At 37.7% G+C, this 65,131-nt stretch overlaps 2 protein-coding genes, 1 non-coding gene and 3 pseudogenes across 3 annotated transcripts; 2 read left to right on the forward strand and 4 right to left on the reverse strand.

Moving 5' to 3' along the window:
• Window positions 1–6,237: 6,237 nt before the first annotated feature.
• LOC113037968 (uncharacterized) lies at window positions 6,238–6,374 on the forward strand (annotated as a pseudogene).
• Window positions 6,375–15,227: 8,853 nt separating this feature from the next.
• LOC113121108 (alpha-1-antitrypsin homolog) lies at window positions 15,228–17,124 on the reverse strand. Its single transcript, XM_026291348.1, has 5 exons — window positions 17,105–17,124; window positions 16,285–16,952; window positions 15,912–16,182; window positions 15,623–15,770; window positions 15,228–15,513 (listed from the first exon to the last, which is right to left on the reverse strand). Exons 2-5 carry the CDS (start codon window positions 16,943–16,945, stop codon window positions 15,325–15,327), a joined length of 1,269 nt encoding a protein of 422 aa, XP_026147133.1. The 5' UTR covers window positions 16,946–16,952; window positions 17,105–17,124; the 3' UTR covers window positions 15,228–15,324.
• A 14,492-nt stretch (window positions 17,125–31,616) lies between these two features.
• LOC113037850 (uncharacterized) lies at window positions 31,617–39,147 on the reverse strand (annotated as a pseudogene).
• Window positions 39,148–41,225: 2,078 nt separating this feature from the next.
• LOC113037985 (small Cajal body-specific RNA 13) lies at window positions 41,226–41,498 on the reverse strand. The gene has a single exon (XR_003274729.1).
• A 776-nt stretch (window positions 41,499–42,274) lies between these two features.
• On the forward strand, window positions 42,275–44,236 carry LOC113037851 (glutaredoxin-related protein 5, mitochondrial-like). The gene is made up of 2 exons (XM_026195193.1): window positions 42,275–42,597; window positions 43,776–44,236. The coding sequence occupies exons 1-2, from the start codon at window positions 42,300–42,302 to the stop codon at window positions 43,946–43,948; spliced, it is 471 nt and encodes a 156-aa protein (XP_026050978.1). The 5' UTR covers window positions 42,275–42,299; the 3' UTR covers window positions 43,949–44,236.
• Window positions 44,237–62,506: 18,270 nt separating this feature from the next.
• Window positions 62,507–65,131, reverse strand: part of LOC113037959 (trafficking protein particle complex subunit 8-like) — a 48,986-nt pseudogene continuing 46,361 nt past the window's right edge.

A 65,131-nucleotide genomic window follows, 5' to 3' on the forward strand; every position in this document is an offset into this window, starting at 1 on the left:
ACACACACACACACACACACACACACACACACACACACACACAAAGCTATTTTATTTTATTTCATTACGATCACTTAAACATTTCACTTAAACATTTAATTGTTCTTCACCAAAATGGATCGGAGCACTTTTTGGAATCACAGTGCACTGTTTTTATTTTGTATTATATAATATTCCTCAACCATATATTCATAAAATGTTCTTTCACATGAACAGGGCATGCAATATGTGTGCATAAGGAGCATATACAGCAATAGATCAAAATGAATCTCAAACTCTATTTATAGCAATGTACATTTTCCAAAATACTGTCAAAGTCGGAAGTAAGCATTGCATGAGAAGGGCATAACATCCTTATGTTGATTTTAACCACTCTGAATCTCCAAGAAGTGTATAAGCACCTGTCTTTGCATATTTGAAAATCTGAAAGATTTTTCAACTGGTGTGAACAATGGTAAATGGACAACATAAAAGAAAAAAAGGTTTTTTGAAGTTCTAGCATTTTTATTGTGTTGTCAAGCGTGTGTTGAGGGATAGACAGATTCTGGGCAGGCTGTGCCAGGAATAGCTCATACATCCCAATCAACACCAGCGTTTCTGTAAAACTCCCATCCTGAACTGATCCCAGCTGCTACTGAAAACCTGTTTCCTCCCTTAGAATCGTTTAATGATAGACACTGTACAATTTAAGTATTTCTCAGGTTTCCCTTTAAGTTTAATTGGTATACTGCACTCGTAGAACTAAACTTCTATAGTAAATCTTGGATGCTAATTCTTTGTTCTTGAAGCCTTTATGTTCACAATCACAAAATCACAACCTCAAAAAATGGTATAGGGTAAGATCGGGTAAGATGCCATTCATGTCATGAGAAAGACTTGAGTGTAAATAATGAGAGAAATTGTATTTTTGAATAAAATATTTGAGCTTCAAGATCATCAGAATGAAGAAAGTTGGTCTTCAGAAAGTACAAGGTGGATATTTCATTTTCTGCTGCTCCCCTTTGTCTTTTTCAGAAGTGTCCAGTTGTTACGATGAATGAGGCAAAGCCTGAAACTAAAATATTTAAAAATCAGTTCATTCACCAGGATCTCATAAATAATTTCTTCCACACATCCCATAATACTGCTGGCTTGAGTATAGCAATCCATTCAAAATTAAACTCAAATTCAAAAGAATTACATTCATTTATCTCCACATTTCAACGCAAGAACCAAAGCTTCGGTCCAGAAAAGGCCAGTAAGACAAATGATAGGTTGTGAGACTGCCAAAAGACAAATGCTCTCTCTGAAGGACTTCAAGAACTAGAGTTTCAAGGTTCTCGCTGTCTTTTCTTGGATCTGTGACAGATTGGCATTGATGGAAAGATGAGGTTTTGAAGGTTGCTTCTGAGTTAGAAGTGATTGCCTTTTGTCAGTCATTTGTAGGCTTAGTTTGAGTCGATCAAGGCCCAAACTTCCACGCTGGAGTGGAGTGGGGAATCAGACATGAAGAAAGATGGATGCTTCTGTCTTCGGGTCTAATGAAACACAGCTGTATGCACTTACTGGATTTTTCCAGACACACACACAGCCAGGGTTGCAGCTGAATTGTGAGCTGATCAAACATGGTTTGGGTGACATTGAAAAGAAAAGGAATTTGAGAACCATTTTTTTCATCTCTCACATTAGAAATGCATCATCATTAGCTCCAACATTAATCCTCATGTTTGCACTCATGTGAACTTCCCTTCCAAATTGGATTCTGCTTAGATGATTAAATCTCAGAAGCAAATGTATTCACACAATTAAAGCATTTGCAATTTCTATAATATGACTATTTCTAAGCTACAAAGTCACCAGGGAGGATAATAAAGTCATATAGGTGCTTTGATCGGTAAAGCGGCCATATTGAGCGATGCATTTTTCCCCATTCGAAACTCTACGAGTGACATGTCTTGGGCATTCTATAGTGTTTGGCATTACTCTCCAACCTACACCTATATATCATTTTGTACATTTATTTATTTTTACTATAATGTGAAATTAACTGTTAATGTTCATTAATTCATACATTCATTCATTCATTTATGAATAATGTTATCATAATTTCATCAGCTCAAAGGAAGTTCAACTAGGTCTCAAGTTTATCTTGATTTGAACCTGAAACATTCATTTAATGTGTAATGACACTTTAACATTTTCATGTAAATTTCACGTTAATAACCGTGGTCACCTTTAGATTTGCTTGATGAAAGGCCTGATGAATGGCACAAATGATCATTCAGAATGTAAAATGGGTGTATAATATGACAGCGACCTCCTCTATGGTCACCCTACACAACTGCATTATAAATCAGTGCTGCACCCGCTTTGCAATCAGTCATTACACTCACACATGCAACCACATGAGGGAGGACAGGGGGAGGTTGATTGAAAGCTTGTGGGACAACGTAGGTTAATGGTGCTGTCTTTTGTGTCTCTGGTCACACACACCTCGGCTGTCCTTTGAGGCCCGCATGAAGGGACTTCTCTGCGCAGCCAGATTCAAACGGACGGGAATTGATTTTTGCTCTGATTGAAATGCCGTCTTCATGATGTGCTTGACTCAGCTTATTACTCAAAGCAGACACCAGCTATAGATCCACACAAACCTGTCTTCATCTTGGCCACATAAGCATTCAACCTCTTCACCTTAGCATCCCTCGTAGCAGCATAAAAAAATTGTGTGCATTTTCAGTTATTAAAATGTATAATATTATCATTGTTAATATATTCTAAAACAAAACAACAACACTGCCCTTCATGCACAGGGGATGCTATATGAGTATCATGTATTTCTTAATAAACTTACTTTAAAAGTGTCATGGTTTGCAGTCTTTGTGTTGTGCTTTCTTTGCCCCTAAATCTTAAATTGTTGCTTACCTGATTGCTTAAAGTTGGCGTCAAACAGAACTTGCAATCATATTTCCTTTCCTTTTTTCATGTATATCTTAGTGAAGTGGCTTTTATTAAAAAAAATTAATTAAATTGGGGGAGGGGGGTGAACAAAACTTGATTTTGTCCATCAAGCATTGATTGGACCGTTGGATTGTTGTTGTTTGTTAAATACAGCAATAGTGTGGGTTAAAAAGACATTATGATATACAATGGATAAATAATAAACATTACAGTATTTAAAAAAAAAAACGATGTTCAACCAAGAACAATAACTATAAAGATAACTATAAAAAATAATAAATTCTTAAAGTGATTCCAATTATATAATTTCTCTTTGGCTTTATCGTTATAGTTGTTGTGTGTACTCTGTTCTATTGTTTAATACTGATAATGATTTTTAGAACTATGTCTTTATCGTTTATCTTGATAGTAATCGTTCTTGGTGTGAACGGGCCTTTACACTGCATTCTATGTGAATTTGGAGGTGAAAATACTCAAGTTGAAATTTCTCAGATCTGACCTTAAAATGTCCCAGTCATATTTTCCAGACCACTTTTTCACACCCTACACCATTTGGAAATAACCAATGGAATGTCGCTTTGGACACAGCTATCATCAGAATTGCATCAATTGACACTTCTCACTAAATTCAAGGTTAAACAAGTCATCTGTCTGACCGACTGTGCTGTTACAGTGGTTAGTTTCAAGAAGGAGGGGAGAGTCTTCTGGAAGGCACAATCAAAAAAAAAAAAAAAAAAAAAAATTGTGTTAAGTGTCTTTGAAAATCCCTGTATTATGAGACAGTGTCTGTGGTATGTAGAATGCAACATTGAAATAAATAGTAATTTTTGGATGGCTGAGAGAAAACCTTGCTTAATTATGGGCTGAAAAAAAACTGGGCAAATGCATTATAAATAAATAAAATAAGAAGGAAATAGTAATATCAAAACCAAATAGAACTGGCATAGATATATAATGCTATGAAGCTCCCACAGAGCCAATAATGATCGAATATTGTTAGGTTTGGGTGTTATTTAACATGACTGATGTGTAAAATTGCTAAATTTATTTATTCATATCTAATGTGCTAAAATTACTAGGATAACACTAGGCCAACTGCACAGAAAATTTCACCGGGTCATAAATGATCAGAAAAAACAACTGAAAATGCTTTGTAATTTCATTTCAGCTGCTCTCTTAACTTTTGCTCTAAGCTGTCACAGTATTGAAGACTCACAAACCGCTCACTAAAGACTGTCCTTGCAATAGACAATGTGGTCCTTATTAGTCCAGTTTGATTAGTGCTGCTTTGGTGCTGGGCTGCTCGGTGCTCTATCGTAGCCATGTTGTTTGTCAGCAAAAATAGTTGAAGCCGAGGGAAATCAAAGGCCTGACTCACACACCCTGCATCTTCAACACATGAATGTCACATATTCATTTTGAAATTTACTATTTTTGCCTTGCGCTACACACTGTGCTCAGCAGAAAATGCATTGTCAACTAGTTTATGAACAGTCTTTTGCTGTAAAGACTTTTATGAAGCAACATAAAATAATGAAATGAACTGCTCACCCATTGTTTGAGGAAAAAGATGTCTGCAAGTTTCACACAACTTCCTGTTCAGAAGATCACTGTCAATTCTGACCAAATCCAGATGATTTAAAGCTTCATTTTGTTGTTTGTGTTTTTTATAGATTTATTAGTGGTAAAAGTAGTGGTAAAAAGCTCAGTAAAAAGCTAAAGTTGTGTGCCTTCACAGTTGCCACACTAAGCTTTAACTGACACATTGCTAAAAGAACATCATTTTGTGTATTTGGTGTAATTAAATGTTTTTATGCAGTTTAAGGTACAAAAAAACACATTATTTTCCACATAATGTACATTCTTGTTGCTCCTATATGCCCTGACTGTCTGAAACGCATACATTTTTACAAAGCTCATCAATCCGAAAACCAAGGTGTGCTCTGATTGGCCAGCTATCCAGTGCATTGTGATTGGCCGAATACCTCAAGCATGTGGTGCACATCTGAATATTTGGGTTGAACTGTTTTGGAAGAGTGTTGAACCACATATTTCTAGTTGTGTCCTCTTTTGGAAGGCCAAACAAAGTAGTTCCACTTTCACAATGAAACACACAGTGTATCCACAACATCTCCTTCTTTCTTGTGTGAATATTTGGCAGTGATATGCAAATCTTCTCACATCATGATGTAGACATGGGGGCGCGTTAGGATGAGCTGTTTTAGTAGGGTGTGGTTGACTCTTAACTTTTATAAAGAATATCTCTTTGGATTTGAGACTTTAGTCTTTGCAACTTTACACATTTCTATATGCACCAACAGCTTGTAACACTCCAAAAAGAAAGGAAAAAAATTAAACAGCATCATATGACCCCTTTAACTGACATTGGGATGATAGAAACAGAAGTGCAAGAATTCTAACTTATTTCTAGGTTTTAGGACTCATTCTTGCAGAACTTTATTTAAAGGTATGTACACTACTGAACACTTGCCTCTATATTATCATCTTTGGTTGAAACATAAAGATGCAAATTAAGCTTGTAGGGTTAAAGCAAGGAAGCTGAAAACTGACTTTTTTGTTTCCTTGTTTTCTTCTTCTTCTTAATATAGCCACTCAACAATTTGCTTATTTTTACAAAAGAAAAAAAAATGTATTTCAATGTACAATTATTATTATGTATTTTTTATCTTAGCTTCTGTTAATGAATGTCAGATTATGATCTTGGACTTCATTATCCTGTTCCATCACTGCACTGCTGCTAGTTTCTGATTTGTGAACTAGATTATAGAATAAATCACGAGATTCAGATTCTACTCTCTGTTTGCCTGTAACATGAGCCCTTTAATCCTCAGCAGACAAGCTGGGCTGTGTGTTTTATCCAGGGCTCATCACTGTGTTATGGCATGAGACTGTGGGATGTGTCCTGCTGACCTTAGCCTTGCAGAGTTGATTGAGACTGCAATCCTGTCATCAGAGTTTCAGTTCATGTGAAAGTGAAAGTAACATGAAATACAGCCAAGTATAGTGACCAATACTCAGAATTTGTGCTCTGCATTTAACCCATCCTAATTGCAAACATACAGCAGTGAACACACACACACACAGTGAACACACATCAGAAACGGTGGGCAGCCATTTATGTTGTGGTTCCCGGGGAGCTGTTGGGGGTTCGGTGCCTTGCTCAAGGGCACGTCAGTTGTGGTATTGAAGGTGGTAATGAAGGTGGAGAGAGCGCTGTACGTTCACTCCCCACACTTACAATTCCTGCCAGCCCATTGGGCCACAACCTCCCCACAAGTAATCCTCAATAGGCAGGAAGGACACCATGATCAAGAAGGCAGTTCACCTAGGACGAGGCTCGTGCATTGCACTCCGGCTGTGCTGATCCCTGCGAATTCCCCAAATGTGGGAATCTCGACTGCATAATTTATTTTTACAATGTAGAGACAGTAGTGAGAGCAATCAGAGGAGTTACTAAACCTGACCAGAAGGACTAAACCAGTCCTTCCTCCAATTCTGCTAAATGCTAAAGTAAAACGTGACACGTTTTTCTATTACTTAAAGTTATAGGATCATTTTGAACTGCACTTGTAATGGGCCAGCAAGGAGGAGTTGTGCAAGTTAACCTCACTCCCCTGCCCTCAAGAGGCACATTAGCGATTGGACTTAGCACTCCCACTTTCCACGCAAATTGACACTGGATTAAATCCTGCTCTGAGTGAATAGGACCAGCCACGTTGGTGCAATATTTAGGGGCATGAGTATAACTGAGTTTAGATAGGAGCAGTTGTGTACATAAACCTCACTCCCTTGCCCCTGAAAGGCACATTAGCGACTGGAGTTTGGCACCCTAGTTAGTGTGCCCACCTCCCAAGCCAATTGATGCTGGTTTGAATACTGCCCGAAGTGAGTAGGACAGGTTTCGTTGGTGCCATGACCTGGATGGGAGTGAGGTTTAGTGGGGTGAGTATAACAGAGTCCAACTAGGAGGAGCTATGCAGGTAAACCTTACTGCCTTGTCCTCAAAAGGGCATATTATGGACTGGAGTTTGGCACCCTAGTTAGTGTGCCCACCTCCCAAGCCAATTGACGCTGGTTTGAATCCTGCCCAGAGTAAGTAGGACCAGTTATGTTGGTGCCATGACCTGGATGGGAGTGAGGTTTAGTGGGGTGAGTATAACAGAGCCCAACTAGGAGAAGCTATGCAGGTAAACCTCACTTCCTTGTCAGCGAAAAGGCACATTAGCGATTGGAGTTTGTCACTCTAGTTAGTGTGCCCTCCTCACATGCCTATTGATGCAGGTTTGAATCCCACTGAGAGCAAGTTGGACCAGTTACACTGGTGCCATGACCCTGATGGGAGTGAGACTTAGGAAGGTGAGTATAATTAAGCCGAGCTAGGAGGAGCTGTGCAGGTTAACCTCACTCCCCTGTGTAAGTTTTGAGGATGTGGTCTTGCTAGAGGATGTGGTCTAGTTAATTTGCCCCCCTCCCATGAATCCCTGAGCCGTTGAAGTAAAACCCATTACATTTGCAAGGAAAACAAAACTGATGCAAACATTTAAACTTAAAAAAGAACACAGTACAGACAATCTTACAATGTTACAAATTGCAAATAATAGGCAGCATCTGATGCTGTGACCAGTGTTCAGTGAAGTGCAAACCAGTAAAAGCTGTCAGTGTTTTTACTGAAGGACATAGAAAAAGTCATAGCGCCATGGTGTCAAAGTCATCATCAGTCACTCTAAAGCAGGTTAGCACTTTTTCTTCATAGTCAGTGTAGCTGTGTATTCCTATACTCTCAAAAACCTCTGTAAACTCCTTTATGCGCAGGCCATGGCATCAATTTAATTTCTGAATTCAAGGTACCCTCCATCCTTCATGGGCCATATTTACTCCGATTTATCTGGACCAATTTCACATAGATGTATTGAAAAGCACAATATACAGCTGTGCAGGTTAACCTCACTCCCCTGTGTAAGTTTTGAGGATGTGGTCTTGCTAGAGGATGTGGTCTAGTTAATTTGCCCCCCTCCCATGAATCCCTGAGCCGTGGAAGTAAAACCCATTACATTTGCAAGGAAAACAAAACTGATGCAAACATTTAAACTTAAAAAAGAACACAGTACAGACAATCTTACAATGTTACAAATTGCAAATAATAGGCAGCATCTGATGCTGTGACCAGTGTTCAGTGAAGTGCAAACCAGTAAAAGCTGTCAGTGTTTTTACTGAAGGACATAGAAAAAGTCATAGCGCCATGGTGTCAAAGTCATCATCAGTCACTCTAAAGCAGGTTAGCACTTTTTCTTCATAGTCAGTGTAGCTGTGTATTCCTATACTCTCAAAAACCTCTGTAAACTCCTTTATGTGCAGGCCATGGCATCAATTTAATTTCTGAATTCAAGGTACCCTCCATCCTTCATGGGCCATATTTACTCCGATTTATCTGGAACAATTTCACATAGATGTATTGAAAAGCACAATATACAGCTTTCTCATTCTTTTATGTTAAAAGATCAGAGCACCAAAGACCCCAATCAGTATTGCTTCAGGATTCTGCAGTGTTATCTCACAAATCTATGCTACACATCTTTAATTGTGCTTAGACAAGTTTTATGGAATAAGTGTTAGGGATAAGAGGCAGACCCCCCATCCCCCCCCCCCCAACGCACACACACACACACACACACAAACGCTTTTCTGGAGTTAAAACGAATACTTTTTAGAGAGTAAACAACCTACAACAAACTTTAGCCCAACTGCAAGTGTAATGGGACTGTGCTTTTGGGATTGTATTTTGTAACACCACTGTACTTCAAAAACCTGTTTGTTAGTATTCAAATTTCAATGTGAGTGTACTTGCTCTACATGTCACTGAATCATCCACAGGCGTATTATGAAACCAAAATAGGCTACTGCATTTGTATTGATATTTCCTTCTGTCTTTGTTATTTGGCCTCAGGTGGCTGACTGCTAACCTGATATTCTCTGGTCAAATATAAATAAATAAATTAGTGATCAGATTGACTTCTGAGCTTTCCAGCAGCCAAAATCATGGTCTCTCCACGCCCCATGCTGTCTGGTGCTGTGTTTGTTTGATCACGTCTATCCTCATCTCATATTATCTAAAGAGTGTTGTTGGACATATGATGGTGTCTTGCAAACAACAAGAGACTGATATTTTATAGCTCAGGAGACTTAAACACAGGTCCAACACTTGCTATTAAAATTAATGGGAATGTTAGCAGCTAGCTTTCTCTACATCCATGGATTGTTCAATGGTGTTTTGTTAAAGAATCTCATTAATTATTTTTTGTTTTTAAAGCCCTCTTGTTTCTTAAGATATATTCACTATAATCCAACTAATTTTGAAAACACATTTCATTCTATACACGTTTTTGTTCAAGAAAACAGAGCTTTTTGAAAACTATTTCAAGTATATATGTTTACTATGGGTCTATATTTAAATAATTGCCCAGAAGCCCTGCAGTAGCTTCATATACCCCAAGGGGTTTGGTGACTTGTGTTTTCTTTGTTCGGTTACATAATATTGAACATTCTTATATATGTATACTCTCAATTAATATGCATAAGATTTTGTTTACGATTGAAAAAGAAACAAGGGCTTCTTTGTAATCTGAAACAAAATGATCATGCACAGAATTAGCATGGATTTTAAAGGTACAGTCCAGTGATTGTTATGCCATCTGCAGCTTGTGTGAAGGCTGGGGAGATATATGAATATGTATAGTTCTGCTTCTCTGGATGGGTTTGATTGCTTTGATGATCAGATGTCTAAGAATTATGAATTATGAATCTCTTCCCAAAATGTAATTTGTGAACAAAACAATTGAACCGCTTCCCCTCCCTCTACACCCCCACTCTGCTAATAAGGTCTGATTACGCTTTGAAGTGGAAGAGCATCATTTCCATAGACCATCTCCACTTCTCCGATCCAAGAAGACTGAAGACCTTTGTTTTGTTGTGTTTGTGTTTAATGATGAATTTATGCCCCATTTCCAGGAGCACATAATGGTAGGAAAGGGAATGGCCTTTGCTGGGTGTTTTTTAATTTATTTATTTCTTATGACTTATTGATGATGGCTGGAGGTAAAATGAGCATCTTCACTTCATAAAAGGTTTTTTTATTCCTTGAATCAGATCAAAAGTTCATATATAAAAGTTCATCCAACAGCACTGAGTGTTTTTATTGTTTGTGTCACATCCATGGTCAGCAGTGCCAAGTGACTCTCTGTGAGTGAGTCATTGAAACATTCATTTAACTGGTTCATTCAAAAACACTAATTCATTCAACGTTTCAGGAAATATCAGTTTTACGCTTACAATCAGGGCTAGGATCTTCTACACCCTTGTTAATCAGCTATCATTTCCAACCGATTTTAGGAATAAATTATAGGTAGGGTTAGGTTTAGGGGTATAGGGATTGGGTTAAGTCTATATTTTTGGACAATAATGTTGATCCAGGATCATAAAAAGAAGTTGATCCATGAACTTGGCAAAAATCACGGTGGTCCCCATAGTATGAACGTGTGTAATATTAATGCAGTCCTGACATACTACATTTGCCATGTTGTCATATCACTTCACAGCCATACACAAATCTTCTCCCATGACCTCATGGGTAAAAAAGTGTCCATTGACAACAAAAGCATTATCACACATACTCATACTTGAATTTGTCTTTTGAAAAGCTTCTGTTTCCTTTGTTGTAACTGAGAATTTGTTTAAATGTTCTCAGTTAATTTGATCATATGTTTTCTATTGATGTCTCTTCACAGAGGGAGCCTACAAACACTTCCCAGCAGTAAGCTCAAGATGTAATGGTCTCTGTAAGTAACATTTTTCTTCATTACAGTCTATTTGAATCCACTAAAATGAGCTTGCTGCTGTCTATACCTTTAGTTGCTTTTGTAGAGCCCACAGTAAATCTGACTCGCTTCATTCCAGCTGGTGTCATCACATCGGCTTGGACTACAGATTAAACAACAAAAATAGATGCTTGTGCTTGAATGGTTTTTAGCAGAATAACAGAACAGCTTTTTGTCAACTATTATTATCAATCTATGCAATGCAGGCCATGTTTTCAGACAGAAACATGTTTGTTGGTTTAATAGGATATCTGTTTAAAAGCTGTCACACTTTGGAAATATTGTTGTACCTCATTCATGGTAAAGTACCTGCTCATAAAAATAAATGTAATAATAAACATCTTCACGGAAGACAATAACTTATCATCTGTTTACAACCTCTCTTTCAAGGTCAGTGCAGTAGCTGCAGCATGAATTACCTGAAAAATACAGATGTGTTTTATTTTTATTATTATAAATAAAGCCCGGGTTATTCATGCTAACAAGCTGTGTAGTATTGTAAACTAATCTGGGCACCAACAAACAATTTAATGCGCATAAATGTGGGCTGGGAGAATAAAATCATAATGAAGGCCCCTAAGGGGATTAAAAAGTCTGTTTACATGTATAATAAAAAAGATTAATTCAAGCTATTTTAAAATCTCTATGAAACTTGAATATGTTGATTTTTCATGCCACACAATTTAAAATTTCCATTAATAATCACATTTAATAATAATAATAATAATAATACTTGAATGTAATGCAACATGGGCTCATGACTAATGAAGATGCTTATCATTCAGTAAGCACATGTCAGAAAATAAATAAATACAAAATAAACAAAATAAATAAAAAAATCTATTCTGTTTTCAGGCTGATCTGATTTCATTAATGTGTACCTCTGTCATGCATGGTAACTGAATCACATCCCGAATGAGATGCAGTGGCACAAATGTTGCTTTAGGCTCTGTTCTGGATCAGTCCTATATCCAGGATTTGTTATATCTGGTGCTCATTTAAGCTGAAAATTAATCAATGTTCTAATTTTCCAAGCTGCAATAGAGTCATTTCTTAAAATATGACATTTTGTGCCTACTACCTTTGATAAAGTGAACCTCTGTTGGTAAGTTTTTGATGTATGAAATTAATTAATTCAACATTATATATATATATATATATATATATATATATATATATATATATATATATATATATATATATATATATATATATATATATATATATATATAGGGTGTGGATGTTAGGTTTTCATAAAAGTATCTGAAAGAAGTATATGGCCATATAGCCAGTAATAGACGTTACTTTTAAATTGTAATAATTAAAATTGTTAAATTTAAATTTACAAATTAAATTTAAACTGGTAATAGCTTAATTTTTCTGCATTTGTAAATTTTACCTGTATCACAGTACTGGTCGAAAAAATAATGCAATTGTCTTATGCTTACCAAACTGCATTTATTTAATAAAAAAACAGTATATGAAATATTATTACAATTATTTTTATATATTTGAATAACTATAACTGCAAAGCTGATTTTTCAGAATCATTACTCATTACTCCACCCTTCAGTGTCACATGATATATATATATATATATATATATATATATATATATATAAATTCTTTTTTAAAAGTCATATTGGTGAAGTTTTCTTGATCAAGTTCAGAATATTCTGCATATATTGTTTATTAAAACACATTCCTCATCCATTTCGAAACGTACTTAAATATCGCCTTTACATAATGAGAAAGCTATATAGCAGTGACCAGTAACTATTATTATTTAGAAGTGTTTCCGTTGATGTACATGTCAAAAATACAAGCATTTAGGGCTTAGTTTGTTTGGTGTGTTGATGGAGTCCTGCTGGTGCCATATGATGTCTATCATCACCTCTATCACCCGTCTGTGACTCTGCCTGCTGGTAGTTCATGCCGTGCCCGCAGAATCCATTTAGTTTCAATTAACTCTGCTACCATCCACCCCAGGGACACGGACCTCGCCTGTTCGTAGAGCTGCCAGTGACGAGCGTTCACCTGCCTTGTCCTTAAACTCGTGTCCCATTTTGTAGATTTAGTGGCGAGGGTCTGCCTCAAAATGAATGCCACAGTTTTGTGTGGCCTTACTGAGCATGAAAGTCATTAGTAGTGTTAAATGGTCAGTGAATTGGGAGGCTTGGCTGCTTTGCTTGGCGCTCAATAGCCAACTGAAAGAAAATTAACATCTGCTGTGCTGGGAGACCAGAGTGTTCTCTCGTTTTCTCTCTCTCTCTTCTCCTCACAGCGTTTCACTTAATATTCAGACAGAGAATCAACAGTGCCACCTTGTGAATGGACAAAATAGGATAGACGCAGAGCACTTCTGGTTAATGCAGAAGCCTTTAATGGAAGGGAGGCATATAGCGCAGCATGCTAATGGCTAAATGTCCTGGCTAGAGAAGTGTATTTGTAGATGCAGTCAAATAAATATCAGTAGTGTGTGTTGGTGTTTGTAGTCATGCAAGTGGGGGTGTTTGTTGTCAGTACACTTGTACACAATGGAACACAATGCAATATTCATAGTCCAGAAAGTTGTGCACAAAATAAAGCAGTATATTTTCATGTGCACATTATGTATGTCTTAATATATCAGATAAAATATTTCAGTATGATTTCAAATTATGGTTAAAACTAAAAAAATAATGTAATGTTAACATAGCTTTCAGTCCCTCAAAACATGTTTTATTTCCACCTCCGTCTGGTCCATCCTGTTAATAGTTTTTTCCATTTTGTAAATAATTAAGTTAAAATGAATATAATTTATTGGTCTGAACTCAACATATAGCCTTTAATAGAAATAGTTATATAAATTCATTTGGTACGTCATAACAGGAAATAGCAAATGGAATATTAGAGCTTCATTTTGTCTGAAAATATCAAAAGCTTATGTTTTGGATTATAATAATCACTACATAAAATGCAATGTCCAATTATCTCTGAGAACACAAACTATTATTTGTTGTGCATCAGAATTAGATGATATTTATTATTATTATTTTTATTATTTCCAATCATTTCCATAATATGTTCAGTTTTTTCATAAGTGTTAGATACATATTCATGTTTCTCTGATTAGTCCTGTTTCATTGCCATTGTGAGCATGCATGAATAAAACAAATCTAGTCTTATTCACACTATGATCTAGCCTTATTCACGCTCATGATTCTGCCCTCGAAAGAAGTCACAAGCACATGATGACATTCAGGCTTGAGCGGAAACATGTGAGGAACGGTCATATGGTTGAGAGGCTTTGCCAGAGTTATCTTGGAATGAATATAGCCCTGATGTGATCTATTCCCTGACTGCATACCTCCCACAATAATGCTTTCATTTCATTTTCATTTATTTGCACTTTTTATCTCTTAGAAGAAACAGACATGCCTCAGCCTGTTGTGTTGAATTTATAGAGGACACAGTATTGATTTAACATACTATCCTGGAGCAGGAGCTCTATCATCAGGTTAAAGGTTAGAGTGGTGAAGGGAATGAACCAGAGGTCATCTTATCATTCCCTCTTTTGTGCAACCCAAAACATAGCTGCATTTTATTTTTATGTTTCACTTTGATAATGTTTCAATTTGACTATTTTAAGATTTAAAACATTCAGAATTTTTAATTTTAATTTTTTTTTTTTTTTCTCAATGCATTTGATCTATATAGACTTGACAACTGTGAGCCAACAAAGCTCTATATACAGTGGAGTACAAAGTTTGAGACCACTTTGAAAATCTGAGAACCAAAAGATAGGAATAAAAAGTTTAAAAGTTTTAGGACTGTGTAAAAATGTAGAACGTTATGTCATTTAGAACCATTCTTGCACTAGAGGTCTCAGAATTTTGGTCCCCAATCATAGCATACTGCATACTGCACATTCGGTGTAGTCCAGTTTCTTCCGACTGTTTTCCAGTGACTAGAGGAAGCCTCATAGGAAAATAGAAATGCTGCTAAACCAAAATATCTGTTATTAATTTGCAAGACTACTGAGGAATATAACTGAGGCAACAGCAGAAAGTATTATAGAAGTTACTACCAACAATGAGACACTCAAACTCTTGCTAGAGTTAGAGATAACTGATAATCCATTTGTATTTAAATTGCTAAGCCAGTGGCAATAGCTTTGTGGGCAAGTTCACTGACACAGAGTGCCAATGTACTGTGAGCTTCCCAAGTTTGAATCCTAACTCAAGGACCTTTTCCAGTCATGTCTCCCTTCCTGTCTGCCTGCTAAATTAGATTAAATATCTATATTAAAGAAGCACAGTCCAAAAAGCTCTTTTTTTTTCAAAGACAACATTATGTTGAGACCAGAATTGAAAAATGCATATGATGTGTAATTGTTTTTAACGAAGACTCATTTGATTAGAATCAAATCAATTTATTGCAGAATACAATAAGATAAACATAAAGATTAGCTGCCTTATGCAGAGCAGTGTCAAGTTCAGTTTGGAGTTGGACCTCACTCTGTTGGATTGGTAATCTTGCCCATGAACAGGATGCTCTTGGTGCTGTCCTCCACAATCAGTACCAAGAAAGGTCGGTTGAGTCTCACATTGCCTGGCAGGGACATGGGCATGATTTCTATCGTGGTGGCAGCCGCTGCCTCTGTGCCCTTCTCATCCACACTGAGGACTGCCTGATGGACAACCTGGAGATTGGTTCCAAAATGTTAACATCACTTAGTCCAGTTTTCAGAATCTTTTTATTTTAGCAACCATCAGTGGTGCTACATGAGGTAGAAACAAGTCCACACGTACCTGTGACACCTTGACTTTGACCTCTTCTGTCATTCCAGAGAAATCCGCTGCGTCACTGAATGCATCAGTCACTCCCATGTCCTTCAAAATATCATTCAGTTTGGACGTGGCAGAGATGGAGAACTTGGGCATAAACAGGTCCACAGAGCTAAAGGGCAGAAAAGTAAAATATGGTGTCATGGCTCATTTTTTAGGTTCCCAAACTTCTGTGCACCTAAACAACAATCAACCTGCAGGTCAGACGTCAACTAATACATTGATTTAAATCTGAAGGCGCCACCGGTACTACCTTCTGAAGAGTTGATCGTGCCAACTCTTGAGATGGTGCCTGCAGATGGATTCTTCAACCTCCTTCATCTTCCCTTCATCAGGAAGAACGATCATCATGGAAGAATTGCCTTTGTATGGCACCATCATGACCGTCGTTTTGTGGACAGGGTCTTGATAGATGTCATAGCGGCCGGTTCTTTTCATCATGTCAACTTGCACTGTGGTGTTCTCGTCCACTTTGAAGTCAGCTTTGTGAGTCAGTTGTGCATCGAATGGCTTATCCCACTTCCCTATCAGGACAAAGTGCAAGAACCTCAGGTCAGCATCAACCAAGACTTCTCTAATTGTCATTATATGAATATCATTAAATGAAAGAGAAGTTTATATAGTACCTCTGAAGTACATATAGTTAATCAGCATCATCACCATATCAGAGTCCAGGTCCTTCACCATCTTGGTTATCTTGTCATGGGTTTTCTTGGCAATGAACTTGTTAATCTCTTCTGCAGCAATTTCAGGCTTGGAGAAGTCAACACTGAAGGGCTCGCTGTTGTAGTAGTGCTGAACATCCTTTAGGAACTGGTCAACCACTTTGAAGCCTTCTCGGATGGCCACACCAGCGCCTGCCTCCAGCTGCAAGTTGTCCTGACTGTGGCCAAGCATGTGGATCAAGTGCTCAAAGCCCTCATTGACCTGCTGAGCCTGCAACCCGCTGTAACCCAGACTGCTGTATATCTGTGATAGAGTGGTACCCTTGGCACCTACAGCCAGCATGCTCAAAGCCATTGAGATACCGACCGGGGAGAAAAAAATGTTCTTGCCCTGGGCATCGGGTTGGAGCGCAAGTTTCTTGTAGAAGGAGAAGGCAAAGTCAGCGTTGTGCGGAGAAAGCAGGTGGGAGGCATCCTCCCCATCATGGCTGGGGTGGGCTTCATCCTTCCCGTGGTGGAGATGGTGGTAGTGGCCGCCGTGGTCATGGCCTTCGTGGGGTGCGGCCAAGGCCGATGCTGCCAGCAGGGCAGCAATCACACTGTAATAAATCTTTCCCCACATTTTTCACCTGTGTTTAATGACCAGACGGTACAGAATTTAACAAACGGATCTTGCCACAAATCTTAGCTTTTGCATTTCACACAGTAGCTATTTCACTATTTCTAGGTCTAATTTAGTTACAATCACGGCACTTCTGGTGAAACAATTATTGTCACTTACCATCAAAGTCCTCTTGACAGCAGACTGTTTGGATGGAGTGGAGTCAATTTATAGTACTTCAGACATCAGCTGAGTAAAATCTTTAAACATTAACCCATTTCCACCCCCACGTTCTGTGAATACAATCGCTCATGATTAACTGTTGCTCTACATTCAGTGATGCAACACATTTTTGGACTTAGTGTCAGAAGTTTTCAATACTTAAAAGGTGTGTCTGTGCTGGCTGATGAGATTTAGATAAAAAAAAAAAAAAAACTTGTCAATCAGCAATTTATTGATATGACTGTCTACTCAAACTGTTGATAAGGTCTTCACATCTTAAGATACTGTGGTAGTGTATTTATTTTTCTTTCTTTATTTCTTTCTTTCTTTCACACACAGTTAGCAGTCACATTCACATACCCCCCCCCCCCCATTAAATATTTATTGTATATGCAAATATATATATATATATATTTTAAAGTATTGTTCTGTTGATTTTTTATTTTTATTTTTTGCTAACAGTAACAATTCTGCTGACTCAGTTAAGATTCATTTATTCATCTTTATTTATGTAGATGTCAATGCATTGTGCAGGATGTCTCTTTTAGTAGAATTAATAATTTCTGCAACTTTATGATATACAAAGAAAAAAAATATGTTAATCCCCAAAAATAACATTGCATTTCCTCTCATTTTATTTTGGGTTTCATCCACTATTTTTTGTGAGAGACATAATCACTTAACCAGTGATATACTGTACTGTCAGAGAAGGGTGATTGAAATTAATACCCTCAGATCACCAGATCATTCTCCTTCGAGGGATGCGTAAACCTGGCTGATCTAGAGAACATAATATAACATCATGCCTCTCATGTGGGTCTCCAAAGTATATATATATATATATATATATATATATATATATATATATATATATATATAATTTTTTTTTTTTTTTTTTTTTTTACACCAAAACAAACTCTGCAAAACTCTCAAATCTCTGAAAACCTGTCAAGGGGAGAAGATAAATCAATGTTTTAGACAGTGCGCAATGTCACTTTCTCTCTATTTTATTGGCATGTTTACAACAGCGGAATTCAGAATGAAGCTTCTTGAGCTTGTTGTTTACAGAGCTGCAAATGGCCACAAACAGAACGTCTGGCTTAAGACAGCTCCTTCTGTACTGGATTAGATTGAAATGTACAGCAGGTTCCAAAAGTCTAAGACCACCGGTTTTAGGAAGTTTTGTTTGTTTCTTTCTTTCTTTACAAATTATATATCATAATTTAACACTGAGTGGGAATTTATGGATTTCCTAAAATGTTAAATAGGCTGCAAGAGGCAATGCTTTATATTTTCATTATTTCCACTTTAGTCACATGAAAAACATTGTAACTTACCATTTCTCTGGTGAACTATTGCCAAACATTATTCTACAATGCAGATGTTTATGTCTCCCAAGTCGGATGGCAGTGTAAATGTTGTGGAATTGATCACAACATAACAAACATAAGGCCTGCATACACTCATGCTGCATAAACTTCCAACCCAACTTCTCAAGTTTGTTTAAAAACTGATGATAATGGAGATTATACAGCTTGATTTGAATATGATCCAAACAGCATCTTGTGCTTCAGTCGAAGCAAAGAAATCTGTTCTTTACATGGAGTTCACATAATTAATGTGATCAGTTTCCTTATTTGATAAATGGCCAATGATTATTGCTTATTCAGTTTTATTATAATGTTTTACATTTTGTAAAATTTACGGAAGTTCTAAGCGGCCATGCATTATAATATTTTTTCTTCTTGTTTTCTCGTTATAACGACTTCATTTTCTCGTTTTCTCGACATAACGAAGTTCGTTTTCTCGTTATAACGACTTCATTTTCTCGTTTTCTCGACATAACGAAGTTTGTTTTCTCGTTATAACGACTTAGTTTTCTCTAAGAAGTTACAAAACTGCGCCAGCAGGTGGCACTATAGACCTGAATATAACTGATGAGGTGTTGTACACTATCCACTTTACTGTACATGGACCTTCCTCGTGATCGCTATAATTTGTGCAGTCTTCATTACTGACATTCAATTAATTCATAAATGTTAAATGCTTGAATCAATATGAATATTTTGTGTATTAAGTTCCTGCTAGATGCATGAGTTTCACCAACGTGTTCTGTGTCATAAAATAACTGCTTATCAAAACCAAGGTTGACGTCACTGTATTCTGTTTATCTACAGTAGGACGGGATTTAACGATGTAGGCTGATGTGCTTCTTTTCCTTATTACTAAACTTTATTTTTAACCATGTTGATGGGAAATGTGATGTATATGTAAAATCCATAGGCTAATTTAATTCAGTTTTGTTCTATAATGTTGTAATCGTTTTTTTCTACACACACACACACACACACACACACACACACACACACACTACACGTAGTCCTACACATGGACGCTCTTTTCAAACAGAAGCTTGTAACACACATGATATCTGCTACATCATATAATGACTACTACAAATTACAAATGATATATAATTTTATTTCAAATAAAGGGAAAATGAAAAGTGAGTTTAATCCAAGCAGCTCTAGTTTCGCGGTGTTGCCATTTAAACATGTTAATTACAAAAACAAAACGTTCCTTGTAATGTCTCTGGAAAAATCAACAGTGATTGATCAGCCTTTATTTATAAACAGTATTGTAGACGTTATTACCTAGGCGAAGCTAAATTTGCTGAAATATAGGCTACAGTAAGAGCGCCTGCATGGTAAGTTAAGTTCGTTACTATAGCAACAGTAAAACTGTCAAGTCGTTATAACGAGAAAACAAACTTTCGTTATGTCGAGATAACGAGAAAAATAAGTCGTTATAACGAGAAAACGAACTTCGTTATGTCGAGATAACGAGAAAATTAAGTCGTTATAACGAGAAAACAAAAAGGAAAAAAAAATTATAATGCATGGACGCTTAGAACTTCCGTACAAATTAAATGCTCAGTTTATTTTATTCTTCTTTACATAGGTTTATTGTATTCTGCAAACTATGGGTTGTGGAATGCATATTGATGTGGTCAGACTAAATGCGTTGTGAATGCACTGCATAACATCTTTTAGATTCTAATTTAATTGTAACAAATAGTCCACTGAATGGGAAGTTGTGATGAACCCAAGTTAAGCCCAAGATGAACGGAGACTTTACTTGGCATGAACTTGAATAGAGACACACATACAAAAAAAAAAAAAAAAAAAAAAACACTTACTTTACTTGAGTAATTATTTTTCAGCCAACTTTTTACTTTTACTCCTTACATTTTCACGCAAGTATCTGTACTTTCTACTCCTTACATTTTAAAAATAGGTTCGTTACTGCTATTTCATTTCGAATTAATTTCATTCCGGCTTGTCATCATTCAAAAAAAAAAGAAAAAAAACCCCAGAAAAAACCTATCCAGATAAATCGCGGTATCCGGATGAAGTGAATTGGATTGTGGTTGGATGAGAAGCATTAAATATTCAATTCCGTCACCCTATTGGTTTGTACGCGATCCATCGCACCTGCACAAGACACAAATCACATCACACTTCAGCAAGGACATATGCCAGTGTGGGTTCGTTTATCAAAAAATATATTTCTTAAAAGTAGGGTTGGGGATGGAACCGGTATGCACCGAACCAAATAAGGATGCAGATTTCGGTGCCTCATTTCGGTGCCTCTTAAATGCCTGAGCGATCGATTGAAATGTTTGTCCTCGTTCTCCGAAATGTACATATTCTGCTTAAATTTCATATGAAGCCTCCTCGGGTCCACAACACACCATGCCAGAGCTCAGCTCTGTCTCCTTCAGCACAAAATACTGTTATTCCACTTGAATTATTTTTCATATCCTGGTAAATACATGACATATGAGAAATAATTTGGTATACTGCAATCTATCTAATGCATTTGACTACACCGTAATAAACAGTAAAAAAAAAATAAAAAAAAAAGAAACAACACCGGCACTGTAAGTTCATTTTGACGCACAGCTAAACAAAGTCAGAACGCCGTAACTCAATTTGAACATTCCAAACAAAGTGAAAGAGTGGTAACTGGTGTTGTGGTGTCTGCCTTGGCTTCTCCTGGACTTTTTGAAGGCACAGTTAAAACTACCCATTATTTTCTCTGAAAAACAACAAAATTGACTCTCATTGATACTTATTCACATGATAAATCTTAAATGTCCCAAAAAATATAACTAATAATAACTAATAAAAAAAAAAAAATAATAAGTTACGGTCTTTAGCCTTTGCTCGGCAGAATAGAAAAGGAGACCACCAGGTAGTGCTGCACGATAAATTGCATGCAATATGTAATGCACATCTTGTCAGTAAAGCCTTTTTTGCAATATAAATCTCCATCACCTGCTCACTTTCACATGGAGCAGCATTTAATACACAGAGCCATTGTTCACTGCACAAATCATGTCCAAAATGAAAAACTACTGTAGTTAATGCTATCTTGACATACTTCCCACATATTTTTTTCAAAAGCGTGCTTAAGGGTTTAGATACAGATCTCTTAGAAGTGGTGAATGCCTCACTTCTTTCTGGGACATTTCCGAACTCCCTGAAAACTGCAGTTGTTAAGCCCCTCCTGAAAAAGAGCAATCTTGATAACACCATTTTGAGTAATTATAGACCAATATCTAATATTCCTTTTATAGGCAAAATTATAGAAAGGTAGTTTTTAATCAGCTGAACAAATAATTAAACTTAAATGGATACCTGGACAATTTTCAATCTGGTTTCCGATCATAACATACTAATGGAGAGACTGGAAATCTGGGTCGGGCCTTCGGAGATGGTACCCATATGGTTCAGGTCATACTTAGAAGGGAGAGGCTATTATGTGAGTCTAGGAGAGCATAAGTCTAAGTGGATATCCATGACATATGGAGTCCCACAAGGCTCAATTCTCGCATCACTTTTGTTTAGCCTGCATATGCTTCCACTAAGTCAAATAATGAGAAAGAACCAAATTGCCTATCACAGCTATTCTGATGATACCCAGATTTACCTACTCTTATCGTCAAATGGCTACAGCCCCATTGACTCCCTCTGCCAAGGTATTGATGAAATTAATAGTTGGATGTACCAGAACATTCTTCAGTTAAACAAAGAAAAAACTGAAGTTATTGCATTTGGAAACAAACATGAAGTTTTCAAGGTGAATGCCTACCTTACCTCTAGGGGTCCAACAACTAAAAATCAAGTCAGGAATCTTGGTGTGTTTCTGGAGAAAGACCTTAATTTCGGTAGTCATGTCAAAGCAGTAACTAAATCAGCATACTATTATCTAAAAAACATTTCAAGAATTAGATGTTTTGTTTCCAGTCAAGACTTGGAGAAACCTGTTCATGCCTTTATCACCAGCAGGGTGGACTATTGTAATGGTCTCCTCACCGGCCTTCACAAGAAGACCATTAGACAGCTGCAGCTCATCCAGAACGCTGCTGCCAGGTTTCTGACCAGAACCAGAAAATTTGAGCAAATCACACCAGTCCTCATGTCCTCACACTGGCTTCCAGTTAAAATTAGGATTGATTTTTAAGTACTTTTGCTCATGTATAAATCACTCAATGACCTAGGACCAACATATGTGGTAGATATGTTCACTGAATAAAAACCTAACAGAGCACTCAGATCACTAGGATCAAGTCAGTTAGAAATACCAAGGGTTCACACAAAACAAGGGGAGTCTGCCTTTAGTTACTATGCTGCCCACAGTTGGAATCAGCTTCCAGAAGAGTTCAGATGTGCTAAAACACGTCACATTTAAATCTAGACTCAAAACTCATCTGTTTAGCTGTGCATTTATTGAATGAGCACTGTGCGATGTCCAAAATGATTGCACAGTATTTTACGTATTCACTGTATTTTATGTAAAATAATTTTCAATTTTTAACTGTTTTAAATACATTTTAAATAAGTCATTCTTTAAATAATTTCCAAAGTTTGAAAATTGCTTATTTTTTTTATTTTATTTTTCATGATTATTTTACTTTCTTTTATGTAAAGCACTTTGAATTACCATAGTGCAGAGGTGTCAAGTAACGAAGTACAAATACTTCGTTACTGTACTTAAGTAGAAATTTGGGGTATCTATACTTTACTTGAGTAATTATTTTTCAGCCGACTTTTTACTTCTACTCCTTCCATTTTCAGGCAATTATCTGTACTTTCTACTCCTTACATTTTAAAAATAGCTTCGTTACTGCTATTTCATTTCGGCTTGTTTTCATTCCGGTTTGTCATCATTCAAAAAAAAAAAAAAACTATCCAGATAAATCGCGCCATCCGGATGGAGTGAATTTGATTGTGGTTGGATGAGAAGTATAAACATATACCATTCCGACACCCTATTGGTTTGTACGCGATCCATCGCACCTGCACGTGACACAAATCACATCACAGTCCAGCCAGGACATAGACAGTTTTGGGTTCGTTTATCAAAAAATATATTTCTTAAAAGTAGGATTGGCTAAGGAACCGGTATCCGATCGCCTCAGAGTCAGTCCGCTTAAATTTCACATGAAACCAGCGTCAGACCGGTCTCCTCCCATCTTCAGCGTGGCCGCGCGCTCTTTAATCCGCAGACCGCGAGCGGAGCAGCGCATGCGCACGTAAACAAACAGAGGACACAAGGTATGTGTTTATCGATATATTGTTAGAATATCCATATCTGTGCAGTTCTTTGTCATAAATACAGTTTGCAAAAGGTCACGAGGTAGCAGTCGGTTTCTCATCTGTAAAGTTTTCGCTCATCAGCGAAAAATCTAGCCCCCCAGCAAACATTTGGACGTCTTTTGTCCGTAGAAAAGACGTCCATCCGAGACGTCCCGTCATGGTTGAAAAATAGTTCCAAAATGAAAGTTGAACCGACGTCTTTGACGTCTTCTAGACGTGAACTGCACGTCTTTTCTGCACGTCCCTGGACGTCTAAATGTGTCGTCTTCTGGACGTCCAAATGCGTCGATTTCTGGACGTCGTTGTCTTCTGGATTTTTAAATGCGTTGCTGCATAGTTTAAGTGTATGTATATATAAGCCTGCATATAAAATAATCACACACCCACTGTGTAACATCATGCAAGGCAATCAATTATGTCTTGAGGTTTAACACATATTGACAAAAGTTCAAGATCGGTCCAGTCAGACATGAACGTCCATAAAACATCTTAATCACGTGTACATCACTAACAATAACACATTATTTGTGGTCATAAGCAAAAAAAGGAGGATGTTCTGATTTAGCACACTTTATTGTTTTTGAACAGTTTAGCATCTGTTAACCAAACAAAAATACTAATTACAAAATACTGAATTATTATATAAAGGGAAAAATTTTTCATTTACTCACCCTCATGTTTCAAAGCTGAATACCTTTCTGTGTTCTGACGATATTGTTTTCATGTTTGCTTTACTGGGACAATGACAAATAAGAATTTTAAAGATGATAATACATTTAAAATTTTGTTTTTCAATGTGATCTTTGTATCCATTTTGGATTTCTGAAATAAGTTTACAGGCCTACCATTTTTTTCATCAGAAATATGATTTAATGAGGGGCATCACTGAATATTTTTAAAAAAATATCATTTTTGCTACTTAATAAAGAATGACCATACAGTAATTCACAGAACTGATTAAAGACAGTGACAGACAGCACTCAAGTTAACTAAATATCAGAGAGAGTGAAAGAGATACAGTAGAAATATTATGTGTGGTTTTGTATTAAATAATGACCCAGACTGTGAAATACATTTATTAGCCTTAGATTAAGGGAAGCACAACTTGGGAAATGAGAGCATCCAAGCTGAAAAGCTATGGATTTATTTTAAATATTTGCAATGTTCTTTAAAGTTATCCATAGTTTTTTTTTTTGTGGTTCTTTTTTTTAAAGTATAGGTTCAGACACCGTTTAGGAGCCGGTACCATTTTAAAAGTATCGAAAAGGCACTGGACCCTTCTTAAAAGTTATTATTTCTCACTGGCTCATTTACCAAATGAGTGCTTTTTCTTCGTCCTCCACAAATTAAGCTACTGTAGGTAGTTCGGTAGCGAGACGTTTGAATAAATTAGCGTTTTCGATTGATGATGCGATTGACAATGTTGTGATAAGTAGGCTATACCAACTTTGTAACTCGTTACCCCCCGAACACTGGACATAGCAGACGTATGTATCAAATACAAGAAGCTATCAATCAAGAAAGTATCAGGATTATGATTTCTTTTTCAGTTTTAGTTTTTGATTAATCACTTGGATTAATCATTCATTTTGACAGCACTATAATGTTTACTGTAAATAGACAACCATACAAGTGTAATTGTTACTAAGCCTGCACCAATGTTCTTGTCCATTGCCTTCGCAGATTCCTGGAGCTAAGCTTGGATGTACATTTACATTCCATTAAAGGTTATTGATGACATGCCTCTGAAGTTTGACTTTTTGCACCATAACAATACTTATTGGCAACTAGTCATCATATCTCTAGTCCTTTAATGTATTTGCATTGTACTAAAGTGCGTTCATTTTAAATGGGCATGTATGCGGTTGATGAAGACCTGAAGGTCGAAACGTTTCTTGATTAAATTTCTCTGGAGCAGTAGTTTTCAGTGTTCAGACTTCACTTCTTTATTTGTCTATATCATTCAGTTGTCTTGCACCTGCGTCCTAATTAGATGTTTGGGATGTGCACACCATTTTTGTATTTTCATATATGCGGCTGAAACAGGTAGCCTAGTGCATCCCAAATTTTTCAACATGAACATTTTAATATAACATTATAGTCATTATGGCCTATGGCCTTTAGAAAAATGTTTTTTTGAGGAGGTGGGGTAGTGAACAGGCCCCTGTGGTGCGGCCTAAGCTTTTGTTCTTAATGGCATTTTTTCCCCCTTACATTACTTTTACTTTTATACTTTAAGTAGTTTTTTAAACCAGTACTTTTACACTTTTACTTGAGTAAAAAGCTTGAGTTGATACTTCAACTTCTACAAAAGTCTTTTTAAACCCTAGTATTCATACTTCTACTTGAGTAATGAATGCCAGTACTTTTGACACCACTGCCATAGTGTAAGAAATGTGCTATATAAATAAACTTGCCTTGCCTTGCTGACCTTCTTGGATGTTTTGGGGCGGACTGCTCATGCATAGCCTCCATGGCCGTGACAAGACAGTCTATGAGTTAAGAAGCGGGTGCCATCACTTTGGAAGGATCTGCAGTGGAAGCATGCCACCTCTGGGACAGACTCATGGACAGGAATGGCCTCAGGGATAGACTCATGGACAGGAGAGTGCAGTGTTCAGCCCAAACACTCAGGATGGCCACCACCATCGCAGGCAGTGCAGTAGACAGAGACACATCAAACTTGTGTGTTGAGATCACTGGGATGCCAGCCACTCGCACTGACATCAGTGAAGTGTCCTCACACTGGCAATGACTCTTATTAGTCCTGGCCCAAGCTCCACATCCGCAGGAGTTTAGGTACTATTTGAGTGGCCAGCATGATGTGAGCAGTCTCTGGCTTGGCTGACATGACGTGAAGAGGCTTTGGCATAGCAGGCATGACGTGAGCAGGCCCATGCTTGGCGGACATGATGGAAGCAGACTCAGGAGTAGTAGGCATGACGTGAACAAATCCTGACATGACAGTCAAGAAATGAAAATGCTCTGTAGATGATACAGCACAATTGTGGGGCTCCTCATCTGCAACTCCCAGAGTTGCAGAGCCACTCAACCATAATGCAAAGTCTATATATTGCTCAAGTGTCCAGTGAGGAGTATTGCATGGCATTAAATATGATATGTACTTTATCAAACCAAAACAACAAAAAAAAAAAATGTCTTTCAAGAAAGTATCACAGAAAAGTACTTAGTAGTAGTAAAGTTCATAGATCTCAGCAACATAATTCTCTGTGGGGAGGTCACCTTGATGAAGATGAACATGACGATCTGCTGAATAGTTGAGGTTGGGTATTCTTTAACAAGCAGTCCACTGAAGCAAGTTGTGATGAACCCAAATCCATATTTTATTCAAAAGTAACCCAATATACAAACAGAGACTTGACTTGACTTGAATAGATTTGACTTGAACAGAGACAAACTCACCAACGGCAGGTTACACAGTTCAAAGCTAGACAAAGAACAAAGGCAAAAAGGGCTATTTATCAAATATATAATTTATCAAACAATAAGTGTCACATGACATGAAGCAACCAATGAGAGACAAGACACATGTCTAAGACAATCAACCGGTCGATGAGAACATGAGACATGAACAAAGGAACCAATCCAAACAACACACAGACAAGAGAATCACATGACAGAGAACATAAGTATGTTTGACTTCACGCAGCACTGTGCGTGAATATATATATATATATATATAAATATATATTGTAGAGTCACACTGAAGGCATCAAGGGCTATTTGACCAAGAAGGAGAGTGATGGGGTGCTGCGCCAGATGACCTGGCCTCCACAGTCAACGGACCTGAACCCAATCGAGATGGTTTAGGGGTGAGCTGGACCACAGACAGAAGGCAAAAGGGCCAACAAGTGCTAAGCATCTCTCGGGGAACTCCTTCAAGACTGTTGGAAGACCATTTCAGGTGACCACCTCTTGAAGCTCATCAAGAGAAAGCCAAGAGTGTGCAAAGCAGTAATCAAAGCAAATGGTGGCTACTTTGAAGAACCTACAATATGACATATTTTCAGTTGTTTCACACTTTTTTGTTATGTATATAAATCAACATGTGTTAATTCATAGTTTTGATGCTTTCAGTGTGAATTTACAATTTTCATGGTTATGAAAATAAAGAAAACTCTTTGAATGAGAAGGTGTGTCCAAACTTTTGGTCTGTACTGTATATATATATATCATCATTGTGTCATGTACTGAATTTGGCCAATAGTGAAATAGCTGTGCCATCATCAGCGCTCCTGCAGTTGCTCTGAAAAAGACACACAGATTATTTATTTTATTTTTTACTTGTATTATTATTTATAATATATTGTATATTTTCTATTTCTTTGATGTATTTTATATTTGTTCAGTACCTTTATTTCATATGTTGGAAATCAATAAAAAGAAAAGAAAAGAAAAGAAAAGAAAAGAAAAGAAAAGAAAAGAAAAGAAAAGAAAAGAAAAGAAAAAGCTGCACCAGTTGAGTCAGCCAGTTGCTCTCAAAACGCTATTGCCAGTACTTTGATCCCACATGTGACAGTGATGTGCAGTCGGCATTGGTTCAAGTCAGACAAAAGTTCAACTGGCATGCATTGCTTCAAGTCTGCCACTGATCGATCTGCGCAGCACTGCATAAAGTCAAACGCACCTCATGAATGTGGCCAAGATACAAAATAAAAGACATGAAAACATTGAACAAGAAACAAACCCACACCCGATGTTTTATTAATTCTGTCCTTTTTTGGTATACTATACAATTTACAAGACAATGTTAGTCTCATCATGCTAGCATTACATATATTTTCCTGGATATGTATGGTGACATGTATGTTCTCAATATGTATGTCCAGGGTTCTCATTAATGTGCATGTCCTGAAGTGATTATATTCTTTCTTATATTATCTTCTATTTATTTCAAGGTTTAAATCAAATGGTGAATCAATGGTTTTCAATCTGGTTTTAGACTTTTAGACCTCACTGTAGTGTATGCTTACACATACATACAGAGATCAGATCAAAGTACGCAGGTTTAGCCATAGAGAGTCAGTTCACCGGACACTTCCAACATCCCTCGTGCCAGCAGAAATAGTCTGGCAAGCGTGTGTAAATCAACTTCATACAGTATCATAGTAGTATCATTCAACATCCTGATTGGAGCTCATATCCACAGCCACCCCTTCACATATCCGAAGCATCATTTTACTGTTTGAATGACTCATTCTGTTATCCTACAAATAGCATGACAATGACTTGGTATTATTTGGCTGTATTTTCATTGATTTGCATGTGCAAAAAATGATTGTCAAAAAAAAAAAAAAAAAAAATATATATATATATATATATATATATATATATGTAACGACGTTAAACTCCATATCATCGGGAAGAAGGAGGCGGGAACCGGCGCACAATCAAAACCATTTTAATAATTCAAAAATAAACACAAACTAGCGCACCAGCCCCTCACGGCCGACTGGTGCGCATAAATAAAAAGCAAAACATAAAATAATATCCAGGCCTGGTCCTCTCTCGTCCTTCACGGTCGTCGATCCAGTTTTATATCCTTCCATCTCCTACGTGGGACTCGAGCCAGGTGGTGGGGCGCAGGTGCAGCTCATCTCCAATCACTACACCTGGCCTCACTCCTCGTGCCCACGTCTCTCGGCCCCGCCCCACTCGTCACAATATATAAACAAAAAAAACAATGGTTTAAATGCACCTGTATTTTATGTTGAAAAAATAAACAATAATTTTCATTTAAACTGGAATGAATTACTGTACTTAATAAAATACAATAACTTAGGCTAACTTTTATTCCTTGCACAACACCAAGGTATGACCTAAAGCACCTTTATCATAACGCATGATTTGTAAACTAATACACATTTGGATCACATAATCTGCTCCGTATAACTTTCCTTAGTAAACTTGCTTTGTTGCTCACCTGGTTTAGAATTGCACTTCCTGTGAAACATTGGATTCAATAAAAGAGCTTGCAGAAGCATGCGGAAGTGGCATGTTAGCTTCATTAGATGTGTTTTCATCTCACGTTTGTATTTTGTCAATTCTATCTTTAAGGTTTAGAGATGGGTTTAGTGCAGTTTTTAGTGTAGTTCTGCCACGGTACATACAACAATATATATATATATATATATATATATATATATATATATATATATATATATAAAATGAAGGTGCTTTTAGTGCCACAAGTTTGACTTGCAGTCGGCATCATGCTTAGGATAAAAATGTGCAAGGGTTGTTTTGTAAGTCTTCTATAGGTTCTAAGTTATGGCTCCTAAGTTATCAGGATGGCATATGTTCCATCTGGCCTCTGTGAAATTAAGCATCTATCAAGTCTTGTGAGATCTTCACTAAGGACAAGCCAATCCAAAGAGTAAAGAAGATTTTCCTTTGCTTATCCCTGCTATAAGCAGCAAACAAACCAAAAACAAGGTTATTGTAGAGCAATAGTGTTTCCATAGTACCTTCCATACCATTTAGTGCCTGCTGTCTCTCAGGTTTTTCCATTTCTCCTGAAGGAAAGAGGATTAGCAGCTTTGCTGCTAGCAAAATACTACAATACAAAATCTTTTGACAGCTCAATGCTGCACAAAAACCACAGCTAGGGGTACACAACTGTCCAAACTCCTCTTTGGATCGTTTTCCAAGGGAAATGTTTAAAGATTAGTGGCCCTGACCTTGATGGCAAACAAACACATTCTCAGAAGCTGTTGGCTTGCTGTAGTGAGGGCACAAATCTCACCCAGCCCACGCTTAGTCATACATATTTGAACAGTTCGGCCTGGTTTATCTACCCCAGATGATTTAGTATTCAGCAGTTGAATGACAGAATGGAATTAAACAAAATGCCATTCCATTAACTGACTTTGTGGTATAAAAAAAGAGAGAGAGAAAAAAAAGAGTATCAAAAATAAACCAGTATCAGTGCATAGATTCAGGCAAATGTATGTCTTTAATAAACTCATTTCCACTCATTTCATATCCATTCATTCATTTCATATTTCAAAATAAATAAACATAAGGGTGATATAAAATTTTTATATATACACAAATAATATTGAAATAATAAATCATTTTGATAAATGTATGCAGTGTACCACAGAGCTAACATTTATTTCATTGCTTGAAACCAAAAGAACTATCAGCACTTGCCAAAATAACAATCTGAGTAAAAAAAAAATCTGGATGGAGGAAAAATAGAAATGTTGCTTGTTACTATAATTCATTCAGTACCAGAAACCATTAATGAAAGCCAATTTAAATAATAATAATATCAAAACATTTTTAACTTAATTTATGTGTGTTCTATGCATTATTATGAATATTAGAAGAAAGGTGCAACTATGTTAAAATCACTTTGTGTTGTGCATAGTTGCTGCTTATATAGAGTGTTAAATCTGTCAGTTATAAGATTCCATATTTTAGGATATTACAATCTTGGAAGGCGGTTGGGTAGCTCATTGATTTTTGGAACAGACTCTGTGTATGCATATTTTACTACAGATTGTTTTTTTGTTGTTGTTGTTGTTTTTTGTGAAACATTTACAATGTAAGGCAAGATTTGCAGGCTTTTATTGAAGGATGAGGCAACTACAGCACACTGAACCTTGTTTCTCATGTCACGTGCAAGGACAGTTATGTAGGCTAAATAGATTTCTTACAGGCACAGCAACAAAAAAAGGAATATTTTTGAGTGCTGCAGAAATGAGTTCTAAAACCCAGAAACGAGTTAGCATCCCAAAGGTCTGAGAAGGAGATAAAGTGAGAGTTTGTGTGTGTGTGGACCCAGAGTGCAGTACTCTGTAAAACCTTGCAAATATATCTGGAATGTACTGCTATTTGGGGTTGAATAGACTGAGAATATCCAGGTGAGGATACATAAGGATGCAGTAGGCGATCATCCAGAGGAACAGAAGCGCATGCACCTCATAACTAGTTAGGTCAAGACCCCTCTTCCTAAAACACACAAGAAGAAGGCAGAATGAGACATACTGGTTACTTTCCTGAAACATCCTAGATTCATTAGAAAATAAATAAATAAATAAATAAATATGACTGTGGCGTGAGATACAAACATATTTGCTAAATCAGTCATTTGCAACTTTCTTAGTGACTTGCATTTTACGGGACTCACACCAGAGCGCTTCGCATCACAAATGCGTTGTTGTACCGGGTGAGCTGAAGAGCATGTTTATTATATCACAAAAGCAATAAATATGGAATTGGTAAGGTGAATCGGTAAGGTGATGCAAATGTTAAAAGGTATAACTCAACAAATTATTCACTGTAATACAATCGTTTTGAGTTCGTAACATAGTACTGTGTAAGGAGCTGCACGAAAATAAGTCGAACATCTTTCTTAAGTTCCTTAATCATTAATGTTGTTGCTGTTTTACAGCCCCGAGTGTTCATTTCTGTTGAATAACTGCAGTGAAATTTATTTATATTGTGTAATGTAATTGTTTTTTTTGTTTTTTTTTTTGTAAAAATGTAAGTAGAGGCATGCATTTCTAATGAGCAGCTTGTTTCAAAACTACTTTCAATCGAACAATGCAACACAATGTATGTAGAATAAAATCCAAACCTCTGTGAAACTGCAGGTTCTCCTTTAATTCGATCCAAAACTCTGTTTTGCTCATATCGGTCATTATCTGATTGACCATCCTTCACTCCCCTGGGGAAAAGGTCCTCTCTGATTTTACCCTTATCTAGACCATTTTTCACTGGTGGCACAAATGCATCATCAACACCATCACCCTGAGTGAGATTAAATGCATCCGAGTAAATACTCTCCTTCATTTTAAATGAATAGTCCAAGTCCAAATGTTCACTGGTAGATGATATTTGTATATTTTTACCAAACTGATTTATTAGCAAAGTGTCAGAAGTGGGTGAAGATTTTTCTAAATCAGGGATGTTTGCACTTTTGTCGTCAGCCGAGCCAGTCAATGCGTCTGTAGGCTTTAACTGCCTCTGCGTCTCACAAAAATGACACAATGAGTTTTATTTCACTTCCTTGAGATTCAAATGTACTGGCAAACTCTATTCCCTGTGCATCCATAATTGTATTTAATTCAAGGTCGCCATTTGTCTCTAGTCCAGCTTCTTTACGGTCCAGCTCTAATATATAGCTATATGCATCCTCTTCATCTGAATCCAGCATTGGCATAGCATAAACACCCTCTGTTGAAACCTCTGAACCGTTCCCTTCATTATCCAGGCTTCCCAAATAGCCTTTCTTCCATGCTAAAGAGTCACAACACTGTCCCCCAGTGGAGTCTGACAGGGATTGTCCATTTGACCAGCCGGAGCTCTTTGTGGTGTGGAAATGATCAGACAGAGCAGTTAAACCCACAGGGCTGTCTGAAGGACAGGCAGGAAGTGACTCTGAGCTGAGCTCTTGATCTCCAGTATGGTAGGTTTGTTCCTCTTGGCTGGTCTCAGAAGAGTTATGAAGTCCTCTCAAAGCTTCAGTAGAGATATTAGATGGTAACATGCAGCTAAATGAATCAGTCCAATGTCTGTCCGATCTTTCAATGAAATGTGGTGTGCCTCGAGAGGAATCTGTTGATGCACTGTCCTGTGAATGAGTCAGTGTCATGAGATTAACAATATTTTACTTAGACCATTCATTCATTCATTAGACATGTCATTACAACTTTGTCACAATTGCTTGATTGGATTCACTTATATCTCACAACTGTGGTTTTATATGTTGCTAATTTGTCTATATCTCTTACATTTGACTTCATATGGTGCAACTGCACTTTCATTTTTCATAAATGTGACATAATATCCACTGCTTGTTATCTCTCATAATGCCTTTTTTTTTAAGTTAAAGGCAAAACAAAATTGAAAGTAAAGTTACATTATGAAAGATAAAGCCACATTGTGGATATTATGTCACTTTTATGGAAAACAGTAAGTGTTTTTAAGCACATTCATGTGTTGAAAATGCTTACTTTTCTGTTCGTAGATGCAGTGAATTTAGAAGGCCAGCTCGAAACTGAAGTGAAATCTGTGTGGGTAAATCTGTCTTCCTCTCGCAAAACTCATTTGTGTGGATTCCTATTGAAATAACTTTTTTATTAAGTATGCCAAACTATAGAAAACATGACCACACCTTTGAATTTCCACGGGTGAAATCCAGTCATTTCAATACACATCTCCCCACACAGATTTCACAACAGGTCACACAACTGCTGCGTTGCCCAAATAAAAGTTGCTTGGTTTAAAGTGACTTCTGTGTGAGCGGTGCTTTATACATTGTTACCTTTCTGTCCTGTGAAATTTTGTTAAAATTTCACTAATGTGACCACACCTTTAGTTTTATTGACATACAGTCACAATAATGCATTGTCATTATAAATAAGAAAGCCTGAATGTGCTTGAATCTTCTTCTCAATCATATAAATAAAAGATAAACATATCCTCACCTCATCGTGGCCTGGACAACATTGAAGAAACTGGGCTACATAAGTGATGACAGACTGCTCATCTGGTGAATGCACTGCAAGATCTTGTGGGAAAGAATTAAATCAAGTCAAATAACCAAACACAACTGCTTGTACAATAGTTCTGCAGTAAAAATAGCTGCTCCTGCGTTTTCATTACATGTTTATTTCTGAAATGTGAAAGCAGGTCATACAGCAATTAAATACATTCCTCTAGAAGGCACAAACAATACACAGCTATACTTCAGTGAAAAGCTAATGGTGTGTTTGTGTGTTACCATCTGGATCCAGCAGTGGAGGAATCCCCAGCCACTCATTCGCTGCTGTGAAGGCTGTCTCCATATTTAGTCGGGGCTCAGAAGACAAAGCTTTCCTCATGTCCACAAACTGAGGACAGAAGCATTTAACCAGAGCCAGAAATGCCAATCCACTCCTCCAGCTTTTACCAAAATCGCTAATGTCTACCCCATATCTGAAGGAAAAGATTGAAATGGCGAGGCGGAATAAATTATGCAAGATCATCCAATTCATAGATCACCACAAAAATTACAAAGCCATGTAATAATTTTAGATTGCATGTTTTTCCAAACCTACATTACTGTCAATCTTCTGTGGAAGAACTTTGTTTACATTCAATTAAATCTAATAGGGACAAAAATATTCATAAACACCATAAAAGTATCGTAAAAGTGGTCCATGCAATTTCAAAAATATGTATTTACTAACTATCTCAACATCCAGCCAAGACTATATATATATATATATATATACAGTATTGTTAAAAATAATAGCAGTACAATGTGACTAACCAGAATAACCAAGGTTTTTCGTATATTTTTTTATTGCTACGTGGCAAACAAGTTACCAGTAGGTTCAGTAGATTCTCAGAAAACAAATGAGACCCAGCATTCATGATATGCACGCTCTTAAGGCTGTGCAATTGGGCAATTAGTTGAATTAGTTGAAAGGGTTGTGTTCAAAAAAATAGCAGTGTGGCATTCAATCACTGAGGTCATCAATTTTGTGAAGAAACAGGTGTGAATCAGGTGGCCCCTATTTAAGGATGAAGCCAACACTTGTTGAACATGCATTTGAAAGCTGAGGAAAATGGGTCGTTCAAGACATTGTTCAGAAGAACAGCGTACTTTGATTAAAAAGTTGATTAGAGAGGGGAAAACCTATAAAGAGGTGCAAAAAATGATAGGCTGTTCAGCTAAAATGATCTCCAATGCCTTAAAATGGAGAGAAAAACCAGAGAGACGTGGAAGAAAACGGAAGACAACCATCAAAATGGATAGAAGAATAACCAGAATGGCAAAGGCTCAGCCAATGATCACCTCCAGGATGATCAAAGACAGTCTGGAGTTACCTGTAAGTACTGTGACAGTTAGAAGACGTCTGTGTGAAGCTAATCTATTTTCAAGAATCCCCCGCAAAGTCCCTCTGTTAAAAAAAAGGCATGTGCAGAAGAGGTTACAATTTGCCAAAGAACACATCAACTGGCCTAAAGAGAAATGGAGGAACATTTTGTGGACTGATGAGAGTAAAATTGTTCTTTTTGGGTCCAAGGGCCACAGGCAGTTTGTGAGACGACCCCCAAACTCTGAATTCAAGCCACAGTACACCGTGAAGACAGTGAAGCATGGAGGTGCAAGCATCATGATATGGGCATGTTTCTCCTACTATGGTGTTGGGCCTATTTATCGCATACCAGGGATCATGGATCAGTTTGCATATGTTAATATACTTGAAGAGGTCATGTTGCCCTATGCTGAAGAGGGCATGCCCTTGAAATGGTTGTTTCAACAAGACAATGACCCAAAACACACTAGTAAATGGGCAAAGTCTTGGTTCCAAACCAACAAAATTAATGTTATGGAGTGGCCAGCCCAATCTCCAGACCTTAATCCAATTGAGAACTTGTGGGGTGATATCAAAAATGCTGTTTCTGAAGCAAAACCAAGAAATGTGAATGAATTGTGGAATGTTGTTAAAGAATCATGGAGTGGAATAACAGCTGAGAGGTGCCACAAGTTGGTTGACTCCATGCCACACAGATGTCAAGCAGTTTTAAAAAACTGTGGTCATACGACTAAATATTAGTTTAGTGATTCACAGGATTGCTAAATCCCAGAGAAAAAAAATGTTTGTACAAAATAGTTTTGAGTTTGTACAGTCAAAGGTAGACACTGCTATTTTTTTGAACACACCCCTTTCAACTAATTGCCCAATTGCACAGCCTTAAGAGCGTGCATATCATGAATGCTGGGTCTTGTTTGTTTTCTGAGAATCTACTGAACCTACTGGTAACTTGTTTGCCACGTAGCAATAAAAAATATACTAAAAACCTTGATTATTCTGGTTAGTCACATTGTACTGCTATTATTTTGAACAATACTGTATATATATATATATATATATATATAATCCATATATATATATATATATCAACCACTTTTATGATGCTATTGTTGTGCTTTGCATTTTATTTATTCATGTATTTTATTTTATTTTTTGTTTAAAAGCTTCAGTCTCCACTGAAACTTTGTGGAAAAGAGCGATCAGGCCATTCATCAAACTGTCTCCTATTGTGTTCCACATACACACAAAAAATTACGGCGAGTTTATTAGAGTGAGTTTATGATGTAAAATATTCATTTTGTCTGAAAAAACAAAACAAAATCTTACTTAATTACTTTGCAGTACAGTACAAAATCTTACTAAATCACTTACTTTGCAGTACAGTTCTGTGCCCAGCTAAGCAGAGTCTTTATGGCTGTACTGCGGTATTTGAGCTTTTGGGATGACCTTTTGCCTTTTGAGGGTAGAGTTTCAAAACTGTCATCTCCAGGTGATGCTGGAGAACTACAACCTGAAGAATCGCTGCCACAAGGTAATGACAGCAGACTGAAGGTGGATGGGAACTTCTCCAGGCTTCCTGTGACCTGTTTAATCTTAGAATGGGACAGTGATTTAGCTCACAATAACTGACATGATCAAAAACCCACTCGAGAACAATGGATCCCTTTCATCACCATTAAGCAATGATACCGTGCTTTACCTGATAGTACACAATGATGTTCCAGATTAGCCTGAGAACAACTGAAGGATTGCCATCTGCAATATCATTAGCGTCAATTTTCATAAGGCTAACCTGTGTAAAAACAGTATAAATTATTACATTTATATTTATATTACACAAAGATATTGACCCTTCCACATGACATCAATAAACATAGATATTGACCATGTTTTACTAATTAAATCCCTTATTTTAGTTAAATCGTTGTTATGTTGTATTGATTTGTACCCTGGTTTGAATCCAATTTTCCAAAAGTGAGGAAGATAGGAAGATAATTCATAAGTCGTGGGGTGGAAAGATTTTTTTTTTTTTCTTTACTTATGAACAATAAATGAATAAATATATATAAATAAGCATTGGAACTTACATTTCTGTCCTCGAGGAAATTCAAGACCTTAGAAATATTGTTTAGTCTGAAGATGCGATGTGGAAATGGCCTGAATTTATCAAGCTGAAGAACATGAAAAACACTTCTAGAAAAGCCACATCTATGAATGATAGATTTATAGTGATCAAAATTAATCTTTTTAGTACAAAAATGTAATGACAAACCATATTACAGCCTGACATTTCCTCTAGAAGAGCCATGAGAATCTTTCCATCCTGAATATCAGTGAATAAGTTATGAACCTGTAGGTCACACTACAACACAGAGAGAAAATAAATAAATAAAAATAAAACATGGGACGACTGTGTATATATATATATATATATATATATATATATATATATATATATATATATATATGGTGTGTTTATATATATATATATATATATATATATATATATATATATATATATATATATATATATATATATATATATATATATGGTGTGTTTATATATATATATATATATATATATATATATATATATATATAAAATTAAAAACTCCACAAAAGGTAACATTTTGAGAAAGTTATTGGCTTGGTCTTGAGTTGTCTTTTAAAAGCAGAATACATTGTTTAGCTTTGCAATAGAAAGAAGACAGTTCTCACTCTCTTCAAATGCACGTTTATCCACTTGGTAAAAGTTCTTTCTTGGACTGCCTGCTTCTCATCTGTAGATGAAGAAATCAAACTGAGGCACCATGGACACATAGAGTCAAAGTTTAAAGTTCTGTAAGCGTCATGCTGTCATTCCAGAACATGAACAGGTTTAGCACAGGTATAAGCAGATTTACTTTCATTTTAAGAGACATGCATGGAGTAAAATAAATGAGGAAGTTCGTCTTAAAAAATATTTTTCAGAGTTACAAATTATGATTTTTTTCCCCCTTCTTTCTTTCTTTCTTTTTTTTGCGTTTACACTTTACATTTCCATCGCAATCTGTTTCAAATATAATGTGTAAAATATTAACAAAAGATATAGAATATTTTATGCCAGACAATACATTTTATGATATAATTTACCAAGCTTGGTGATTAAAACATGCTGAATATATATATATATATATATATATATATATATATATATATATATATATATATATATATTTTTTTTTTTTTTTTTTTTTTTTTTTATTCAAAAAAATAAAAATCCACCCAAAATTGTCAGTGTATAAACAAAAGACATTATAGGAACTGTCAAATTACGCATATAAATGGCTTCTCCTACCTTGGGTTTTTTGTGCGCACTTCTTGTCTTTACCAACATGTTCATCTATCATACTCTGTGTTGAGGACATCCTGAACAGGACCGGGAAAATGTCAAAAAGTCACTAATACACTCCATGCATAGCTAAAGAGGAAGATTTGAGGAAGTCATTCGTTTGAGGAGTGTTTTTGAGTGTCAGCTCCTGTCAGCACACGCCCGCCTCCTCCATACACCTGCATGAACCAGAGACAGCTCCTCCAAACCCTTCACTGCCTCCAGCTAATATTTAGTATTCATTCGTATGACATTTAGCTTTTATCTGTTGACATTTTATCCATTCACTTTTAACAAATAAAACAAGTGGATACTTGAATGTTGGTTTGTTCATGACGTAACTATGACTATGAACTATGTTGAAGTTTCTTTTTTTGCAAAAGCAAATCTTAGTCCTCATCATCAAATGATAGTTTTAACTCTGTAATGGTGTACTGCTGAAAGTCTGTGACTCTTTTTTGTTGCATTATATTCAGTGAGCCAATGCATTAAAATATTTACAAGTTAAACATTTGTAAAAAAAAAAAAAAAAAAAAAAAGTTGCATTAGACATTAATATATATAAAACACTACATGGAAACTTTTACTTATGCTACTCTATCATCACAAAACATAAAAAGTGATGTTCTTACTCAGCATCTTCGATGTTTTTAATAGTACAACAATTCATAAATTGGTAAGTTTAGATACTTGCTTTGGGAAAAGAAGACCATAACACTCAGGAAGATAACGGTTCACAGTGCATGCAATATTTAAAGCCCTGGGCCCGTATTCATAAATAATCTTAATGCAAAATGTAGCTCTAAGTGACAAAATTCATAACGCCAGAATTTAATCACTACGTTATGATATTTGGCAACTGGGAAAATGCAACAATGCAATATGATGACTTGGGTCTGTCACAACCTTCTGTAAGCAGAGTGATCACACAAACAATTATAGCACTTTCACATCATCGTATGTGTCGCAGTTCATTTCGTTTCCACTGGACATTAAAAAAAAATGCATATATGAATATAGCAGGCTTATAGGTGCGCACAAGCAGGGGGAATGAACCATTAATAGTTTGTGCTATAAGCTTCTTGTCCCGTGCTGTGACACCCATTCCGAATTTTCCTTTAAGAATGGCCTTGTGTTCATCCACTAACTGGGCTAACAGTAAACACTGTTCCTCTGTCCAGTTTGGATTTCTCGCCCTTCTTGGTTTTGATTCCATGTTTGATATATTAAAACCAACATTCAAACCGCCACTTAAATATGACAGCAATCACTGTAATTGGAAAGAGTGGAACAATTTGTATCATTATAAGCCAATCAAATACCTTATAGGAAATTAAAAGCATGGTAAATAAATAAAAAATATTTATATACACACATATAAGACTTAAGATAAGACTCCTACATATAAGTTTTTAAGCTAAATTAAGAGTTTTCTGAGAGGATTCTTAGAATCTTTATGAATACGGGCCCTGGTTTTTATGAATTTAAAACTTTCTGCTCCAATTTAAGAAACATTGTGTGGCCTTAATTTGTGAAACAGCAAATTAAGACTCAAAACTCACAGAAACCCTAATAAACATTAGAACTAGTTTAAATGTTAAGCTAAGACATGACACTTTTTGAACGTCAAATGTTAGTTAAGGTAGTCAAAGTGATGAACACCTGTGTGAACTTCGGGGGAACTGACTACAGAAGCCACCCTCAAGCAGTTGGCTCACAGTAAAAATGGTCCAGAAAACTATTTTGTTTGTTCTAAATCATTCTTATCAGGTTGAGCTTGTTGTGGGCCCTATAGCACAGATTATAGAAAGTGGCTTATTTTGCTGAATGTAGCCTTATTAATAAACCACAATAATGACAATTATGGTTTTACTCCAGTAAAACGATTTTGCGTTCTAATCTAATGCACTGGTTAAAATGTAGACAGCCCAGGAAAGTCTAAATTATTAATTTACCGTTGACGCAAACATGACGCAAAACTACAAAACGCCTTTTGCATCAAGATTTTATTAGGGGATAACATGGGGTTAAGAGAAGGCAAATATATGGGGTCCATTAAAAAAACACACATTATTGAGCTTGATTTCCAACTGAATCCGGACAAACCTAAAGGGAGAGAGAAAAACAAAACACAAATGTTAAGTCCGAATTGATCAATGGAGGATTTTGCCCCCGTCTTTTCCTCAGTGTACAACACATGGTTTAACTGTGGCAATTCAAAGTGTCTGAAAGGCGCGCTTCTCCTGACAGACAATATCTGGCTGCCACTGATTTACTCTGCCTGTTTTTAGATTGGTAACGGTACACAACAAACCATCACCGCCTTGGAAACAGGACGAGATTTGTTGAAAGAATATCGCACGTAAAGCTTCAGGATCTAGAGAAGTCACGCCTTTTGTTCCTTCGGTTTAATCTGTGCAGTCTCGTTGAATCTCCAGCCACTCAAGACACAGGAGACAGGATCTCGACACTGCAATTCTATTATGGATATAACGTTACGTGAAAATAAAACTATCTTACCGCTTGTAAACCGTTTATGCACTGTAAGAAACACACGTGGACTTCACCAAACACACGCAACAGCAGCATTCAGTTAAATAGAGCTTCGTGAATGAATCATTCAGAATCAGAACACTGAGTCGGTCGAGTTGGGCAGAATCAGAACACTGATTCGATCGAGTTGGACTGAATACAATCTAGCCATTTTCACGATTCCTAAAATGCTTATTATATTGACTACAATCTGCCTATATATTTATAAACCGAATCAATGAAACATGCTAAACTGAAAAAGAAATACATAAAAATGAATCACTGAGTCGTTTATGTGAACCGGATCTTTAAAAAGGAAATGTTTGAAAGAACCAATTCGCGGAAACGAGTACGTGCCGGAAGAAAAAGAGCGCATTGTTAACCGGATGTAAACGCCTCCACTAATTACATCTTACACGAAAAAATACACAGATGTTTTTAAATAACAGTGGCGGTACTTGTAATAGTAGTAATAAAATGCTTTACACTGCTAAAATAAAAGCTTTCAGAGATCAAGATAAAAGGCAAATTGTGTAACATTCATGACTGACGCAGTATTCGACCAATCAGAGAGGAGAAGACAAATCAGAGACCCAATAGCTTTCATCCTTTGAGTGTTTATATTCCAGGGGGCGGAGCTTGCGTTGGGTTACTTACCTCGGCGTAGCTCTGTGGCGTTTGTTTGACGAAGTGTTAAGCGTATTTAAGCATCGTAAAATATTTAGCAAATCATTCAGATTTGTAAGATGAACAGCATTATTAGATCGACAGCTCGGTGTCTTCGAGCGGGCGCATGGCAGTACAGGACAGCGCAGAATAATGGAGAGCTGCTGTCTGGTTGGGCCCGCCTCATGTGCTCCTCCTCAGCGGCCCAGAAGACTGTGGAGGAGATGGTGAAGAAGGACAAAGTGGTGGTCTTCATTAAAGGCACCCCCGCACAGCCCATGTGCGGCTTCAGCAACGCCGTCGTCCAGATCCTCAGAATGCACGGGGTCGACAACTATGCTGCTTATAATGTGTTGGACGATCAGGACATCAGAGAAGGTCAGCTGGTGATTGTGCTGTGAAGAGCTTTTGGAGTTTAAACCTAAGTGTGCTAGTAACATTTTGGGGGCAAAAAAATAAAAATTTTGGAATTATTGCTTAATATCTTATACTAATTATAAACTTTCTCACTATGCCTTAATTTTTTGAAAGAACTCGAACAATCAGGACTTTAAAACTGTCATAATAAAGACTTAGTTTCTAATGAGGTGTTACGTATTTAATTATTGAGACGTTTTCTTGTAATATTCACTGAACAACTCACGATAATCAAAAACTAAAAATAATAATATTGTAATCCAAAAACTTTAATGAGAAAATAATTGATTCCTAGTAATAATGACTAAACCTCTCAATAATAATGAGAATCTTTAATTTCATAATGCCTTGGTTTCTCGTAAAAAGTCTTCGTATTAAGTTAGTTTGTCTTGTAACAATGAGAAACTGTCTCATAATATTGAAAATAACAATTAATCTTGTAACAGTGACTCATAATAGATTATCTTAAAAAAAATAGAACATCTCATAATAATAGATTCTGATAATAATAATAGATGTCGAGACACCATCTCATAATACTTAGAAACTGTCTAGAAACCTTATAATAATAACTTGTATTCTCATTAATACCTCGTAATAGTGACTAAACATTTGAGTAATGGGAAACTTCCATGTAGCAATGCATTAGCTTCTTATAAAATGAGAACCTTCTTCCTTATAATGTCTTTTAATAATATTATTTTTAGTTGTTGTTTTTTTTTTTCGTTATAAAAAAAAAAAAAAAAAAAACTCAATTACTATGAGATGTTGAATCATTATTTTTTTTTATAAAGTTTCACTTTAGTATCGGATATTTTAAGTTCCTGATTTACAGGATTTGTAAATATGACAAAAACTTGAAAGGTGGTCAGTAGAGCACAAGTAGGTTAACGGCACCAGAAGTCCTGTCAGCTCTGATTGCTTTTATCAGCCTTGTGCAGCTGGAAGAAAGGGGTGTTAACCTTACATGACTGAGGTCCGTTTAAAACCATAAAGCCGAGACTCTGAGGTTCTTAAATGGAATTAAAAAGAGAATAGAAAATAGTTATGCTACATAAAATGAATTCCAGAGATTAGTCGAAGAGTTAAGCATGTGGAAATTGTTAAATACTGACTTGTGACTTTGTTTCCCCTGAAAGGAATCAAGACTTTCTCCAACTGGCCGACGATTCCGCAGGTGTTCTTCAACGGGGAGTTTGTCGGCGGCTGCGATATTCTTCTTCAGATGCATCAGAGCGGAGATCTGGTAGAGGAACTTCAGAAGCTGGGAATCAGGTCGGCTCTCTCGGATCAAGAGAAAGAGTCCAAGTAGGATGGTCTTTGGGGTGATTGTCCATTGTAAACCTCCCAAAGGTTAACTTGACCTGCTGAAGTCCAAACTGTCCTCCAGATGACTGAAGGAAGTGATGTCAAACCTCCCGAATCCAGAAAAATCACTGTAAAACACTTGACGTAGAATTGCCGTATTACACAAGATTCTATCGCAGTATGCTTGTCTTTATTTCAGATACTCTAATGTTAGGCCACCGCATATTTAAAATGTATTTTCAAATATATTATTAAATGTATTTTAGATGTATATCATTCTTCTTTTTTTTTTTTTGTCAATAAAATATTTTAAAGCACCCATTGTTTGGAACTAAAGCTGCTGGGTGTGTCACAAGAGGTTGGATTCTGCGTGTCTGATGTTGTCTGATGTCATGCTTGTTTATTTGTTGGAGATTTCCGTCTTCCTCATTCTGTAACATGTCTGTCATGTTATTTTGTGTTGAACATGTGTTAAGAAGTTGTCCTACCAGAGAGCGAGATAGAGAGGGTGATACTCGCCACCTTTGTGCCAGTTACTCCTGTTAGATGTTCTAGTCATGTAGAGAAACAGTATATACTCAAACTTAAGAGTAAGACATTTTTAAAGGTGTTTGCAGCTGCAGTTTTGTGAGATCAAATACATAAGCAGGTCATACTTGTTACATATAAGTGAAGAGTTTGATTTTATTAGAGGTTTTTGTATTTTAACTTCTAAAATATTCCCTATAGTTATTAAAAAGCAGTTGTCGTTGACAAAATTTGGAATTTGACAATCGAAAAGGGCATTCATTTAAATATGAATTAAATATATATATACATGCACACACACATATGAGTGTGAGTGTGTTTGTGTGTGATGCGACGATATTTCCAATGGTATTCTGTGTTGTAGTTTCAGATGTGTCCACTAGAGGACGCAATAGTATTTTAAAACAGATTTTTTGGCTAATATTTACTGTCCATTGCCCTCATAGCTACAAGATTTCTGGCCAAATTTATATTTATAATATAATAATAATAATATATAATAATAATTGATTTATGTTGGCTTATTTTGGTTATGAAAAGTTTGTAAAATAGTTAATAGTAAAATCATTGTTTACTACGTTTTTGTACTTGCATCACGGCAACTGCTTTTTTTTTTTTTTTTTTTTTTTTTTTTTTTTATACATATATATATACGTACAGGGCTTTGCACTAAATCATGATACTCTACTGGGGACCTTTCTAGGGTCAAGCATTATAATTATCATTATTATTATTATTATTATTTCATTTATAGCTCCAAACTGTTTACGTTTATATATTTTTTATTATTAATCCTACATGCTAAGTTACTGTATATGAATTGATTTTACAACTGCATACTTTTTCAAGTTTTTTATCAATTTTGTTTAATAAAAAAAAAAATTAAAAAAATGATTTGCCAGCTGCAATAATGTGCCTGCATGGTTTCCATGTTCACCATCCTCTCAAAAGCCTTCATATCCCAGCACTCCTTGCTTCCCTCTAAGCTAGTTGCTAAGCAACACCATCTTCTCTAAAATAGGGGGCAGAGGGAGCAGGGGATGCCACTCTTCTCCATGTGGATTTGTTCTGCCAACAGAATCAGGTCATTTGTGCCAGTGCCTGAAGAGAGTCTGACACCTCTGCTTGGAAGGAACAAAGACAGCTGAGACCCGAGCAAGAAGAAGGTACGAAAGCAGCTGTCAGAGCTACATCATCAAGAACTCCCAGGACTGGAAATCTAAAATTGTCAATTCGCCATGGCGTTTATAAAAACACTGATGCCAGAACCTTCGAGACTTTGTGGCACACAGTAAACTGCTCATCTGGTTTCTGGAAGAAATTGAAAACTGGAAAGCACTGGTGTAGGAGTGTGAAGATGGATTTTAAAAATCCCTTCCACAATCCTGGAACATGGTAAAATGTAATTTTCCACAATCTTTCGCAGATAAGACCATATAAGGCAAGGCATTTTTCCAGATGCTGTGTCAGGTAAGCACCTTGCATGAACATGATCATAGAAAGTTAAAGCAGTTAAGATCAAATGAGATGAAATAGCCACTGGGGGTCACCACTCTACCTCACATGGAGGTGTTTATGAAGAACCAGGCCTTGTAAACAAGAGACACTCTGAAGTACTGTATGCACCTAATAGTACTAGAAAAACATAAATAAATAAAACAGGTCTGGCTGAACCTTCTGAAGAATTTCTAGCTTGCATTCTTGAAAGTTATGGGGTTATTATAGGAACCCTTGAAGTGTTTTATATATATATGTATATATCCGAACCCCCTCGGTCCTTTCGTCACGGGCACCTTGTGCGACCGCACCAGTATAAATCTTACTCTGATTAGATGAGGTACATTCAAGTCATTGTATAATTGCAATTTTTATTTATTTATTTGTTTCTGTCTTTGAGAAATTAATGGATATGATGAATTATGAGTTGTCACAAGATTTCATGACATCATAATTATCATATCTAGTATGGGCTAAATTTGTCTTCTTCATTCGTTATGATATAATTTATGAAAGTGCTCTCTTTATCTGTTGTTCTCCTCTCGGTGTAAAGGGATCTTTCATTCTCATGCAGACCGGCTTCAAAAAGACTCTTACCCACCAGGTGAAAATGCTGAACTATGCGTTCACACATCAAACCCCAAGACCACAGAAGAGGGAGAGCAGGGAAGAGTCCATCCTCGCCTTTCTTGGGATTGTCGGAACCTTCCTCAACCTACTTGTCATTATCTTTGTCTACATCTATACTTCTCTCTGACAGTAGACTCTCACCAGAGTCCAGATCTGCCTTTTAAATATGATGAACAGTTATTAATATAAATTCATATTTTTTCCTCATGTTTAGATTTAAACAGTACAGTGCACATTTTGTTACTTATGATCAAAGTATGTCCATCATGTTCTCTATCAAAAAATAAAGATTTATAAATTTGTTCAGAAGTACTGATCTGGTTGCTTTGATCCGTTTATTTATTTATTTATTTATTTATCTATCATAACTTTAGTGTTGAATATATCATGTGAATGAAATACTTAGTATAGACCTTAGTCCATAGACCATATTTAATATTAAACAGGAATAAAAACAAAGAGCTGAGGGAGAAATCCAATGTGTTTAACATTATAACGATTGAAGTTATTTTTATACTTTACAAAAAATTGGGAGAAAAAGAATATGTGACAAAAGAAGAAAGTTCAAATTCACAGCACTCATAAAAGAGTAAAAAATAAACCTACCTACTACATTGTTGTGACTGAAGTGTGCATACAATAGGCTTGTTACTATCCCACGGGAGAAGATTTGTGAATGGCAGTGAAGCTACACTGATGCTGGTGGGTCACATGACCATGATGATGTGGGGAATGTAGTGCATCTACATTACATACTACGCACATTCATACTAGAACGTACTCCTTTAGCGATCGCAAAGTAATAATTACTCATGAGATTATGTGATTTTGGGCATAGCAGTGTTTTCCCATTGTTTTGGTAGTACTCTAAATTGTTGTAATAGTGTTTGTTTTATTGTTATTTCCTAATCACTGTCCAACTCACTGCATGTGTCAGTTTACTGTAGCTAAACAATATAGATACAGATTGCTACAGATATAAAAAAAAAAGGACATGTTATCTACTTCTGATTTTCTAAGATAAAATGTTGCTGAAATATTTTTATTATTACTCCATATTAATTGTTTATTACTTTTTTTTTTATTTTTATTACTCCATATTAACTAAATTGAATTATCGGTAACCAAACTGTCAATTGTGGCCATTGACTTTCATGGTGTTTTATTTATTTATTTATTTATTTATTTTTTAAATTAATAGCTACCATCAACTGTTCCATTGTTTTGTTGTAAATAGACATTGTTCATTTACATAAAGGCAGAAAAATAATTTAAAAGTACTGTGATTTAAAATGATTGTTATCATAGTTATATGGTTCAATCAGATTTTTACACTTAGATTCCACCCACTTCCACTCCAACTAATGTACAAGATTTGTTCATTATTATGAGTTGTGTGATTGTTAATGCAGTCTTCCTTGAGTATCTGTTTTCTCAAATATGCAAAAGCAATATAAGAGAAGCGGTCTGCTATGCTAAGTGCCTCCCCTGTGGGAATCAGGCAGCTGGGCATCAGCGCACACTGGGTTAATTAAAAGAGATGTGACATCATCTTTGCATTAATGTATCCCTACTGCTCTTTTATCATTGTGATGTATCAAGCCCTGGAGCTGAATGATGGAAACGCATGGAGGCCTGGTGAAAAGCCTTCAACAGCCTGAGAAATCCAGACAGAAAGAGAAGGAGGTGGCGGAGGAAGAAATAGAACATGAGTGGGAGGGAGAGAGAGAGAGAGGGAGAGAGAGAGAGAACAAACACTGAGTTATTTAAACTGCCTTTTAATTTTATATCTCATTTGACTTCTAACATTTTTGATGATGTCTGATGTTACAAATGTAATATGACATGTTATAGATATGTGTTGTACTGTACAAGACAAATACATTACATTATAAACTGAATTAATATGCATGGCTGTGTTATATAATCAAACATGCATTTAACAGGGTTGAGAAAGTAGGGTTTTTTAATAAATTTCTGGTTCTCATTCCTTTTAACAAATCCAAACAGTCCTATTATTTTGCCATTTTCTTTTCAGAGAACAAATCTACAAAATCTATTTGAAGAAGAAACAGTTCGCAAAAAAAGTACAAATGTAATTAGTACAATCCAATAATTGGCTTATATTGCATTAAATAAATAATATATATATTGTCACGGGAGGAGCACAAGACAGACACAGTGGGCACAGTTCTCCTCCAGATCGCGGGTCCGGCAGCTCACGTCTCTTGTGGCGCGGGAGTCCCTCAACGCACCCTTCCTGGACCCACGAGGACACCAGTGTGCATGCACGGGGAAGAGACCCGTCTCTCGAGGAGAGGCGCGTTGGGCTTTTAATCAGCGGCGGTGATGAGGCTTCATTTCCTTCAGGTGTGCCCCATCACACGCCGCCAGCCCTGTCTCGTCCAGCGCCCCTCCTCTCACGCACCCACTCCAGTCGGGAGCCTGGTGAAGGGCGGCAATTTAGGACGGGGTGCCGGTGACAACCAGGGAGGAGGCAGCTGACTCCTCACATTCCCCCTCCCAAGCGACATCCCCGTCATCAGGGCGCCGCCCACACGGGAGTGCTACTCCTCTCAACCAGGCTCCAAACGGTCGGAGTGGGCGGGGATTCCTCTCCGGGCGGTCCTCCCTCTCGCAGCGCACCGGAACCTCCGGGTTCTCAGGAACGTTTGCAAGCGAGAGGGAGTGACGTCACCAGATGTTTCCCAACTGCACTGTCTAGGCTCCGCCTTGCCCGCATTCTTCACCAGTGTCACGGGAGGAGCACAAGACAGACACAGTGGGCGTGGTGTCAAGCCTCTGAGAGGCTTTTATTAACACAAAATAAAACAACAAGGGGATAAAAGGTGGCCAAAGGGGAAAAGTGTCCAAAATAACAGGGAATCTGGTGTCCTCGTCGTGCTACAGGGTTCGTGTAGGTCGGGCAGTGTTCATGGAGGAAGGGTCCAGGTAAGGTGTGGAGTCCGGCGGCCGCACGCGCTCCCCTTTTTGGGAATAAATACAGGTGTAAAGCCATTTACAACAGCTATTGTCACGCTACATGGGGGCGAGGAGGAATGTGATACAGGAGACTTCTTAAACATGGAATTTTAATATAATCATGACAGGGAAACACAGGATCTCATGAAGAGATTACTGAAGACTAAAGCTGTAGTCAAGTCCAGCTTTGTCGAGTCCAAGTCAAGTCCAAGTCCAGGACTAGTCGAGACTGAGTCAAGACAAAGTCCAAAGAGGTTCGAGTCCAAGGCAAGTCCAAAAGTTTTGAGTCCAAGTCAAGACCGAGTCCAACAGGGGGGGAACAGGAGGGGAACAGGAGCCCATACCCTTCACCTCATCCCTAGTTTCCCAGGGGGGGAGGCATGGTCTGGGCCAACACTGGAGCAAACTCTGGGGTCTGGGCTGACATCAGGGGGGAGGAATGGTCTAAGCCGACACTGGAGCAAGCTTTGGAGGAGCAGGCACTTGAGGGTGCTCTGGAAGGTGCTTACGAGTATCAGATACTGGAGTGATCTTTTGTGGCAGGCTTGTCGCATTAATTTTTGTCATGGGCTTGCCATATTAGTGTTCATTGGGCTTGCCATATTAACGTCCTTTCGGCTGGCCACATTAAGGGGCAGCAGGCTTGACTTGGGGACGGCCAGCTGATGGATCCCATTTGGGATCGGAGGCTCTCCAGACACCGGATGACAGCGTCCTTCCAGCTGAGGTTGGTGGTGTCTGGGAGCTCTGCAGGGTGATGGTAAATCATCCCAATCAGGAACAGCATCACCAGAGTCTCCCCTCACATAACTGATCGGGTCATGGCTTCCCTGAGCATGTTCATTCATGAGACACTGGATACAAAAAGTTAAACAAAAGATCTTCAACAAAACAATAACCCGGGAAAAAGCTGTGGTGCTCTGTCACGCTACATGGGGGCGAGAAGCAAGGAGACACTGAAGACTTCTTCAACATGGAATTTTAATATAATCACGATGGAGTAACACAGGATCTCATGAAGACATTACAGAAGACGTTTAACAGCCAACAGCAAACTCAAAAATGGAACACTATTTATGCAGGACAAGACAATGGGAAGACGAGACACACCTGGGATCAATAAAATCTATATAAATAGCAGTTGTGGTACTGACAAACATGGTGTTCTGTTAACATTAGTGGAATGATGTGATACAAGAACCTTTGAAAATTAAACATCCTGAATTTCAAATTACATGTTTAATTGTATTTTGGGCCTGAGGAAATGTTTTTCTTACAGCAAAATGATAACAAAGCATCTCAAATGCATTTTAGTGACTTTTTTTATCACTGCAGGCATACTGTATGTGCAGTGTTTTTTATTTATTTTTATTTTTTTTACAATGTGTTCATCTGCCATCAGTGGTTGCCCCATTAACTTTAAATGTCATATGTGGAACATAGAAAGAAAGTGAAAGTGACGTGACATATAGCAAAGTATGGTGACAGCAGACGTGCTGTCAACCGATCAGAAAATTTTCACAAAATATCTGTTTTATGCTTACTATCAGGGTTAGGCGCTTCTATACCCTTGTTAATCAGCTATCATTTCCCACTGATTTTAGGGGGAGGGGGATATGGGTAGGGTTATGTTTAGGGGTAGGGATTGGATTAAGTCTATATTTTCGGGCAATAATGTTGATCCAGGAACATGCCTTACTTGCCAAAATCACAAGCGATTCCATACTCAGAATTCATACTCTGCATTTAACGCATCCAAAGTGCAAACACACACACACCCTGTGAACACCCATTTATGCACCTGGGGAGTATTGAAGGTGGAGAGAGTGCTATACATTCACACCCCCACCTACAATTCCTGCCGGCTTAAGACTCAAACACACAACCTTTGGACTTTGAAGTCCAAATCTCTAACCATTAGGCCACGACTTCCCTGAAAGAACACAAAAAGTAAAATAAAGTGTGACCCCTTATTTTCCTCTACTGAGTTGGAAACTCTATTTTTAGTGTTGGACCTTTGACCAAGATTGACAACATTAAAGGTGCGATATATATATTTTTTTGCTTGTTTCGTCCTCTAGAGCGATATAAGAGATTGACATTTGCTAGCATTGCTAAAAACACTTTTGGCAATATACTTTTTTTAACCTCTAAGTTAATATTAATATTTAGGCTGGGGAAGCTTGTCATGCATAACCATATTGAGGCAGATCTGCCCTTAGCCAATACACACAACATGTAATGAGTTATTACCCTGAGATATTCAGCTCAAAACCTACCCAGTGACTGAGATCAAAAGGAAGGTGCTGATTAACAGTGTGAACTCATCCATCAAAGCCTATTTAGCCTTCTGCTGAGGGAATTCCTCAGTGTTGCAATATCGTCTGTACTCCTCCAATTACTCATGTAGAGGTTTTAAAGGATTAACCCAAATAAAAATCACAGTTCTGTCATTATTTAGACAGGGTGATTCCAAACCCGCATGAAATTTCTCGTTCCTTGAAACACAAAATGAGAAGTTATCAAGAATGTTTGCATATTAGTGCATAGGGATCAAGGCCACCAAAAAATTATATATAGAGAGTATTGTTGAAACTAAACTGTGCAGGGCTGTTTGACACCCCTGATCTAAAACATGTTTTGTAGCTTGGCAATGTTCTCTGTGTACTGTTTTTTGGTCTAATAAGTAATATCTCCGTCTTATCCCAATAAGAAAATTATTGGTCATCCAATCTTTTAAATTTTTACACACTCTGTTTTTTGGTGATCTATAAAACTATAGATCTATGGATCTATGGTGTCGAAAGCAGCACTAAGATCAAGTAAAACTAGCAATGAGATGCAGCCTTGATCTGACGCAAGAAGCAAGTCATTTATAATTTTAAAAAGTGCAGTTTCTGTGCTATAGTGGAGCCTGAAACCTGACTGAAATCTTGTACATAGCCTTATAGTAAACAGTATTCTCCAGACACGAATGATTCAAATTCTCTACAAACTATAAACACGATAAATTTTCTTCCCCTCAAAGTTTTTATCTTCCTTCTTCACCCCCGACCTCCCCAACCCTGAATGGCCCTGTATGTGAATAATATCCATTATCTTCAACTCAAATGATCATTTCTACATGAAAAATACACAGTTCATTTTTTATGATGCAGAATAAATGAACATCCGAAGTTCAATGCCTCCAAAAATTTGCATTCAAATTAGATCACGCCCCCACACGCACCATGTGAGCAGTGGCTCTGCTCTGTGCCCTGTCCTGTACTTCCTTGGTACTGTCATCATCGTAGACTCCATCTGTTCATCTGCCAGGAAGAGAGATTTGGCATTAAGATTCATCTGTGAGCCCAAGTTATAAATCACATCTTGACTGGATGATAGCAACCAATTAGCAGCCAACAATGTGTGTATGTGTGCATGTCAGTGCTTGGTTATGAAAGAAGAATAAAAGAAAGGTATACAAGCCTGTAATTTGGATCTTTGGCATGGTGGCTTAAAGCTGAAGTGTGTAATTTTTCAAAGCTAAAACACATTCTTGCATTCAGGTTAATTATTCAAAGACTACAAGATGTTTGAGCAATCGTAATTATTTGAGTATCCTAATCAGGCCAAAACAGCAGCATTGATTTAACCAATGGGTTGTGTTTAGGGAGGGACTATTTGTATGTCTAACCAATAGCAAGAGAGGAAGGACAAAAGGGGAGTGTTCAACATGCTTGCAACTCATATTTAGTGCCACTAGAGAAATGCAAAACAGATTTCAGCTTTAAATTCAAAAGTTTATGACGTGACTTTAGAGATTTATGAAGTGTTTTGACATTTAGTTTTGGAAAACTTTTGAGAAATAGAGTTAAAATATTGTCCTTGAGAGAAAGAACAACAATCAATAGAAACTAGGGGTGTAAAGATACGCGTATTCGTATTGAACCGTTCGGTACGACGCTTTCGGTTCGGTACGCGGTGCGCATTATGTATACCGAACGGTTCGTTGGACTAATTAATTATATTTGAAAAACAAAAGAGAAATATAATGATATGCGTTCAACAAGGTAGCCCAATAACCCAAACGACGTAACAGGCAACGGCCCTGACACTCCCGAAGAAGAACAAAACACCAACTTATATGTTTATGTTATGTTATGACTCAGTCAGGCGCTCGCTCACTCAGTACGTGCTGAAGGCTCGTTGCAAAATGGCCAATGCGTTTAACAGACTAGAAAAATAAGATGACTCTCAAACATATTGTTTGAGATGCATGATTCCATCTATGAGCTGCTCGATCAGAGTGACATGAGAGCCCCTCCTTAGAACATTATTTGTAAATCCATGTTATGGTAAGTGTGCACGTGAAGTCTTTGCACACTTTCTGAAATCCACACTGTGGTAAGTTTGCACACTACACTAGTGCTCTGCATTATTTTTTAAATCCTATATAGTGAGGGCTTCGCGCGGTTGCTTCATTGCTTCAAAAAAAAACACCAGCGGGAATACTTGAAACATGTCAACTCATTTACGCCGACATCACCTTATTGTGTCAGTATCTGGGAAAAGACGAAAAAAAGGAGAAACATGCACGCAACAAACTATGCCTGCAGCATTTAGACACCAGTATTATAGCTTACAGGGAATCCAAAGTGCACCCAAACACCAGACCTGTTGGTTATTTTAGGATCTTATATTTCTGGTCTGTTAAATGCATTAGACATTTTGCAATGAGCCTTCAGCGCGTGCTGAGTGAGCGAGCGCCTTAGGGGCCGTTCACATATCGCTCCTAAAACGCGTGGAAAACGCTAAGCACATCTTTCTCCTCCTTTCCAAAGCGCTCGGACAGAAGCGCTCATGAGGCGTCTGTCTTTGCTAAGCAACAATGACGTGCTCTCTCCATGAGACGCGGAAATTTAAGCAAAGGATAAATGGATTTGCAGCTCTAAAAATCGCTTGCAGTAGCTCTGCTACTAAATTTATTTCAAAATTGCAATCCATATACAACTATGATCAGCTGTTCCTTCATCTTGGCTGAGTTTTCAACGTTGTTATGGGAAAGGATGAAGCTGATTGGTTAGTTCTTGTCACATGACCCGTGGTGCGCTTGCGGCATTCTGAAAAGTTGAGATGTTTTTGCATTTTGCTGTATCTAAAACGTACCGAACCGAACCGAACCGTGACATCAGTGTATCGTATCGAACCAAATCGAACCGTTACACCCCTAATAGAAACCAATTTGATCTTAAAAGCAACCTTACAAAATAAATAAATAAAGGAAAGCCTTTCCAACTATTTGGAATCTATGAAAAAAACATCTGATGTGGAATGACTTTAATTTAAAAAAAAAAGAAAAGAAAACAATGACAAATATATAAAAGAAACAGAATTTGTAAAAAAAAAAAAAAAAAAAAGAGTTCCCTGTTGATATTACACTCATACTGCATCTGCTTAAAATGCTGAGGGAAAAAGCCTTTTTTTCTCTCCTGAACTGAAGCCTTTTTTCAATCATGCAGTGAAACTGCATGGCCATTGGTTCGTGCAGTGTATAAAAAACGAACCCAGCTGAGCTGCACGAGCCTATGGCAGCAAACAATCTCACAGTGAGAACTTCAGTCTCATCTCTCTTCGCTCGTGTATAGCTTTCTTTTCAGAGAGCGATTTCGCCCCTGGAACCCTCCCACAAATGCAAAGGACTCGAGCCTCACCCCTGAGAGAGAGAGTTCTCCCGTTCTCTTCTCCCAGTCTGACCAGTGTCCCTCTGTCGGCACAAACGATCTGGTCTTGTTTGGGGGAAGTGAGGACGAGCTGCCTGAAGACAGCACATCATTGACAGCCTCAGACAACAGAGGAGCTCTTGGGCTCGGTGACCAACCCCACCCCCCTTGCCATCGTCCACACCCAGCGCCGCCAAAGACAGGATGGATGCCGAGCTTCTCCATATCCTCTTGAAACCGGTCTCCCCCTTGAAGAACTCTTGCTGGATAGAACAGGGTGTGGCCATGGAAATGCCTCAAACTTAAGTTGGGGCGCACTGTGGGAGGGCATACCGACTTTCAGCCACTGCTCGAAGACAGAGAAAGGCTTCCATATCAACTATCTGGAAATGCTAGCTGTTTGTCACGCCTGTCGGTTCTTACTGTCAGTCCTAAAGGGGCACCATGAGCTAATCCGTTCGGACAACATGTTGATGGTAACCTAAATAAATCACCAAGTAGGCCTCTCCTTGAAACACCTTCATCCTGGTAGAATGAAGCTACGCTTGCTGAGAGCGGTGCATATACCGGGTAAATTTAATCAAGGAGCAGAAATGTTATCAAGGAGCAATGTCCCCTCAGAGAATTTGACGCTCCATCCGCAGATGGTTCAGAGAAGCTGGCAGATCTTCGGTGAGGCCAAGGTACACCTCTTTTCCTCAGAAGACAACTCTCACGTCCCAATTTGCTATTTGAAGACCAGGGACACGTTGGCCCAAAATTGGCCCAACCTCCTTCTTTATGCATTTTCCCTGATTGCCCTGATCCCACAGGTACCCTTTCAGTTGGTCACTGTTGATGTTATGTCGAATGAGTGATGAATTGGAATCTGGCCTAGATAGACCAATCCACTTTGAGTGTAAATAAATGAGCCAATGCACATTGGCATGCGATTATTGCATCCAGCTGCCGCTGATCACAGCATGAGTATTAGTAAGCAGCAGATGCAGTGCATATTAAACATTTTGCTTAGCAGTTCTACTGTTCTGCTTCTGACCTTCTGCTTATCGAGTGAGAATCTACTGTTCGAGTTCAAGCACGCTCTTGTGCTGGTGGTACGGCACTTCAGCGGCAATGGTTTTCCCTTGTCGAGTGGGCTGCACACATCTGGCTGCACTACCCACTGGGTGTGTTGCAGGCAGACATCTCCACTATGCACTTCAGCACATTAAAAGAGCATTTCTAGAAGAGCATTCATGGGTGGAACATCTTTCTAAAGATGCTTGCCAATGCCTAGATTTATAGTTCTCTCTTGCGGCAGCCGGGGGCACCCTACTTCTGTCACTGGTCGAACTGGTCTTAAGGTGATGGTGAGGAATTGTCGCTGTCCCCCCATGTCTTCACTAAAATTGAGGAGGTGGCCTTTGTTTACCTGAGAGAACTACATTCTCAACTACCTTGATGACTGGCTCATACTCTCTCAGTATCAGGATCAGTTGTGCGAACACAGGGTCTTGGTTCTCTCACACCTCAGCCTGTTGGGCTTTCAGGTCAACTGCGAAAAGAGCAAACACAGAGGATCTCTTTTATGTGTATGGAGTTGGACTCGGTTGAACAGACAGCATGCCTCAAGCAGTAACGTGCTCAGTCTGTGATGAACTGCTTTAATAAATTCAAGAGCCGAATGATGGTGCCACTGAAACAATTTCAGAGGCTCCTGGGTCATATGGCACTTATGGTGACAGTCACACCACTGGGGCTGCTTCAAATGAGATCGCTTCAGCACTGGTTCCATGGCTGAGGCCCGAGATGGACATTGCAACACGGCACTCCTGAGCTGCCCGACTGGGTAGCCAATGAGCCGTCTTGAGCTGCGCTTCTGCGAGAATGGCGACTCCATCCCCAGACGGTCTAGCTGATTTGGAGATGTTTCTGAGCAACTCAAGTAGACCTGTTATCCTCTTCAGAAACCTCTTACTAATAGTTATTCTACTCCCTGACCAAGGGAACACTCGTCACGGATGCACTGGCATACAGCTGACGGCGGGGCCTTTGCAAATATGCATTTCGGGGCGGCAGTGGCTCAGTGGTTCACGTAGGTTGTCTACAAACCGGAAGGTTGGTGGTTCAATCCCCGGCTCCACCTGAACAAGTGTCGAGGTGTCCTTTAGCAAGACAGCAAACCCAGCTGCTCCCGACGAGCTGGATGGCGCCTTGCATGGCTGACACGTCGCCGTCGGTGCATGAATGAGTGAGTGAATGGGTGAATGTGAGGCAATTTGTAAAGAGCTTTGGATGGCCATGGGTCTGTTGAAAGTGCTATATAAATACAGTCCGTTTACCATTTCCCCGGAGGACAAGGAGCAGGTCATGTTAGTGGTGCCATATTGGCCCACCCGGACCTGGTTCCCGGAACTAATACAGCCCCTCCTTGGCTGTTTCCTCCAAGGAAAAATATAACGACTCAGAGACGGGGCACCCTTTGGCACCCACGTCCAGAACTCTGGAAACTTCATGTATGGTCCCTGGACAGGATGCAGTGTTTCTAGGTGACCCACCCAAAGAGGTAGTTGACACTGGTGAATGTGATTTCACCAAGTACAACATGTTGCTGGATCAACATCCTTGTTGATCATGGAACAACATTCCTATCAGCCAATCAGAATTGAGGTATAACTTTTTAGGAAATATCTGTTTTAGGCTTACGATGCAGAGTTAGGTGCTTCAACACCCTTGTTAATCATTTCACACTGATTTTAGGAAAAATTATGGGTAGGGTTAGGTTTAGGGCTAGGGATTTGGTTAAGTCTATATTTTTTGTTTTGTTATAGTTATGTTGATCCAGGATCTACAAAAGATGTTGATCCAGAAGCATGTCTTACTTGGCAAAATCATGGCTAGTTGACACCATCACATCAGAGAGAGCATCGTCTACGAGACACACTTCCACTTTAAAGTGGAACATGTTCATTGAGAAGTGTACTTCTCACCGAGAAGGCCCCGAAGATGTCCAAACAGGGTCGTGCTGTCCTTCTTGCAGCAAGGGTTGGAGCAATGTCTGTCTTCCTACACTCTCAAAATTGATGTCACTACAATCGCTGGTAGCCACGACCCCACTGAAGAGAAGTCGCTGGGAAGCATGACCTGATCACTAAAGCAGGGCCCATTTGAGCCTTTGCAGACAGTCAAGCTGAAGTTTTTGTCAATAAGTTCGGGCCGGCTGACTTTCAGGGAACCTCTGAGGCCCTGGCCCGGCTATGTGCCCAAGATTTCCACCACTCCTTACAGGGATCATGTGGGGAACGGACTGCCCCCGGAAGAGCCAAACCCGGCACTAGTTTTGCTCTGTCCCGGTCTAGCCTTAAGGTGCTACGTAGACCGGACACAAAGTTTCAGGACCTCAGACCAGCTCTTTGTCTGTCATGGAGGCTGGCAGAAGGGGAATGCCATCTCTAAGCAAAGGATGGCCCACTGGATAGTGAATCCCATCACCATGGCACAGGGGGTGCCCTGTCTGTTAAGATTGTGAGCTCACTCAACTAGGTGTTGAATCCTCCTGGGCGCTGGCTCATGGCACCTCGCTGGCAGATATCTGTAGAGTTGAGGGCTGGGTGACCTCTAACATGTTCACTAGATTCTATAGCTTTTGTGTGGAGCCGGTGTCCTCTTGTGTTCTCACCTCAAATGGGTGAAGCATTGAGAGGTCCCGGCTTTGAGTCAGCTTGGTAAAACCGCTCCAGAGTCATCTGTCATAGTTCATCTGATGTGACGTCTCCGTTCCCTCCTTCAGGGAACGAGGGTTACCTTACGTAACAGAGATGTTATCAGGTGAATCAAGGAACAAAAATATAAGGTTTTCCTGTTGGCTGCTCTCTGGAAGAACCAGCTGTAGCTATGGGAGCTGAATGTTGGTAGAGGCCCTTTAGCCCATTCCATTGAGACAAGATCTCCTCTCTCAAGCGAACGGAACAATATTGCACCCTCGACCTGACCTGTGGGCCCTACATATCTGGCCGCTTGACGGGAGCCTTCAAGCCTCCCAGAGTGAGATTTAAACACAATATATCAGAGGCTAGATTTGCATTTGCAAATTGCATTATATTTTAACATAAGAGCAGATGGCATTTGTAACTTGAATGTGTGAAGCTTCCAGTGGTTATTTTTCCTGTATAAAAAACAGTCAGTTATGTTGCTTGACATCGCAAACTGGTAGTTGTTGTCATATAGTTTTAACTTATATGATTATGAACATCCTGGTTTGAATTAAAAATAGTAAAACCGAGACTTGGTTTAAGATCAGAGCTCAACCCTCATTATGTTTCTACAGAGAAGGAAAAAGGGAGAGATTGGGAGGTGGAGGGACAACTGCTGCTTATGTAGACTCGTAATGATGACTGACAGGACTAAATGATAAGTCCTCCCAAACATACATCTGGAACTTAATTTATTGCACTTTGTTATTCTTCTAGTTAGTCTAGTTAGTCTTCTAATCAGTAGTGGCCAATGAATTGGAAGTTTCGCACATTCACTGAAAACAGCTTACTCCATCATTGCAAAATAAGGTGGATACTGAACTGTATGGTTCCCATTTTCACTTGTTAATAAATCTAGAAGCTGTTGTTTTTACTCGTAGGCAAACGCTAATATTCAGGTACATATTAGTTTGTAAAAGGTCAAAGTAATATGCAGGCCATGATTTTCTTCACTGCAGATTATGTTGACAGGCTTTTCCCACAGCAAATAGAGCAAATTTGCAGCTGAGCATATTTGCTGTAGACAGTTTTCTCTGCCTTTTGATGTTCAGTGTTTATGGCTTCTATAAGCCTCACTATCCTTAGGGACCTGACCGTATTGTGACTGACTCAGGTCATATTGACCTCCATTCTTCCCACCATCAGAGATGGCAAAATCCATCGTTACAAGAGTAATAATTAAATTCAATTCAAATTTCACTAAATAGTTAATTTGTGTTTATTAATTTGGTTTAGAATGAGAATTAGTCCTGCTGGTTAGAGCTAATTGTGGATAATTGTGGACATCCGGTTTGTCCCATACTCTCTTTAGCTGCTTAAAATTCAACTGAATCACACATTAAATGTCAGGCAAACACCTCAAGTTTGGACGTGTCTAAGAGGAAGCATTAAAGGTCAAGTCACTGTGTGATTAGATACTCAACTATAATACTTTGTGACAGGCATTTACTCTGTAAAGTTCTCCGTTATTGAACAAAAATGCAGATTTTCTTAAATAGGTTGTTTTGTTCGGAAACTTGATTTTTCTAGATTTTTTATATGAATCTTATTTAATAACATTCAAAGGTGGGAATAAGTTCTATCACCTCTAGCTATAGTGATTTGTAATTTGGTATTCTGAAGCAGTGGCAATGCATATAAAGGGCCACAGCTGTGGTGAGGTAAATTGCTGGATATTTCCTCATTAAGGTTCTCATTAAAATGGGAACCAACCAATTCTCATTAGTCCTTCCTTACAGTGAGGGAGACAAATCTGAAACTTCCTCAAGGTTGTCTTTGCTCTCTTTGTATGCTTTGTCTACTGTTATTGTAGTGATCATCTTTGTGTGTAAAATCCTCTTGCAGATAAAAGGATTCAACAAATTTAAGGAAACTGATTTATTTTACATTTAATATAATATAATATAATATAATATAATATAATATAATATCTAGAAGCATTTTTAATTTTAATATAATTATATTTTTGATTTTACTTTATTTTAGAAAGGAATTCAATTTCAGAGATGCAGGCTTTGCGGTAACTCTGGTGTGCTGTTACTATCGACACAGAGAGCCGACCAAATATAATGGCGAATCAAATTGAGAAGATTCTCAGATGAACCCACTAGAAGTTGGTCTTAAACCTAGAAAAAAAACAACTGATCTGACTCATAACAAATAACTTTTATTAACATAAAAGCAGTCAAATAGACTTTAAACTTTTAAACTTATGCTACCCAATACAAAACCTTTGTAGAGTCCTTTTGGTTGGATGTTCTTGAAACTAGATCATCTGTAATGAAGCAGCTCAGATCACACAGAGTAAATCATTCTAACCTTTAAAACCCCCAAAATTAATTTAGACTTAGCATGTGTTTGCCCCCCTCTATTATCTCAATACCGTCATCGTCTCGTCTGCTTTATGTACGGGGAGTGACTATATTCAATGAGGTGCTGACCTTCGTCAGACGAAGAGGGCGGACAGATGCCCGTTAAACTGATTAAAGCTCAAGGGAGATGTGATCTTCATACAGTAAGTAGACGGAGATGGCGAAGATGTGAAAAATACAACAGCTTGCATTTTGATGACAAAGTGCATTTTTGACCTATAATACTTCCTGAAATGACACCCTCACTCATGTCCTTTATAATCATTGTTAAAAAAGTATTTAGTTTGAGATTCTGGTAAAAGAATAGATAGGTGAGTAAATTATGACAGAATTTTAATTTATGGGTGAACTATTCCTTTGGTTTAATGACAAGAACATCAACAAAACACAACACATGAAGCTTCTTCCTGTTTTGCTATGTTAATGCCATTGTGTTTTCATGTATGCTGTAAGTAAATCATTGTAAGAAAGCAGAGCAGAGGGATGTCTTTTGACCCCTTTATATAAATTGCTTTATATAAAATGTTTCCTACAATAAATTTTGAAACGACAACAGCTAAGTGTGCCTGGGGTAACCAAACAGCCCCGATCAACATTACCTTCTCTACTTCCATTATGGCTGGGCTTCTCCCAGCATGCATTAGTAAAGAAACACTCCTGAATTAGGTCGAGTGAGGAATGCCATATGTCTTTGTTGATGTAACCGCACAGAGATGGATTTCTGTACTTTACTGGGAGCAGCTGCTATCAGACTGTAAAGGGGAAAAGAATCCTGTTATTTAACGAAGAGCCAACGGGAGCAGAAAATCAGCTCCGTGGACGACTAACGGACTTGTGACCTTTATCTGCATTTACTGTGTTTGTTTGGTTGGTGGAAAGGAATAGCCTGTCTCTCACCTGAAATCTTTTAGAAACGATAACACATTGCTTCAGCTTTAATTTTTGGTCTCCAATTTGGATTGTACCATTTTTGCATCTATTTTGAATTAGAGTCACATGGACAAATTTTAACTATATTCACAATGTAAAGTACATTTTAAGATTTTTATTCCAGAACACTCTGTGGGATCAATAAGCAAAGATTAAAGGTTGCTTTAAAAGCACACTTCATTTCTAATGCTTAATATCCCAGCAATGCATCAAACTGCACAGAAGATCATAAAAAAGGTTGAACCATCATATCTGATCTGCCATAGACTATCACTTAGAGCTTGTTTCAAAAGGCACTGAAGTAAAAGTTAAATAAAATATGATAAAGTATAAAAAGAAAACTGAATAATATATTATAGAAAATGTCTAAAAAAAATTTTTTGCCACATTGTCACAATATACAATATAAAGTCTCATTGTGAAATGTAAAGTTGCTATTTATTACTATTATATTATATTATAATTATTACTATTATTAGGGAACAATCAGCTTGTTGAAATAAAATAAAAAATACTGCACATATGTGTTTACCAAGCTCTGATGACTGATGATCCTAAAATAATTTGCTGTTGTTTAGTTTATGTTTAACATCAGTTCACAAATGAACTACATAATTGTTAAAATAAAATATATTGGGTGAAATTATATATATATATATATATATTATATATATATATATATATATATATATATATATATATATATATATTAGGGGTGTAACGGTTCACAAATTTGCGGTTCGGTTCGATACGATACACAATGTCTCGGTTCGTTTCGGTTTGTTTTAGATACAGCAAAATGTAAAAACATCTCAACTTTTCAGAATGCCGCAAGCGCACCGCGGGTCATGTGACAAGAACTAACCAATCAGCTTCATCCTTTCCCGTAACAACGTTGAAAGCTCAGCCAAGATGAAGAAGCAGCTGATCATAGTTGTATATGGATTGCAGTTTTGAAATAAATTTAGTAGCAGAGCTAGCCTACTGCAAGCGATTTTTAGAGCTGCAAATCCATTTATCCTTCGCTGAAATTTCCGCGTCTTCCATGGAGAGCCCACGTCATTGTTGCTTAGCAAAGGCAGACGCCTCAGGGGCGCTTTTGCCGGAGCGTTTTGGAAAGGAGGAGAAAGACACGCCTAGCGTTTTCCATGTGTTTTAGGCACCATATGTGAACGGCCCTTAAGGTGCTCGCTTATTCAGCACGCGCTGAAGGCTCGTTGCAAATGTTTAATGCATTTAACAGACCAGAAATAGAAGATCCTCCAATAACCAACAGGTCTGGTGTTTGGGTGCACTTTGGATTCCCTGTAAGCTATAATGGTGATGACAGAATGAATGGTAAATAGTAAGGTCTCATATCCGCGCTATAATGTAAATATAACGTAAGCCTACCACTCGCCGCCGGTGATGTCTTTTGCCCTGTTTGAGTCAGTTGGAAATGTCTGACTAAATGCTGCGGGGATAGTTTGTTGCGTGTATGTTTCTCCTTTTTTTTATCTTTTCCCAGATACTGGCACACTAAGGTGATGTCGGCGTAAATGAGTTGACATGTTTCAAGTATTCCCACTGGTGTTTTTTTTTTTTTTATTCCCGCTGGTGTACCCTATTGTCATGTAGCAGATGCGACCGTTGTTTTTTTATCCACCACTCTCTTGCCATCACCATTATACTTACAGGGAATCCAAAGTGGCACCCACACACCAGACCTGTTGGTTATTGAGGATCCTTCTATTTCTGGTCTGTTAAACACATTGGCCCAACTGCGTACCGTGCATGAACTGCTTGCTGCACTCAGCGCGTACTGAGTGAGCAAGCGCCTGACTGAGTAGCCTAACATAAACATATAAGTTGGTGTTTTTTCTTCTTCGGGGGTTGTCAGGGGCGTTGTCGTTTGGGTTATTGGGCTACCTTGTTGAAACGCATATCATTATTTTCACTTTTTTTTTTTCCAAATATAATTAATTAGTTCAACGAACGGTTCAATACAAATACGCGTATTGTTACACCCCTAATATTATATATTTTATATAATATATATATATATATATATATATATATATATATATATACTAAATGTAACAAGCTTAAATATTAAAGTTGCAATTGTGAAATTTAAAGTTATAAATGTTCACATTTGTAAGATTTAGTGTCACATTCCAAGAAACAAAGTTACATTTGTGAGATTTAAAGTCGCGCTACAAGAAACAAAAATAAATTTGCAAGACTTCAATCACATTACGAAACAGAAAAGTGACATATTTAAAGTCACCACTACAGTAAAATTTTACGTTGTAAGTCACATTATGAAACAACACAAGTCCACATTTGTGAAATATAATGTTGTTGAAGTGCAGTGCTGGCAAAAACAGTCATGAATTGACCAGATATAATGTCAAATTACAGGAAGCAAGTTGCATTTTATGAGATTTAAAGTTTGTTACAAAAAATTTTTAATCAAAGTTGCACATTACTAGCAACTTCATTGTCATGAATTCAATAATTAAAGGAACAAAGAATCTGATACAACATATAGGCTATACCTCTAATGGAATATAAACACTGCACTGAATAAAAACAACAACAAACAAACAAAACAAAAAACAACCTAATTAATTTACACCAACAAAATTAAATGTAAGTGTAGATTAGTAGATGGCTCTTTAACATAGCAATTTCAAGTTACCACTTTTTACAGTACTCTGACAGATGCTGACCAGTCACTCAGAGTGTTATCCCTGTCAGCTGTTGGCATTAGTTGGTGCTTGATTTCACCAACTGAACATGTTCAATTGCTGTTTTTTTAGGCCATTTATGT

Source organism: Carassius auratus, chromosome 20, assembly GCF_003368295.1.
Source record: "Carassius auratus strain Wakin chromosome 20, ASM336829v1, whole genome shotgun sequence".
Taxonomy (NCBI): Eukaryota; Metazoa; Chordata; class Actinopteri; order Cypriniformes; family Cyprinidae; genus Carassius; species Carassius auratus.

Bases quoted from the DNA above. Each gene is read 5' to 3' on its own strand.
- LOC113121108 (XM_026291348.1), bottom strand. From the start codon at position 16,945: ATGTGGGGAAAGATTTATTACAGTGTGATTGCTGCCCTGCTGGCAGCA. The intron at 15,771-15,911 runs GTAGTACCGGTG...TCTGCCCTTTAG, and splicing joins CACGATCAACTCTTCAGAAG to CTCTGTGGACCTGTTTATGC. The intron at 15,514-15,622 runs GTACGTGTGGAC...ACCAATCTCCAG, and splicing joins TCAAAGTCAAGGTGTCACAG to GTTGTCCATCAGGCAGTCCT.
- LOC113037851 (XM_026195193.1), top strand. From the start codon at position 42,300: ATGAACAGCATTATTAGATCGACAGCTCGGTGTCTTCGAGCGGGCGCA. The intron at 42,598-43,775 runs GTCAGCTGGTGA...TTCCCCTGAAAG, and splicing joins CGATCAGGACATCAGAGAAG to GAATCAAGACTTTCTCCAAC.